Source organism: Quercus robur, chromosome 10, assembly GCF_932294415.1.
Source record: "Quercus robur chromosome 10, dhQueRobu3.1, whole genome shotgun sequence".
In the NCBI taxonomy this organism is placed as follows: domain Eukaryota; kingdom Viridiplantae; phylum Streptophyta; class Magnoliopsida; order Fagales; family Fagaceae; genus Quercus; species Quercus robur.
In genome coordinates, this window is record NC_065543.1 from 33,970,767 (window position 1) to 34,042,855 (window position 72,089).

A 72,089-nucleotide genomic window follows, 5' to 3' on the forward strand; every position below is an offset into this window, starting at 1 on the left:
TTGCTAGCTTGTTAACATGGCACTTTTTCAAACAACTCTATTTTAGAAAAGCTGAAAGATATGATATTGCACATTCGAACTGCTTTTCTACTTGGAAAATTCTTACCTTGGAGTATGATTATGCTCTTGCTAAGGTATGCTCATGCCAAGATTATACTAAAATTAATTAAGAGTTATGTTAATAGATGCTCTTAGGGTAATTGTTAACAAATCATAATAAGAAAGTTTTAACATCACTTTTATGGAAAATATAAAAAAATTGTCAATAACATTTATTATTTTATCATTTTCTTAATAAAATGTTTCTAAAAATAGCTCTTAAACTAATACCCTTAGGGTATTAGTTAACATTTCCCATAAATTAATTAGCGTTATTTGTATATACCCTACCCTAGCCATGACCCCTTATTATGCAATATTATTATGCCATAAACAAGGCATATCAATTATTCTTGATTCAAGTGTAATCAATGGCTCCTATAAGTCAATCATTGCGTGGATATAGAGCATATATTGAGTTCTTGTAATACTCATTTCAGAATAGTAAAAATGTAGTCTCTAAGAACTTTCATAGTAGACATAGGCCGTCAAGCCGAATTATATTAATTATTTTCTTGCTTCCACCTTCTCTACTTAAATCTTTTATTTTAACGTAGTATCAGAGCCATTTTATGACCTTCAATAGGGTCTAGAGCTTTATGAGCATACTTCCAATTTGTCAATTACTATTGATTGCAATGTGATTGGGCCCACTCAACATATATTACAACCTATACTTGTATATTTTTATATATTTAACAATGAGTCAAGCGCATTCATCTTTCTTATTGCTTGTTAATGTAAATAAACCAAATAGAAATCTCATGTCCCTTTTTTGTATTCCACTTTATGTTCCATCAATTATGACTTGTCATATATTCAATTTTTTCTTTTCATTTTAAACTTTGGTTATTTTATAAGGAACGAAAAAAAATTGTGGCAAGCAATGTTTAGCAGAGTAAAAAGAGAGATACAAAAAGTAAAACAGAGAGTTTTTATTCCAAATAAACCTCTCAAAGAGAAGAAATTAAATTGAGAAGGCTGCCAAAATTTTCCTTTATTTAATACCATAACGTGGTGGAACCACTGCGTGGAATTGACTAATTAATAGGTCATATTGTTGATGTTGATGTTGAACACTTAGGTATATTATTGAGGAGTGATTAGGGATGGCAACGTGAAATTGACTAATTAATATATAGGTCATATTATTGAGGAGTGATATATTAGGGACGGCAACAAGACGATGGTTTTCTTCCACTCCATCCACGTGGGTACCCACCCTCATCCTGCCACACTCAATTCGTTTTTATATAATTTGTTAAAAGTTTATTTAAAATATATCATGCATTAATAAAACGTATAAATAAAAACAGGCTCTAACATTACATCATCTTCTCAAAGCGTATAAAAATTCAAGTATTAAAAACATAAAAACAATTCAAAATTTCAAATATAACAATACAAAAATTTTAAAAATTTAAAAATTTAAATCTTAAAACATAAAAATATAGTACAACAAATTCGTTATAAATTTAAAGTTTGAAAGCTAAGCGTGCGCGCACACACATATGTATGCCTTATAAAAAATCTATAAAAAATATATATTTTAATTGTTTGAATATAAACAACAGGTGTTTGGAGGAAAGATTTTAACTCTTGTCCCCACCCCATTTGGCTATGCAAGGTGGGTAAAACCTGCCCCATTAGGATGGATGAAGCAGGTACCCATGAGGGCAGGTTTAAATTGTCATTCTTAGGGGTGATGTTAAGAATATTATAAATTTTATTACATAATTTTTATAAACTAATGTGTCACCAATCATAAAAATAAAATAAAAATTTGACATTCATTTGTTATGTTTTGAAATCTTTCAATTACATTCATTATCATATCAATTTGTGGATGTTATAAAGTAAAATTTGTAGTATCTTTAATATTTTTCTTTATTATGAATGTTGTAGCACATGAGAAAATGACTATTCATCCTCGTGATCAAGATATTGCTCATTGCCTTGTTAGCTAAGCCTAATACCTCCCTAATTTTTAAAGGAAAGCATATATAACTTAATTAACAGTATTGCTTATGAACAGATATCAATCAATATGGTATCCAGTGTCACAGTTGCGCATGTGCAAACCCTTGTTTTTCTACATTTCCTCCTTTCTGTATTGTCTCATTGTTCAAAAATTTTAGATCTTATTTTTTAGTGGTAAGTTATACAAGCATTCAGTGAATTTTGAACCCTAGGACTTCATCCTCATTTTTTCCTTTACAAGAAGAGGAAGTTTCATTTAAGCTTAAGCAATTTTAGGTATCATGAAGTGAAATTTGCTTATACATTTGGGAATGACATTTGTTCCTTTAGATAGGAAGTACTTCAAGATGCCATTTAATTATCACAAGAAATAATAAAGGGCAAGGGCCAGTAGCAATAAATTGCAACATGAATCTTTGCCAAGCAAGCCACCATTATTAGATATGTTTGAATATTGTGTACTTGTAGGACCAAAGGAAGCAATACCAACAGTTCGAGTAGAACCTGGAAAGGGTGATGGAGATGGAGTTACTGTTATAAATGGGATTAATGGATTAGGTGATGACGGAGATCCCAAGGGTGAGGCTGCACTATAATTTTGCTTTCCTGTATGAAAAGTGTTATTACTACAACAGGTAATAGCAGTGGCTCTGATACCTAGAGTTGGGCGTATGTTTCCCGTGGACAATCTTCATCTTCCACCTGTTACTCCTGTTTCTGTTGCTGCTGCAGCTGCTGCAGTTTCTTCCTTACCATCTCTTGCACTTTGGCATTCTCGTCTTGGTCATGCATCATCTTCTCGGGTACAACAGTTAGCTTCTAGGGGTCTGTTGGGTTCTGTGTCCAAAGACAATTTTGATTGTACTTCATGTCAGTTAGGAAAACAACCAGCTTTGCCTTTTAATAACAGTGAATCCATTTCTAATAGTATTTTTGAGTTAATTCATTCTGATGTTTGGGGACCTTCTTCTGTTGCTAGTATTGGTGGATCTCGATATTTTGTTGTCTTTATTGATGATTATTCTCGTTATAGTTGGATATTTCCTATGAAATCTCGTTCTGAAATTTTACCAATATACAGCAACTTTGCCAAAATGGTTGAAACCCAATTCTCCAAACGTATCAAAACTTTTCGTTCTGATAATGCTCTTGAATATACTCAATATGCTTTTCAAGCTTTGTTACATTCCTATGGCACTGTGCATCATCTAACTTGTCCAGGTACCTCTCAGCAAAATGGTCGAGCCGAAAGAAAACTTCGTCACATTCTTGACACTGTTCGTGCTCTTCTTCTTTCTGCCAAAGTTCCTGCCCCATTTTGGGGTGAAGCTGCTCTTAATGCTGTTCATGCGATTAATCGCATTCCAAGTGCTGTCATTCATAATCAGACTCCGTATGAGCGTCTCTTTGGGTCACCTCCTGATTATCATCACCTTCGATCCTTTGGATCTGCTTGTTTCGTTCTTCTTCAGCCTCATGAGCACAACAAACTTGAGCCTCAATCTAAACTTTGTTGTTTCCTTGGTTATGGCGAAACTCAAAAGGGGTATAGGTGTTATGATCCTGTCTCTCATCGTCTTCGTGTTTCTCGTAATGTTGTCTTTTGGGAACACCGATTGTTTGTTGAGCTCTCTCACTTTCGTTCTTCCTTGACTAACTCCTCTGTTTTAGAAATCTTTCCAGACGAGTCTCTTGTTCCTTTTACAAATACTTTTGATCCTTCTTTGGACTTCTCTCCAGATATTTTTGATGCTTCTCCTAGACAGGTTGAAGATGAACAGGTTGATGACGAGCTACCCCACCTTGAGCCTGGGTCCCCTGCTCCTGCTTCGCCTGAAGATCCTCCACAAGACATTCCACATCGCCACTCAACCCGGGTAAGATCCATTACTACACATTTACTTGACTATCATTGTTACACTGCCCTTGCTACACTTCACGAGCCTCAAACCTATCGTGAGGCCTCCACTGACCCTTTATGGCAGATTGCAATGAAAGAGGAACTTGATGCATTAACCAAAAACCATACCTGGGATCTGGTCACTCTCCCTCCTGGACAGTCTGTGGTTGGTTGTAAGTGGATCTATAAGATCAAGACTCGCTCTGATGGGTCCATTGAGCGCTACAAGGCTCGTCTTGTTGCAAAAGGTTTTACACAGGAGTATGGGATTGATTATGAAGAGACTTTTGCTCCAGTTGCTCGTATCTCATCTGTTCGTGCCCTCTTAGCTGTTGCTGCTGCTAGTAAATGGGATCTTTTTCAGATGGATGTTAAAAATGCTTTCCTTAATGGGGATTTGAGTGAAGCAGTCTATATGCAACCTCCTCCTGGTCTCTCTGTTGACTCAAACAAGGTTTGTCATCTTCGACGTGCACTTTATGGTTTTAAACAAGCTCCACGAGCTTGGTTTGCCAAGTTCAGCTCCACTATCTTTCGCTTGGGTTACACTGCCAGTCCGTATGATTCTGCCTTATATCTTCGTCGTACTGATAAAGGCACCATTTTGCTTCTTCTATATGTGGATGATATGATCATAACTAGTGATGACCTCAGTGGCATTCAAGAACTCAAGGATTTTCTCAGTCAGCAATTTGAGATGAAAGATCTTGGACATCTCAGTTATTTCTTGGGTCTTGAAATTACTCATTCCACAGATGGTCTTTATATTACTCAAGCCAAGTATGCTTCTGACCTTTTATCTCGAGCTGGACTCACTGACAGCAAGACTGTTGACACTCCGGTTGAACTTAATGCGCATTTGACACCCTCGGGGGGGAAACCATTGTCTAATCCTTCTCTTTACAGACGATTGGTTGGCAGCCTAGGTTATCTCACAGTTACTCGTCCAGACATCTCCTATGCTGTTCATCAGGTGAGCCAGTATCTGTCTGCTCCACGATCTACTCACTATGCTGCTGTTCTGCGCATTCTTCGATATCTGAAGGGCACTCTCTTCCATGGCCTTTTCTACTCAGCTCAATCTCCTCTTGTACTTCGTGCATTTTCTGATGCTGATTGGGCAGGGGATCGCAGGTCCACTACAGGTTATTGCTTTCTCCTTGGTTCTTCTTTGATTTCTTGGCGAAGTAAGAAACAAACTTTTGTGGCCCGCTCTAGTACTGAAGCAGAATATCGTGCCCTTGCTGATACCACATCTGAGCTCCTTTGGCTATGATGGCTTCTTAAGGATTTGGGTGTGTCCACCTCCTCTGCTACTCCCCTTTATTGTGACAACCAGAGTGCCATTCATATTGCTCACAATGATGTCTTTCATGAACGGACTAAACACATCGAGATTGATTGTCATTTTATCCGTTATCATCTTGTCCATGGTGCTCTTAAGCTCTTCTCCGTCTCCTCCAAAGATCAACTTGCAGATATCTTCACCAAGTCACTTCCTAAGAGACGCACTCGTGATTTAGTTGACAACCTCAAGTTGGTCTCACATCCACCTTGAGTTTGAGGGGGGCTGTTAATGTATATTATATTATATTATGGGCTTTAGGCCCAATTACCTTTCTTGTATAGCACACTTGTACTTGTACTACACTTTACTTGTACCGCACACTTACGCCTCCTATAAAAGGCTCTGATGTATATTCTCTCATTAAGAAATACAATACAATCTTCCAGTATTTCTATCATTCGAAAATGCTAAAAGTTTGGTAACTATTGATGCTAGTTGTTACCTGGGCACTGGACATAAGAAGAGCTTGATAAACTGCAAAAAGAAATAAAACATGCATTACCATTTCAATGTTCAAAAAATTAAGAAAATTTGAAATAGAAAGAAAAGGATAAATTTATTTGGTGTAATGTTTCATATGTTTGATTCATTGAGTTTAACCTTAAGGAATGAAAGTTGCATTTGCAAAGATTTAGGGCCAATGCAAAACTTGGTTGGACTAAACCTTAAGGGTCCGTTTGGATTGAGGGGGGAAATAGGGAAAGTGGAGGAGAATAGAGGAAAGTTGGCTAAAAATAGGCTATTTTTGGGCAAAATCTACTCTATTTTATCATGCTCTACCTCCCTCCCCCTCAATCCAAATGGACCATAAGTTGGCCTGTGTTTATGTGAGTTATTAATTCTTTCATTTTCCTGTACATGCATTAGGATATATTAGATCTATCTTTTGTGTCTCACAGTAGCATTAATTCTCACAACTTTTTTATTGTACATTATTCAAACATAAAACCCATTAATTTCACGTTTTAAATGTGGACACATCAATAAAAATGTGAATGTTGTCTGTGAAATTATAGACATTGCGTATATGCAGTATACACTAATGAATGTGATAGAACAATTACTGTTGCCTTTTTACCTTCTGAAAATTTTGCCACCGCAATGGCCACGGTACATACACGTGCTGACATTGCAACCAGCTGCTGTTTGATTCACATACGCATCACCAACAAAGAGATTAGATCCTTTGCACTGTAAATGAGAGCATGGGACAGCGATACCAGATGGAAAACATTGCAAGCTGATGAGAAAGAATACAAAAACAGAAGTGAAGATACATGCAGAACATGAAAAATAATAAATAGGAAATTTTTTTTTTCTAATGTAATTAGTGTGTAAATGTATGTTGCTTACTTGAAATCGGATGCTCCACAATTGCATTTGATGCAGTTGTTGGCAGTTAAAGCATACGAACCATTTGGCACAATTAGACTCTCATTGTACCAGTTAAGATTTTTCGAAGAACATGCTGCATTGATGATAAGTCTATGGAAGATTATTTTAATGAAGTTGGTATATCTATCAATGTGTGCAAAAGTGCAATTTAAGGTATTCTTGGCCATGAAAGAGCATAGGTTCATCTTAAAAACGATTACTTTATTTGCATGCAACTGCAGAGGCCAAACTCTTCTACTCAGATAATTGATTGCATAAACAAATCAGCTAGCACCTAAGGAACCAAATCAACCAATAAAAACAAGAACTTTTGCATTTCCTGCCAGGATATGAACACAGCCTAAATGTAATTCTTAAGGCTCTGCAAACCTTCAAACAGGCTTAATTGGTTCATGTACCATCACTCTCTATTCTGGGTTACTGAAGGTTGAGCAGCAGCTAAGCTTTGGGCAAATTAGCCTCTGCAAAGGGTAGGGAAGGGAACCAAAAACAGGTAATTATAAGGAGGAATCCATTTGTTTATATTATATATTAATACAGTGACAAGCCAAACCCTTTCTTTTTTTTCTTTTTCATTTTTTTTTTTTTTTTTTTTTTTTTTTTGAGGAACAGCCAAACCAAATTATTATAGAATGTTTTGGACCACCCATATTTTCTAGTTGAGGGCATGCTACTAGCCAGTATGTAAAGGTTGTGTGATTTGCTGAAATTTAGTGAGTACAGCCTTCTTGCAACTAAATGTAACTGTAGGTGTATTTTATGCTTCAAGGAAACTTATGTATTCCTTGGCAATTTTTGCTTGTCCCACATTGGAAAGATATCTTACCTCTTTCTACCTTATAAGGGATGAACCAATGGAGTAAGAGTCATTTAGTGAGTACAGCCTTCTTGCAACTAAATGTAACTGTAGGTGCATTTTTTGCTTCAAGGAAACTCATGTACTCCTTGGCAATTTTTGCTTATCCCACATTGGAAAGATATCTTTCCTCTTTCTACCTTATAAGGGATGAACCAATGGAGTAAGAGTACCATTAGTTTGGTTCACTTCCTTTTTCTTTGTGAGTTTCGGGAATATCCCCATTCATAGGTCCGAGATCCACATCTATGAATTGAAAGGTCCGAATGATCAACTCTGCAATCAATTGTTAGAATCAATAGGTCTTCAAATCGTTCATTTGAAAAAATTGAAACCCTTCTTATTGGATGATCATGATACTTCCCAGAAATCGAAATTCTTGATCAACGGAGGAACAATATCACCATTTTTGTTCAATAAGATACCAAAGTGGTGGATGATTGACTCATTTCATACTAGAAATAATCGCAGGAAATCTTTTGAGAACACGGATTCCTATTTCTCAATGATATCCCACGATCAAGACAATTGGCCGAATCCCACGAGACCATTTCATAGAAGTTCATTGATATCTTCTTTTTATAAAGCAAATCGACTTCGATTCTTGAATAATCCACATCACTTCTGCTTCAATTGTAACAAAAGATTCCCTTTTTATGTGGAAAAGGCCCGTGTCAATAATTATGATTTTACGTATAGACAATTCCTCAATATCTTGTTCATTTGTAACAAAATATCTTTCCAATGTGGGACAAGCAAAAATTGCCAAAAAGTATATGAGTTTCCTTGAAGCAAAAAATGCACCTACAGTAACCATAAAAGTGTGTGCGCTCAAGTATGTACCTAACAATTTTGACTTTTGTCTTCCATATTTTTTGTTATTATTGTTATATGTATGTAGTATTATTTATCCTTTTGTTTGGAGGTGTCAATTGAAGATTTTAGCGTGTAGTTTCGCAACAATAATACCCTTTAACCCAGAAATATATGAATATGCAAAATGTCTACCACATTCACTTAACCAAAAAAAGAAAGTGTGCCACATTCCAAATTCTTGACCAGACAAAAAGAAAAAGTGATCATAATAGGAAAATCTTGTTACACACTCGATATTGCACACACTATATATGCTCCCTTTAAAATCATGTTTTAAGACACCATTTCAGTTAAAATTACAAAATTGTATAAAACCACGATTTCATAATTTTAATTGAAATCGTGTTTTGAAAACATAATTTCAATCTACGTGGTAGTGTGTATATGGTGAATGTGTATGAAATAAGAAGTGTAATTTTTTTTTTTGAAAATGAAATAAGAAGTGTAATTAGATAATCATTACTCTCACAATTTTACACATGTATAGAGGATAATTTATTGGCTTCCGTACTGACCAGACCAATTTTTCTTGATCAGTAAGTACAATTTCTTATTTTTTGGTAAGTAGCTAGATCAGTAAGCACATGTCATAGCAAGCACCTAACATCAACATAAAATACTCAAATCTGAGTGTCATAAACTAAGTTCTACTAACCTGAAATTGGAATGGCTAATATGTCTCCCTGATCAATTACCGGTTGTCCAAGCCCATTGATAGCCTTCAAGTCCATAACAGTTGTGCCGAATTCAAGTCCTATGCTGCTCAAGTTCTCTCCACTTTGCACCACATATGACATGTACACTGTGGTGACCCCATTGTTACTATTGTTGAAGCATGTACATGGCAATGGTATCACTAGGCTCTGCCTGTTTAACAATGGGTTACTGGCATTAATACCATTCACAATTGTAATTTGCTCAGCACTAACAATCCCACCATATCCATGTGATACAGACTCTGCAGTGTCAGCTTCCTGGACTCTATAAGTGGTTGACATAGACCGTCGGATACCATCCACGCATGGACATGAAATGGGTACTTTCACATGAGAGTTAGCTCGAAGAATCTGATTCCCTAGTGATGGTATTTCAGGGTTGATGGAGTTAGCAGCTAGGATATCAGAAATATTTACTTGGAAACGAGATGCAATCTCAGAGATCTTAGAGTCCCATGGCAAAATATAAGAGAGAAGAGAGGTGCATGAGTCTGAAGAGCTACATGGTTCGATTACAGATTTTGCATGTATTAGAGAAGGAGTAAGAATGAAGAATGAAAGAATTGGAAGGACTAGAGGAGGAAGAAGTTGAACTAGATTTCTCATTTAACTTTTTTGTAAGTTGCTAGAATTGTGTTGGAATAAGATAGTGCAGTGTTAAAGATGTTATCCTTATCATTCATTCAATAATTTTGGAATGATGTTGTTAGGTGTATGTATCATAACTACGAGGCACAAGGTGACATCCTGGATAGTTGAAGAGACTTTGAAAGGAGGATATAAATCATATGATGATATGGTACTTATCTAACTCACTCACAGTCACAGCTAAGCCGAGACCAACCAGTCATATTGGTACAATGAATGTTATTGTTCCCAAAAACAACTGCGCAATAGATCATGCCATTTCTTTCTCCAGGTAAAAGGGGAAAAGTACAAGATCCTTAAAATGATGGGTACCAAATTAGAATTTTTGTTACATCATAGCAATAATAGTAAAAATGAAAGAACAAAATTTATTTTAAGTTATATGACAATGTAGCGACTTAATTAAGATGTGTTTGTTAGATTCTATTCTTGATGTGAATTTCATGTAAACAAACAGAAGCACATGTTCATATTTTTAATTTAATTAATCTTAAAAATTTATATCTACTGTATTTTTATAACATGTACGTAATATATTTGAAACTAATTACTCAAAAAAAAAAAAAAATTTAAGGAAAATAATTACTCAAATATAACAGCACCATATAAGAAGTATCATATTTCACTATTTCAAGATACATTAACCCATAATGCTTCCATTCATGGGACATCGTATATAAAGGGGGACTTTAAATGCGTACAAAATCGATGGACTTGAACAATGACTGTGTGATTAATTATTAGGTATTCATGTAACATTAATGTTAATATGATATTCCACCCACCAATAAATACAAGCTATTCAATAAAAGAATTAACTTTTTCATGTTATTTTAGAGTCTATATAATACCATTATATTAAAATGACTTAGATTAGGTCCTTTCGAGGACACCCAAATGATATGCTCAATTAGGGTTGTCAATGTTCGACTCAACCCGCGAACACGACACGAATCCGACACAAGTTTTTGCGGGTTATAGTTGGGCCTTAATAGATTTTGGTCAAAAACAGGTTGACCTGAAATTGACACGATAAGAAACATGTCATAAGCGGGTCAACCCATGTAACCCAGAATAGACACATTTGACACGCCAATTTATTTGTGTCAACCCGAAATGACCTACTTAACACAACCCGTTTAACTCGTATTACAAATAAATATTCATTTTATTTTAGATTTTTCAAATACCAATCCAACATATATTTTTTAAAAAGAAAAGTGAGTAATTACAAAAACTTATAAAGGATATAATTAGAAATTGAAACATTACAAATCCTAGATCTCTATACCCTACAAACCCTAAATCTCTAAACTTTCTTAAAAATATCTTTTTTTATTTTATTTTATTTATTTCAGCTATCCTACTCACTCTACTATATATATCTTATAAACTCACGCCCAATTCTCAAACTTAAAGTCTCAAACCGGTTATTGTTCTCTCTCTTTCTCTAATGTGTTTAGTGAGTTTTAGAATTAAAGAAAACTGTTTTCTTGATATTTCAAAATTCTGTAGTAATTTTTTTTTGCATAATATTTTTATTCTATAAACTTTGAACCCATATGCCGTTATAAATATATGAGATATATTAATTTTTAATTAAGGCCATGGTTGTAGCTTTTGTCTTATGCCGTGTGTATTTTTCTTTTACAATTGGACATCGTCTGCATATCTTGCAAGTGGGTTTATTAAGATAGTTTATAAACTAGATCTGATGGATATTGCTTTTAAAACTATTAAGGCATGATCATATTTTGTAACTACTAATACTTATATATATATATATATATATATATTTGACATAGAACTTGCACAAATGAAATTGGATGAGCTTGTGGAAGATGTTATGAATTTGGACATCAACAAAGAATTTATGGATGATAGTCAGGATTAGTCTACTATTTGCTCCAATTCTTTCAATATTGATATTTAGCACTTGGCGAGTTCCAATGATATTATATTTTTGTTAAACTATGTTATTTTGAATTTGGGTTGAAGTGTATGCACTTCTTTTAGAGTGTAAAGAACTTATTTCTATATGAATGTTATATTTTTGTTGAACTATATTATTTTGAATGTGGGTTGAAGACTTGAAGTGTATGCACTGCTTTTGGGATGTAAAAAAAAAATTATTTCTAGATGAATGCTATATTTAATATTATGTAGGTTCAAATGGGTTGTGTTACATTCGTGTCAACCCAACACGACTCGTTTATTAAGTGTGGCAAATGGGTTGGGTGAAGTCAACCTGCCTTATTAACAGGTCGGATTAGGGTTGAGCCATTTAGTTATTTTTTATTTTCATAATTATTATGTGCATATGGAAAGTTTATTTATTTGGAAATATATTAATTTTAAAAATTAATACACCTACTAAGGAATAACTATTACAACCTTTTTAGAGATGAACAGTTATTCCTCATTTTAAAGAATAGCTATTTATAAGGAATGACTATTCCTTATAATAGAAACATAATCAAACTACTGAATAACTAAACTATATAAATAACTATTACATTACAATATTTATTACAGTCTACGAAACATACCCTAAGGTACACTTTGGTACACTAAATGATAATTATGTTAAGAATGGTAATCAAAGAATAAAATGTGATTATTTATAAGGAATGGCTATTCCTTATAATAGAAACATAATCAAACTACTGAATAACTAAACTATATAAATAACTATTACATTACAGTATTTATTACAGTGTACGAAACATACCCTAAGGTACACTTTGGTACACTAGATGATAATTATGTTAAGAATGGTAATCAAAGAATAAAATGTGATATAATGGAATAGTTGTTCCTAGGGATGTTCGTAGTGTAGTAAGGTGCAGTTTTAAGCCATTTTTAACACTGCACCGTTCTTTATTTTTGTAGTCACATGTGCGGTGCAGTGTGGTGCAGTGCGGTTTAGAATTTAGCCAAAACCATAACTGCACGACACCTTATTTTTGCGGTCACATGTACAGTATGGTGTATAAGATGCGGTTTGAACGGCTTGAAGTTGGTATATTTTTCAAATTTTGGGCTTTTTCTATCCAATTCAAAACTAATTTTCCCTTTATTTTGGGCCAAGTTTTAAACTATTGAGCTAATTTTTCCTTATTTTGGGTTGGCTTTCCTAGTCAACACTTATTAGAGTTATCAAACTTTTTTTCTTTTTTTTGAAAACTAGGGTTATTGAACTATTAATAATATATTTAATATTAAAAATAAATAAATATATTAATATATAGAGAGGGTGCGGAGTGGTGCGATTTGTGCGGTTTTCTTATTATAAAGCCGCAAACGCATTGTACCATGCGGTGTGATGCATTGTTACTTGTGGTGCGGTTGTGCCATTTTGCGGGCAGTTTTGGTGTGGTTTTTGCAATTTGTGCGGTTTGGTGAACACCCCTAGTTGTTCCTAATAATATGTTTGGTTGGAAAATAGGACTAAAATCATACATCTATATTTTTAAAACATAAGAATTTCATAATTATTATGCACATATTGATAGCTTGTATTTTTTTTTTTTTTTTTTTTTAATTTTAAAGTTATTAGATGTATTAAGGAACATAGTTGTCAAAACGTGAATCGTACCGTGAATCGAATTTTGATTTTTCCGTATCGTGTATTGTAAGATACATAAACACTTAATAAAGTTTATAAAAAATTTATAAATATATATATATAAAGGGTATATTCATTATAAGTTTTGAATATATTCAACTAATGACTAATTTATTCATCACTTATATAGTAATATTTAACAAGCTAACTAAATAAATCAAACTAGCATGTATTTATAATGTACACATTCAAATTGCTTAAATTCAAATGTGATAATATATTACAAATGACCCAAAAACAATAATTTACTTTCATCATCATATTGTCTAACCAACCCCATCTAAGTCAATGCTATTATCACGTTTATCATTTGCAAATTTATTTCTTCATTAAAATTTTATTCATTGTCATTAACATTTACTTTATCTTCTTGTTTTTTTTATTTCAATAATTAAAAAAAAAATCTTCTTGGCGTTCTAGTTTCTTGGACTTAAAAAAATAATGAAAATAAAAAATAAAAAATAATTATATTGTCAATTAATATCTTATTTATAGTATAGAAAATAAATTTGTAAATATTAAAGTGAAGTGTAACTATGTATTGTGTAGTCCAAATTTTGTAGGAGAAAGAGAGGGAAAAAACCTTATGAATATGTTATTTTATTAGGCTAAATTAAGTAACATAATAATTTTGTGCTAAAAAAAAAGTCTAACAACTTGTTAGATTCAAATAAAAGTACAAATTTTAACATAAATTATCATTTTAAGGCATTTGTCTATGTATCGTACGATATGTACAATTTTACGATACGATATGATTTATACGATATGCATAATGTATCGTACGATTCATGAGTACTTACGATATGCCGATATGATACGGAACTTTTTACACATGATACCATACATATCGAACGAGACTGACAACTATGTCAAGGAATGACTATTACATATATATTTACATTTCTTTTAGAGAGGAATGACTATTCCTCAATTAAAGAAATTAGTGTGTAACCCCATGCATGTGCACGGGTACAATTAAAAACAATCTCAATTACGTAGTTCAAATTATTCATTTTTTTAGAAGAGATTCAAATTATACATGATATTAGTTTACACATTTTTTAACCATACATTTCTAAAATATGTAATGATTTCTCTTTATATATATATACATACATATATAAATATATATATATATATATATAATTTAGAATTTAATTGAATTTAGATTCTTCGATTTTTGTACCTAATAATTCATTTGCCACAAAAATTAAAAAGTTAGATGGATATATGGCTCAAAATTGGACTCTAATTGAAATTCAATTTAAAATCTAATTGAATTTGGATTTTTCGATTTTTACACTCAATAATTTACTTTGCACAAAAATTAAAAATTAGATGGGACACAAAATTGAGAATCCAATTGAAATCTAATTGGATTTTCTTTGAACTTTGACTTTTAATATATATATATATATATATATATATAGATAACTATTCTATGTAAAAAAAATCCAACCAAACGATTGAATAGTTATTCCATTTGTTTGTTGGTGTGGATTACTAGCAGGCAAGTAGGGATATAAGTGATCAAATTGTTCATAAATAAATCATTCTTGGCTTAATAAAAAAACTCGTTCACATTCGTTTTTTATTTTTTATTTTTAAAGCCAAACTTAGTTTTTAGTTTTATGCTTGTTTAATAAACGAGGCAAGTTAAAGTAAAAACAAAAAAAAAAAAAGTTCACGAGTAGGCTTGTGATTAATAGGGCTCAGTTTTTTTTTTTTTTTTTTTTTTAATTTTTTTTTAAAGCTTAAGCGTATGCTCATTTATGGACTTGGGTGATAATCTTTGTATGAACTTTAATTGGGAATTTGAGATCACTCATTCAAACCAATGGGCATAATAATATGCTTAAAATTGGGTTGATAATATACTTATATTGGATCTCGAGTTCAAGAGATTGATATTGAGCTTGAGCTTAGTCAAGCCAAGCTTAGGCTTTTGGATTTTTTACAAGCTCAAACTCGAACATTGTATGTAAGCTTGGTTCAATTTTGAGCTAAGTTTAAATGGAGATTTTGCCATTTAATATGATTTTAGCAATTATTTTGTTAGTTGGCATGTTTTTGAAACATTTTAGTAAACTAGCATCTTGAGCTTTAAAGACTCGTGTTCTGTAAAGAAACTCAAGTTCCACGCTGACGTGGGTAAATAATCCATGTAGAACTTGAGTCTCTATTATCAGACTTAAGTTCCATAGAGTGTACAAAAAGAAGCAGATTGAGGAGAAGAGGAAGATTTGAAGAAGAAGAAGAACCCACAACCTCAGCACGCATAAACCTATATCCAACGGCAGTAACTCTAAGACTCAAGTTCCATGTGAATTTTTTCTTCCACATCAAATTGCCAACACTTGGAACTCGAGGCTTAGAGACTCGAATTCCTTCACTGAACTTGAGTTTCAAAGCCTCAAGATCAAGGTCATCAGGATTAAGATCCTACACGGGATCAGTGAGAGGGTTCAGAGTTCAGATCGTAGGATCGGCACGAGAATCGTAAGATCATACTTTTTGATTTAAAAAATTTATATACTAAAAATACCTATTATTATAGTTTAAAATATGCATTAAAAAATCATTACAAGAAATTAGTTTTTTACACAAATTAGCAAAATCACTAATAAAAGGCAAAGTACCAAATTACAAATACATAAACAAAGTTCAAAGTTCAAAGTTCAAAAGGTACAAATCACAAATACAAAGTTCTAAGTTAAACATCTCAGAGCATACATAGTGTCTCATATAAACAACTCAAAACAAATAACAATGTAAATATCAAATGTTTCACATAAAATTAAAAAAAAAAAAAAAAAAGTTTCAAACAACACAACAAACACACTCAATCATTAAGACCAAATTTTTGGTTATCTTGGATGGGTTGCTCAAAGTATGGTTGATCATTATAAACAACATTCTCATCATTGTTAGTAGAATTACGAAAAAAAAGAAAAGAAAAAAGAATCACCTTCGTCGTCGATGGTCTCTCTCACAATGGCGTCACCATCGGATTTTTCAGCTTCTCACACTCTTCTTCTACTCTCTAGTGGTCTAGTCTCTTCTCTTCTCTTCTATCTTTTGTGATTTTGTTTATTAGATTAAGATGACGATTGACGTGAGCCTTAGGGTTTTATTTATTTATTTATTTTTACATATATATATATATATATATTTTTAATCAATTTGAGCTATGGTCATTGGGTTGATCTATTGATTACATTTGTTTTTCTTAGTTTGGGGTCTTTGGGCTCCATTTAGAGGCTTGAAATAAGCAACCAAAAAAAAAAAAAAACAAAAAAAAAAAAAATTCCATTATAGTACATGATCTTTAGTATCGCTATGAAATCAAGATCCTATAAGATCCTAAAATCTAGATCAGGAGGATTTCACTTAAGTAGAGATCCTAGTAAGATCTAGGACAATTTAGGGATGTAAAATCTTAGGATCTTAAGATTCTAAGATCCAGATCGGTATACTGATAACCATGCTTGAGATGCTGATTTACAAAATAATTTTGCAAACATGACAACTGACTAAATTGTTCCAAAACTTATGTTAAATGCCAAAAAAATCTAGCTTCAATACTTTATTTTTGTAATTGAGCCAGGTTTAAACATTCAATACTTGAAAGATACTTAACTTGTTTACAACCCTAAGCAGATTTGGTGGCAAAATTTGCCAAATAACATGTTTTTAGAAATATTTTAGGAGAATAGCACTCAAATGAAGTTATTTAGTTATATAGCACATTTTTGGAACTCCAATTTATCAAAATCGAGTTTAGGCTGGAACTTGAGTTTGACACACTCAAATTCCAATCAGTATGGGTTTATACTACTTGAAACTTAAGTTTCCTTATTGCTTGGAACTCGAGTTTGTCAAATTCGAGTTTGAGGCTTCGTTTAGGAAGAGGGAATGGAAAGGAATGAAAAGAATAATTTTAAAATATTCTCTATTCCCTTACTTGGGAGTTTTAATGGAGGGAATGGAAAGTCCATTCCCTTGTTTGGAAGTTTAAGTGGAAGGGAATGGAATGGATAGGATGGAACACTCATTCCTCTCTATTCTCTTAAAATCTCAAATTTTCATTCCCCCCGAAATTGGGAGGAATGGGAGGGAATGAAATTAGATTTAATGATTTTTTTACTAAAATTCCCAAAATACCCCTATATATTCAACTCTTTATTTTAAAATAGGGGTCTAATAGTAATATTGTCATAAAATAATTCCATTTCATTCCTTCTGTGTTACTCCCAAATAAAATTACTTACATTCCATTCATTTTCATTCATTTCTATTACTTTATTTTAAAACATCCAATTAAGGTTATTTACTTCTATTCCATTTCATTCTTTTCCATTTCTTTCCCTTACTTAAATACATTCCATTCCTTTCCATTTTCTTATGATCATTCCATTCCATTCCCTTTTGAACTCCCAAACAAAGCCTAAGTTAAAACTCAAATTCGAGTTCTAAAAATGTGTTACAACTAAATAAGTTCGTTTGGGTGCTATTCTCCTAAAATTGTGCCTAGATTTGGCACATGTAGCTCATCCCAAGCTTGGACAAAAGTAAACTACTTTCTACAAGGGCTGTCTGGGATATTTTTGTAAAATAACACCATTTTGCTAACAATTTTGTTAGTTAGCAATGTTTCCAAACTATTTAGGAAACTAGCATCTTGAGTCTGTTAAACTCGAGTTCCCGTAGCAACTCAAGTTTAAGAGACTCGATTTCTGTGTGTTGGCAAAGCTGAGGTGGATTGAAAATCCATGTGTAGACCATCTTCTTCCTTCCCTATAGACCATCCAAACCTGTTTCTCAAAATCCCAAACCCAAAAATCACAATCTCGAATCGGAGCAAAAACCCAAAAATCATGATCTTGGCACTGGAGCGACTTGGGTTTGTTGATCTTGGCACCAAAGGTCCATTTTCTGTGTTTTCTGCTTTGGTTTGTCTCTTGATTCATTTTCTGCATTTTCTAGGTTGGTCTGTCTTTGATGGAATATTTTCTCTTGTGGGTTTGTATTTTCTGGGTTGGTCAGTTAGTGTTTTCTAGATTGATGTTCTGGGTTTTTTCTTTTCTGGTTGGTCTATTTGTGTTTTTTGGGTTGCTGTTCTATGTTGTTTTGTGTTTTTGCGTTGGTCTGTGTTGAGTTTTTTGGGTTGCTGCATTATATGATTTTTGGGTTAGTGCACTTTACGTTTTCTAGAGGGAACTCGAGTCTTAGAAACTTGAGTTCCACGTGGATTTTTTTTAATTTAGCTCAGCTACGCACCTCATGAAAATCGAGTCTCCAAGACTTAATTTGCTATAGTGAACTCGAGTTTCAAAGACTCGAGATGTTAGTTTTTTTAAATAGTTTATAAACGGTATTAATTAATAAAATTGTTTGAAATTGGGTGTTATTTATAAAAAAAATATGGGCTGTTTGACACTGTTGTTTAAACAACAATTTTCAGTGTTCAACAATAATAACACTTCTGATTTCAGTGTTTAACAATAATAACACTTTCTAATACTGATTTCTATAACACTGAAAATTTAATAACAATATTTAAACACGATTACAAAACTGCTAAAATGTATAAAAACCACGTGTTCGTACTCAAAACTGTCACTGATACTCTGATACCCTACCCTACAAAACCCTCAGAGAGCAACGGCCACTCCCACCACCCACCACAGCGTCCAACACCATGACGGGAAGCCACTCACGGTCACGCGCCGCCAGTCGGAGCAAGCGCAAAAACCGTTATCCCGACGAACAACAATCGGAATCTCAATCCCACAGCACTAACAGCCACCGCACAAAGCGGTGCAGAGTAGCCTCCTCCTCGTTTGAACCAGAAACCCCAACCCTAATACCCGACCCGCCTCGCACTTTACCTGTCCATAACCGGTTCCAACACTTGCATTCTTCATCAGGATCACGTCGGAAACAAAGAGATCAAAAATCGAACGCTACAGAGGTTACTACAAATCGCAATTGGGTTTTCTCTTCCCACGATTTGCCCAACTACAAAGGTTTAAACTTTGCAGATAATGAATTTTTTTTTTGTTTGTTTTTTGTTTGTTTCACTTTTGTGAATTTAATGTACCTGAAAAGACATACTTTGGCTTAAATGATCATAAATTTGAAGTTATAGTTGCATATTGATATCTCAATCAATGGTAGTAGCATCATTGAATTTAAATTCTCAGTGGTTTATCTGCTACCAAATTATGAGAATTTAAAGTAAACATCGTTTTTTACTTGAAAGGAAATTGTTGGTAAATTTTGGGAACTAAGACTTATTTTGGTGGTAGGTTTATGTTCTATCCCGTCAATTTCGTTAAATATGAATGTAATGAGTAAAGTGAAATGACTAGTGCACACAAGCAATTGTACACAATATTGCGTGTAATAGTTTTTTAAACTGAAATTGTGACTTCAAGTTATGATTTCAGTTTAAAATTTTTTTTAAAACACGCAGTGTGTAATAGACATTGCCCGTAAAGGGAAATAAAAGTAATAATTTGGAGGTGCACCGAACATGGGGTAAGGATTTTCTCCGGGAAAGGTATCTAAGGTTAATAATCAATTTGAATTACTCGATAATTTCGAATGTAGTATCTGAACAATTATGATCTTGTGACAATACAAAGAAAAATGAGGAAGATGTTTCATCTAGTCAGAGTTATCCTTAATAGTATTACTATTGTATTAAATGCTTAATAAATGTCTATGTTATGTATCAGACATTGCCAATCATTCGTCCAATGTGCTGTCTTTATAAGCACTCATTGACGATTATGATCTCTTTCTGCATTTTTATCTTTTTGGGATTTTGTTGGAAAATACTATATTTAACCCCTTTTACACTGTCGCTCACTGGTCTTGTGTGCAAGTGTATGCAGTTTGCATCTTATTGGTCTAGATACCAGTATCTATCGTTTTTTTCTATGCCTAAAACTTTTTATTTTCCACTGCAGATACAGTTGTAGTTGTTTCATATAATATACTAGGTGTTGAAAATGCATCAAACCATCCGTATTTATATTATAAAGTCCCTCCCAAGTTCTTAGACTGGGACCGGAGGAAAATCCTCATACATGAGGAGATCAATCGTTACAATGCAAGCATTTTGTGTTTTCAGGTAAATTTACAAGTTTTTATTGGTGTTGCACAAATGTATGCTTGAAGATGCAGTTTTCTTCGTGGTGATTGAAGGCTCACAATCATTTTATACGTATTCAATGAGAATTTTAATCACATTTACCCCCTTTTATCCCTGCCATTCATTGTCTGAACTATTAAAAACAATGGTTTATACTTTTATACATTTATAGGCAGGTTTCCTTAGTATGTAGAGGAAAAATATGCAAATATCTTTTTGTGTCTGGGTCTAGTCATGAGTGCAGTCTCATACAGCTTCATGAGTTTTATTTTTAATCCTATTCCATAATAAATCTAAATTTAGTTTTTGATTCCCCTCTCCCCCATTGTAATAACTATCAAATTATTAATAATAAAAAAAGTGTTATACCATGCACATACATAACTTTTCATCAAAACTTTTTGTTAGGCTTTAGTTTATTGCATTACTTTACGATTTCATTTTTATCATGGTCAACTATCTGAACCATATTCTTTCTTGTTACTTATGTAGTTTAAATGTCTTTAGGAAGTTTATTCTGTTTTCTTTCAATCATCTAAACCTCATATCATATACAAGAGGTTTTATTCTCAAGGACAATTGAGATTAAGGCATGTTGCACTGGCTTTTGATTTTAATTTTCTCATTTTCTTTCAATCATCTAAAGCTCATATCATATACGAGAGGTTTTATTCTCAAGGGCACTTGAGATTAAGGCATGTTGCTCTGGCTTTTGATTTTAATTTTCTCATATCCACTTTTATGGTTGCAGGAGGTTGATCGTTTTGATGATTTAGAAGATCTTTTAAAAAAAGATGGCTTTGTAGGTATTCACAAGGTATACTAAAATATTACTTATAGCTAGGCCTAGTGACTCTAGTCCAACTGCTGTGCTTTCAATTATGTATAGAAGATCTCATATCCACCTTTTTTTTTGTTTCTAAGTTACACACACACACCCTTGGTGGGTTTTGAATCCACGACCTCACCCGTCATCCAGTCTTGTGGGACGAAGAAGTGCCTTTTAAGCCAAACCTTGTTGCCAAGTTAGTGATTAGTTATTCCCAATTATTTACAGGCTCGAACCGGTGAAGCATGTGATGGGTGTGCTATATTCTGGAAAGAAAAACTGTAAGGTTTCTAAACCCTAAACTGTAAGGCTTTCAAGGTTTCTTTTGTTCTTACTGCACTGTGGCTTAGGGCGATTCAATTAGTTAGTATTTTCATGCAACTCATATCTATTATTCTTGGAAGCAACTTTATTGTTTACCTCTTTCTCAATTAGACAGGCTTTGCCTTGGTTCTTTTTATATTAATATGAGTTGTATAATTTTTTCTTCAAACTTCAAATATCTAAAAAGAAATATGATGGATATAGTAAATGGTTGGTTTAGGTATTTTGATTTTTGGGTATTATGTGCATGCCCATCACTATCTTGTGATGTTGGTTTTGTAGCTATTGAGCAAATATTGTTGCAGTAAGCTTAAGTATTCTTTTTTTGTTATCATTTTCTTAATTTTGAATATCCCAATTTTAGTAAAATTATATTCTAAACAGATTTACCGTTTTGCATCAAGAAAATATAGAGTTCAGACGTGTTGGCCTCCGTGACAATGTTGCTCAACTTTGTGTTTTAGAGGTATGCAGGGTTTGATTTATTACACATATCTCTCTCTCTCCCCCCCCCCCCCCTCTCTCTCTCTCTCTCTCTCTCTCTCTCTCTCTCGCTCTCAGAGGTCTTAATTTGAAACTAACTAGATACCCATTTTCTAAAATGTAAATAAGTCAACCGTTGTTGACCTGATGGTTTGGCTTAACTGTTAAGGCCTCTCCTGTAGAATATGGTGTCAATGTTTGGAAATTCCATATGGTAGTTTCTTCTCTTGTTTATTTTATTTCTTTGAGTCCCATTAGTAGAGGTTATGCTAAGATTGTAAGGCTACAGGATTCACTAGGGCAACCTCTTATCATGTTTCATATAAGGCATTGAAAATTTGCAATAAAGTGGAACAAGGTAGAGGAGGCATAAATATTAATGCTCTATTGTATTTCAGGAAAACATCAAATTTCAGAATAATGTTTTCTCATGTACATTTTTGGTGTATAGAATGGGAAGTGTTATGAGATTCTTATTTGTATTCCTTTGGATGAGCTTATTTTCATTTTTTTAACAGAATATTTAGCTTTTTAAAGCATTTCCTTTTTCAGGGTACAACAATACTTTGGCACGATAAACAAATTAAGGTGATGAAAATAAACTCATCCAAACATATACTTGAACAGGGAAAAAAAAAAAAAAAGAAGAAGAAGGAAACTAAAGGAAATAGTTACTGCATAATGTTGTAGTTACATAAGTAGGTTATAATGTCCATTCAGTGTTTTTTTTTTTGGCCAGCATAATGTTTGGTTTTGAATGGCATTTCGCCTCAATATTCAAACATCATATTTGTGGGCTGTTTCTTTTGTGATTCTTAATTATGTCTGCCTTTGTTTTCTTCTTTGTTGGGTAACTTGGGTTGGAAATGTATGTTGGTATGTTGAGCATTATCTCATTTCTTTTTCTTTTTTTGTTTTCTGTTTTTATTCCCCAGTATATGCCTTTTTGTGCACCCCTCCCCCCGCTTGTATTATTTTTATACCCAACATCGTTGTATATATTTTACTAGACTTGCTTTGTTGTTGTGGAGAATCCACTTATGTTTCAGATTAGTCATGGTCCCCCCCTCTTATTTATTTTAATGTTCTCTTTTATGCTATACAGATGATCCAAAACCAATCAGAGTCCAAATCATCTACCCAAACATCCATGTAAGTTTTATTTTGTTATGTTTTTCTGTGTGTGTATATGGATGTTAGAAACATCTCACTTAGCTGAAATAGATGAGCATTGTGAAATTTGATGTCTTATTTTATTAGGATCAAACTGATTATAGATGGCCTTATGCATATGTCTTTTTGCACTAATCTGTTATTCTTCCCTTTTTTGTAAGAAGTCTTCTACGTGCTCAATTATCATATCCAGAAAATACATTACTCTACATATTCTTTAGAAAAACATGTGGCCAGTTTAGTCACTGACTTATTTGCACCACTATAGGTCTTCATCTACCCAAAGTCGAAGATTACTGGTTGGGAATATACATGTACTCTTCAACCCAAATCGTGGAGACATCAAGCTAGGCCAGGTATTCAGCGTTTTATTCTCTGCAAAAGTGGTAAATTTGTTCAGAATTGTGTCAGTTGATATCTTTTGGGATTCTCAAAATTAAATTAAAAGTCCCCAACTCCCCTCTCCCTTCTATATATGTGTTGTGCATTGAATTAGATGTGCTTCTGTTACCCACTTACCACCCCCTCCCCCACCCCCCCTTTTTTTTCTCTTTTTCCCTCTTGTTGTTGGGAAGGGTAATAACTTCAGATTAATATATGAACTCATGGATTTGGTGCCATACTATTCTGCTGCATCAACCTATGGGAAAAGAGTGTTTTTTCCCCCAATCAAATGTCTGTGCTTTTGTTTTCTTATTATTTTGACTGAGGTAATTTCTTAAGCATGTAACCTACAATGGTGTAGGTCCGACTGCTTCTTGAAAAAGCTTACGCACTATCACAAGAATGGGGTAAAATCCCAGTTATAATTGGTGGGGATCTAAATAGCAAACCTCAGGTTTGATGTTGCAATGAAATCAGTTATCAAATAGTTTCAGATTAGGCATACTATGCAATATTAAAATTTCATTGTCACATATCTAAGTTTTGTTTTCATCCTGGTCAGAGTGCAATGTATCAGTTTCTGGCTTCATCGAAGGTGAGCAGTCCTTGTAGTATGTCAAGCCTGTACTATTTTGTTTATGTTTTTTTTAGCATATTATTGGGACTCCAATAGCCCTATGTACCTCTGAGTTCTGTCCTTTTAATAATAATAATAACAATTAATATGCAATATATAAGTGGTTGCTGACATTTTTGCAGTTAGACATCCAACAACTTGACCGTAGAGAAATTTCTGGGCAGCTTGAATGTCCATCTCAATGCAGAGGCTACAGGCCTTATTATGAGAATGCAACTAGGTATTTTGAAATTCCTTGCAAATTCTTGTTCATGCATTCTTCATCACAACTCTGATATGACATGCATGTAAAATAATTCAATTTTAAGTTCTCTTGCAACTTAACAGCATATATTGTGAACTAAATTTAGCATATTGGGCACTAAATTAGTAAAAAAGTTCCTTTCTTGAAATTTTAAATGAGGTGCTTTTACTTGATCATGAAGAAAGTAATTTATGAAACAATGGCATGACACAAGATTATCATGTGGTTCCATTTCCTGTTAATTGATTGCATTATGGTGGTAAATATTGATCAATATGTTGTCGATAGTGTTGTTTATCATTACTATCACTATTGCTGTTAATTGATTGGTTTATATGTCAGATCAAATGTTTGGATGTCTATCCCAAGGCCATTATTGTATACATGGAGTGATGAAGAATTGAGGCTTGCAACGGGAAGTGGAGGAGTTACCCATGTTCAGCACCAATTAAAACTTCTTAGCGCATATCTTGGGGTTCCTGTAAGATGCTTAAACCTTTTAATACTATTGTATTTTCTTCTATACCTCAGATTTCCAACTTCTATAGGAATGTTGCAATTAACTTGTTCAAATGAAGTAAATTACTATGCACTTGGTGAATTTTGAGGTTGATATTTAACACAGGAAATCTTCCAAATATTTGATGTGGGATTTTTAATTTTTAATTTTTTACATGCTTCCTTTCCAGCTAATTTTCTGGATTTCTTTCAATTTTCTGCAGGGAAGCAGTAGAACAAGAGACATTCATGGGGAACCCTTGGCAACATCATACCACTCTAAGTTTATGGGAACAGTTGATTATATTTGGTAGTTAAATTTTGTTGTAAAAATTACAATAGTCTGTTTGCCTTCAAAATATTTTAGTTACTGATATGTTTGATTGACACAGGCATACAGAAGAACTTGTTCCTGTGAGAGTTCTTGAGACCTTACCCATTGATACTTTAAGAAGAAGTGGAGGACTCCCAAGTGAGGTACCTTTCATCTTTGTATCTATCAGATCGTATGCATATTATTTAGTTGTATTGTATAAGGTGCTTCTTGCCATAACATGTGAATTGTTTGAAATTATCTGTACTTCATGATACATGATCAACAGTGCTGCATGTCTTAAAATATGTTATTTCTATGCATACATCCCACTTAGTTTCTATCTTGAATATAAGATGGGGCAAAGGTTCTAATTATAAGCTAAGTTTAATGGACATTTTTTAAGTAGGGTCATGTTTGCATCTGTTACAATTCTCTCCAGGACATATGGAAGTTTCTATCGCAGACTTGGAGTACTCTGTATAGCTTTTTAATAGATAATTTATGCTGGTTAAAATGCAATCTTTGCATGGGGAACAGTGGATAGAGGGTTTTATTATTTTCATATTCCTAGGCCTTCTTGTCCCCTTTAAATGAAGATGTAACCAAAAGAAGTTTTCCATTGGAAGGGTGAAAGATGGATATCATAAATGATTCCAGTAGCTGTGTCTGTGTTCTGGACTAAAGACGTTGCAATTTTGGTGTCTGTGTTCTGGACTAAAGATGTTAAAAATCCATGTCTCAGTTCATTACTAAAAATAAAATAAAATGTGTTTCATGTTTGACTCCATGCAACAGAGTTGTAAAAGAGACTTTAAAAAAGAGTGACTGACAACAGTCACTAGAATCTGTGGTTAATTTTGGGCATTTTTCCTTCTGATTCTTGAATTAGTTTCAGTGAGAAGGTCAAGGTTGTCTTATTTGGAGATGTGATGAGAGAAATTTATGTATGCAAGATTTTGCAAGCCCTAGCTCAAATGGCACTTCCCTTGTAAATATGGTGTGGAGAGTGAGATCATGGATTTAAGATTCATCCATTGGATGTGTAACGTATTAATCAGGGGAAAAAAGGGAAAATGACTTTCTTTTATGAGTGGGAGGAAAAATAGTTCAAGGCACAATGGTGTAGAGTGTAAAATTGGCTGCCAGTAGAGCTGAATGGCCTGAGACACTCATCTCGCTAGCTTCATGTAATTGGAGACTAGGCCTTTGGTTGAGTTTTAGCCTTTGCTTTTGTATATTTTTTCATTTTTTCCATTGTATGAAACTTCTTTTCCAAAAATATAAAATGGAAATATTTTACCAGAATTGCTGAATAATACATAAATTGCATGTTATAGCCTTCACAGAGGGGTATATAATGCTTTGTAGTCTTTGTGTTGCTCTTTGTCGTAGCTCAAAATTAACTGTGGCAACTTCTTGTTTTTATCCACTTTTTCACCCCCACCACCACCCCTACTGGTCCCCTCCTCTTTATGAAAAAAAGATTGTGCTAATAGTCGGATGGTGTGGTGAATAATTCAGTAACCGTCAATTAAGACCTTTAAATTTCTCTGAGAAATCAACTCATGGCAATGGCAAGGTTAATGGACTTGCACATAGGGATGACATTCTGGCCCATCGTGTTGAAGATGGGGGACAGGTTTTAGTCTCGCCACCCTGGGATAATTTGTATAATTAAAAACAAATCAGAGGTTAGCCTTTTTAAATTTTAAATAAAAAAAAAAAAAAATCCATATATAGTTGTCAATGTTCTAAGCACACTATATGTTGACCCGTGCTCTCCATGTTTGATTGTCTCTGGATTCATGAGGTTTTGATGTTACTTTGGCAGAAATGGGGCAGCGATCATCTTGCTCTTGTATGTGAACTGGCTTTTGCAGATGATGTAAAAGGGACGTGAATACTTCTGCTTCTAAATCAATCTATACGGGGATTGTACATACTGGAGAGCTTTGTTCTTTGGTAGGTGGTATGCAATTTTTATATATTAGGCATTGTTTATTTGGTCTTGCAAAGGTAGTCTTAGCTTGTTTTACTTGAGAGCATTCTCATCAAATATTGTAAAATTTTTAGTATTTAGCATATAGAAAACTAACTTTATAACATTTAACATATTACTTTACAATATAATCTACATCAAAACCTCTATTTTTTTTACCACTTCATTTAAATATTTTTTCTTTATTATTTTTTATTCTCTCTCACAACCTAACTATTCTCAGCACCGCCGGCCACCACACTACCAACAGTCATCACAAAACCCACCACCCAACCACCCACCAAAAACCCACCACCCATACCACAACCACCACAAACCTACCACCCATGCCACACAAAAAAAAAAACCCTCCACAATAGCCGCCACCAGCCAAATCCACCTACAACCACAAACCACAGCAGAAAAAAGAAAAAAAGAAACCTCCATCGTCGCTGCCACCAACTAGATCCACAACCATTGAACCGTCTGACCCACGATCCATTAAAAACACCACACTGTGACCCACGACCCATGACCATTGGACCGTCAGACCCATGACCCATGCCCATCGGAAAACAATCGTCAACCATCGGACCATCGTCGCCACCAACCACGACCATTGGACCATCAGACCACGACTCACAACCAAAATCAAAACCCACAGTCATCGGACCACAACCCACGATGGCCCATATTTGCCGGACCACAACCATCGGTGGCCCATAATCGGCAGACCACAATTGCCAAACCACGAGAGAGAGAAGAGAGGAGGGAAGAGTGAAGCGAGAGAGGAAAGAGAGACAGAAATGAGAAAAAGAGACGTTGGCTGAATAAAAAACGAAATTTTCTTCTTACAATCTAGCTACAGTGAGCTGTTATTAATAACAGCTCATTGTAGCTCAATGCTAAAATTTTTAGGATTTAGCATATTTGATGTAGGTGTGTTTTTATCATTTGAGGTGCTAAAAATGCTAAAAAATAGCATTTAACATTTTTAGCACCTTTGATAAGAATGCTCAGAGATACTTGGCATTTACGAGTATCGCAATTGTTCTGAATGGTATGCATTTTAAAATCAATGTTAATAAAATCTTACATTCTTTCATTGTAGAATATCCCAATATAGTCTTCACACCTTCTGTAGAATTATTTATCACACCTTCTGTAGAATTATTTATAAGCATGCCTTATAGATTACACTCAACAAACCCAAATCATATATGTTTATGTGTTCGAATTTGTTGGATCAAGTTTGTCTATAGTTGAGAACCCTTTTCATATGAATGGTACTAGAACCTTAGAGGATTTATATGACCAGTTTAATCTCGACGTGATTCAATGGTGCTAAAATGAGATGTTCTGTTTGGCTTTGAGCTTGCCTTGTGATACCGATTTTGGTTTTGCCAACTTTGTTGAAACATTCATTTGTCTGAGGGAGCAGCTGATAATCTTGCACCTAACAACTTCAATTAATGGGCAGTGGTCAATAAAATTGTTTCAGTCCCAACCACTTTGATGAAGAAAAACTGGCGGAGATAGACTTTTCACGTCACACTTCGAGAAAAGTTGGAATAGGGAACAATAAATTAACATGTCATTTAATTGGGAACAACGGGGTTAGGAGGATAAAGACTTGCAGAAAACATTAATTAATCAACGAGGGAAGATTAAAAGCTTATGAAAAAGTCATGTCTCCCTATTCAAGTTGAAGAGTAAAGTGCAGAGATTATATTAAGGAAATTCTAAGGACACAACAAAATGTCACAATTTTTTTACAATATCCTTATTTTTAGTTGTGTTGGATTTCAGTCTAATATTTATTATTTTATTTTATTTTAGCTATAATAGACTGAAATTTTAGCTGTTGTGAAAATGCCTGTAGAATATTATTATTAATGAGAATAAATTTTATTTACAAACTTATACAAGTTAGATTTATTAATCTTGTATTGTAAAAATCATATATAATTGACTATTTATATTATTAATAAATTTCAAATAATATCATATTATTTATGAACTTTTTGACAAAATTAGATAATCCAAATTCAAAGTTTATGTAGTATATTTTATATATGTATTACATAATGGGTCATGTTAACGAGTGCCCTTAAGACACTGGTTGAGAATCCAATTAAAGAAAGTTTTTATGGGAAAAGAAAAAAAAAAAGCCATTAATGTTTTGACAGTTTTTTTCATTTCCCATAAAAGTGATGTCAAAACTTTCTTTAATTGGATTCTTAACCAGTGCCCTAAGGGCATTCGTTAGTATTTCCCTTAGCACATACAAACATATGATATTATTTATTCAAATCGAACTCGATACTTACAAGCTTGTTCATGAATACTACGATTGCTTAATTCATGATCCGTGATTTAACTAGGTAGCTCTAAGTACTCTATAATTATGGCTTTCATTTTCGGTAGGGACTTGAGAGAGAGAGAGAGGGCCATTATTTGTTATGGCGGCTTTAAAGGCAGTCACTCACGGGTTTGTTTTATCTTTCATGATTAGTTGAGACTTTGTCACTGACATGCTTAGCCATAACATTCATTTGAAAATAATCAAATTACTTTAATTTGTGGTAGTGGTAGATACATAACTAAACTTGACTCCTCGATTGCGGTGATAAAAAGTGGTTTTGCTTAAGATATGATTATATGAAAAGTAATTTTAACTAACCACTCAATGTTCAAAGTGTCCATTTGCTTACAAAGCAAGTGAACCTAAAATTCTTGGTCAACACATCATCATTTTGCCTTTTCCTCATAAATTAGAAAACAACTTTTCTAAATGATAGATTAGGACTTCTCTTCTATTTTTAGTGTATTCCGTGGTGAAATGGTAACCGGAAAACATTATTGAATTTAAAAATTCATTTCTATGCTTTAGCTGAAACTGGTCATCCTAGATCAAATCAGGACGGAGGATTTGAGAGAGTATGAGAAAAAAATTCACAATTCAATATTGAAAATTATACAAAAATTGAAGAAGACAAAAAATAAAAAATAAATAAATACTTATCTCTTTTACATATTAACAAAATATATAAAAACAATAATATTCCCTAATACTTTCAATTTAATCATCTATTAAGGTGCATTAAATTTTGTAACAACATCCCTTACTCTAAAGTCTAAAGTCAGATGTTACTTCTAACTTATTCTAAGAAAAATAAATAAAAAAGAAAGATGCTACTCTAAATTTTCTTTTATAAATAAATTATGTTGTTTATATCCTATTTGGCATTTAATTCCAAAATCACAATATATAAATATATATATATATATATATAAAGGAAAAAAAAAATAGCTTTGAGAATAAAAAGACAAAAATTTAAAATTGAGAAGACACATAAATCAACTAATATGATTCAAAAATAGTGCATTCAATTTGATGTTATCAGAAATACTGAGCATTATGTCATACTCACCAAACTACATACAAGAAGATTTTCAAAACAAAAAGAAATACTGAGCATTATGTCATTTTGTTTTGTCAAATTTTTTTTTTTTTCGTGCTATTGTATTCTTATTTTGTTATGTGCTTATTAACGAAAGCTTCAACAAATTTATTTTGATTTTATATGTAGATTGATTTTTAATTGATATGTATTAATATTTTAAAGAAGTGAGTTAATTTTTTTTATATTTAATATCTATATAAAAGACCATTTTGATTGAGAGGGAGGGAGAGGGAGTGAAGGGGAATAGAATAAAGTTAGCTAAATAAAGGCTAATTTTGAACCAATTCCTCTCTACTCTACTTTACTCCCCTCTGTCCCCCTCAATCTAAACGGACCATAAGAGTATAGGAAAATTTGTGGTTTTTGTACAAGCCAAAATATTGAAAATGTTTTTCAAAGCATTTTTTTAGGAATATAACCAAGTACATAAAAAGAAGATAGAAAGTATGTTTAAAAGTCTCAAAAAAAAAAAAAAAAAAAAAAATTTGCTCGTTAAAAACAAGTTCGCTTTTACTTATCAAAAATAATAAAAGGTGTACTCTTACAAACAACTAATATATGGGAGTGAGAGCAGTGGTTGAGACTACTTGAGAGCTTAAAAACTTTTGGACAGCTATAAAAGCACAGAGAGAAACCCAAGAACTCTCTCTTCCTCCCTAACAAAGATGACAAAAACCTCCAAAACTCTGCAAAAATGTTTTGAAGATATTTACTAAATATGAAGAATAATTACTACTACTTCCTACCTGCAAAATGTTTTGGAAGAAAGGTAGGAAAGAACAGCAGAAATTATGGGCTTGCAAGATTTAGGACCTTATCAATCCAAGAAAAGTCCCTTGTAGCAAATTCAAAATCGAAAGGAGGAAGAGCATATTCCTCACCACATTCATCGCCAAGAGTAGGATAAGCATCAATGTCATCCATAAAATCCAAAAACGATTGTTCTTCTTCTAGATTTGTGTCCACACTGCCTTCTTCTTTGATTGAATTTCCAATTCCATTACCAACCAGAGCTGCAGTAGAGCCATATTGAATTGGTTCCTCATTGTTTTCTTCTTTGATTGAATATCCAATTCCATTACCAACTAGAGCTGCAGTAGAGCCAAATTGAATTGGTTCCTCACTGTTTTCTTCTTTGATTGAATATCCAATTCCATTACCAAGTATAGCTGGCGTAGAGACCTCAAGCACAGATGATGGGGAGAACGGATGAGAAAACAAATCTTTACACTCTTCGGATATGGCATTCACATCAGTCGATAGCGAATTCTTATTCTTCTCTAACCATTGCAATCTTTCAAACTCAAGACTCCTTTTCTTATAAGCCAAAGCAGCCTCAATCTCAGTATTAAAAGTGCCTAGCCACACTCGACAACCTTCAATTGGGTCAGTAATCTCCGAGCCATACTTCCCCGATGACCTTAACCGAACACCCTTGTAGATAGAAGATGATCTTCCAACTTTATTTTTATAAATAAACTCATTACTAGCACTAGTCTCACCAACTTCCATATCTTTGCAGAGCTGATTACTAATACTAATTTTTTGTTTGCATTTATCTGAATTGTGTTGTGGACAAGTATCTGTATATGAATCATGTTGGGGTCCCGGAAGAAAAATCTCCTTGACATTGCGCTTACCACCCATTGACTCATGTTTAAACTCATATTTTTCTTCTTCATCATCACTTGAAGATTCAGTGGCATAAGGATCAGAGTATATGATACGAATTTTCCTCATAGAGTTTTTCTTCGATGTGTAACAATTGTTGTCTTGGTTTAATCGTACATTCTTTTTGCGGTCAGCCATTTAGAACCCCTATAAATCCCCAAAAGGAAATACAATTAAAATATGGAAAACAGGTATCCAGAATCCAAATTGAAAGGGAAAAAAAAAAAAAAAAACATGATTTCGGATATTATTTATTCTTTACACTCTTAACACATGTATACTCTTTGCACTCTTTAACACATATGCCAAATTTTGTACAAATAGGATATTATTTACTAAATGATCCATACACTTAATTTTTATATATAATTTTAGAATACAAAAACTCACAATTTAAACAATTGATTGATAATCTTTGATGTTCTAGAAATTTTGCAAGGATGGAGGACATAAGAAGAAAATATAATCTAATAGTCTTAAGTTACAACCAATTTTGTAGTCAAATTTTGTCCTTTAAGTAATCTTAAAACCAATTGAAACAGTTGCAGTGCCTATCATATAATATCATGGACAAAGTTTAGTTACAAAATTGATTATAACCTAAAACTACAACATCCTTTAAAAAAATTAACATCACTACATATTTTGAAAATCTAACCGTTGGATTGCATGTTCTTTACGCTCTTAATACACATGTCAAATTTTGTAACAATCGGATATTATTTACTATATGATTTATAAACTTATATTTTATATATAATTTTAGACTACAAAAACTCACAATTTAAATAATTGATTGATGACATAGTTATTGATCATTGATCTTTTAGAAAATTTGTAAGGATGGAGGATTTAAGAAGAAAATATAACCTAATAGTGAATTTGTCAAACTTCACATCCAATAAAAAGATATTGAGTGAAGTTGTAGTTTTAAACTAAAATCAATTTTGTAACCAAACTTTGTCATTTAAGTAATTCTAAAACCAATTGAAACTGTTGCATTACCTATTATATAATATCATAGACAAAGTTTAGTTACAAAATTGATTGTAACCTAAGGTTACAACTTCTTTTAAAAAAATTATCATCACTATATATTTTGAAAATCTAACCGTTAGATTGCATGTTCTTTACGCTCTTAATACACATGTTAAATTTTGTAACAATCAGATATTATTTACTATATGATCTGTAAGCTTATATTTTATACATAATTTTAAACTACAAAAACTTACAATTTAAACAATTTATTAATGACATAGCTATTGATTTTTAATTTTTTAGAAATTTTGCAAGTATAGAGGATATAAGAAGAAAATATAATCCAATTGTGGATTTATCAAAATTCACCACCAATAAAAAGATATTAAGTAAGGTTATAAATTTAGGTTACAATTAATTTTGTAACTAAATTTTGTCTAAATACCATGTTATCATGTAAGTGTTTATTTGACAAACTTGCTTATTTAAAGAAAAGAAAAGTGCTACTTTATTAGGTATGATTATATTTTCTTCTAAAAGAAAGTTATAATTATATTTTGACTAACTTTTAGCAAATGAATAATATTTTGGTAAAAAGTTTTGATCTTTTTTATTGATTGCTTTTGCGAAAGTTAACTATAATTGAAAAAAATAAACTAATCTTTAAAAACGTAGACATAAAAAATAATTTTTTTTTTTTTGAGAAAGACATAAAAAATAAACGAAAAAGCTAAAAAACACAAAGCTAATATTTGTTCTCACGTACATTGAATAAGCATAAATAAATAATCCTAAAATCCATTAAAACTCTTGCCACTAATCATAAGTGATAAGTTAAAGATAAAAATAATATTTGTTCCTTCATTGAATAAGCAAAAAATAAAACAAAATAGAATAAAAATCTTAAAACCCATTGAAACCCCAGCCCTGGATCATAAATTAGACACAGAAATAATATTTGTTCCTACATTGAAAAAGCATCAATAAATAAATAGACAAAAGCCCACATACCGTTTTGATCTTAATAGCACGGAAAAAGTTGGGGAAGTCTGTTTCAGGGTCTGAGCATGACACCAAGATTGAATGCAAAAGGTGATCAAGAACCAGAGGAATGTGATAAAGGCAGAGGCTGATTCAGAGCTCCATATAGCACATCAAACTCAATCGACATAATTATGTCCTCTGCTTCACACTGCTCTTTGTCTCTATTGGGAGCCTTCACTGTCTTGTCGTGAAGAGAGAGAGAGAGAGAACAAATAGAGAATCTTATATATAAGCACACGGAAAATATTGCAGCCTTTTCCTTTTCCTTTTCGGAAAAGGTAACAAAGAAAAATCAAGTTCCTAGTTTTAGTGCTTACCCAAGTCGGTGAGTGATTTCTCTTCTCAGTAGAGTTTCTTTTCTCTCTCTTTCCTCTTCTTGATTTCTCTCTCTCTCTCTCTCTCTCTCTCTCTCCTCTTCTTGAACTCTGTCTCTCTATTCTCTTCAGCTTTCCTTAGGAGGAAAGGTACAAAGGGAACTATGAAGGAAGGGGGCCTTTAAGCGAAGTCACAAAGCGCTTTGGAAGACCATTGTCCTAAGCCTATGGCCCTATTTGGCCTTGGTTTGGTTCTAGTTCTACTGGTTTTAAATTTGATTGTTGTGTGTATGACAACTTTTATTTTTAAAGGTGTATGCGTATCACTCTAAAAAAGGTGAGTTGTGTAAAACAGTAAAAAAAGATAAGGTTTGGGTTTAGCGGTCCTGCACTGGATTCATTAGGATGATGATGTATGTTTACCTAACAGGATGATGACACATGTCTAAAGTGAATATATGTCATCTTCATGATAGGTATAATTAAAGAATGTTAAATTATAAATTACAACTTTTAACTTTGACCAAAATTCAATTCAATGCTCTAACTTCATTTTTGTTCAATCGAGTCTTCTAAATTTCAAGTTTATTCAATTAAGGTGTGTAGTCATAGTTTGTTAAGTGGGTTGCCGTTAAATGCCAAAAACGGCATAATTTTATTTTTTATTTCTCAATTTTCAAATAAAAAAATCAGAGAAACTAAAACAAAAATTATTTTTAAAAGGATACCAACGATTGGACTTGTTTTGCTTCAAGGCAGAGCAACAAGTCCTGGTTGCAGTAATAGTTGTCTTCCATAGAGCTATTTTCGAAGAAGCCACTCTACAAGCTCGTTTTTGTGCACAGGAATGATGGGGGTGGCTCCAAGGTTGGTTTTGGGCCCCTTATTATAGCTAGATGGCTATTATTTGAAAGGGATTTAGATTTTTCAAGAGAGATCGAAGAAAGGGGGAGATTTTTTTTATTATTAATTTGATGGAATTTTTAATTTAAAAAATTAAAAGAAAAGCAATATGACACCATTTTGGCACACTTAATGCCAATCCTCTAAACGAAGATGACTAGATGACCTAATTGAATAAATTTGAAAGTTAGAGGACTAAATCAAATGAAATTGAAGTTAAAGTATTGAATTGAATTTCAAGCAAAGATAGAGAGTGGAATTTGTAATTTAGCCAAAATAAATAAAACACGGATGCAAACTGAAGGAGTAAAAATATGGCATGACGGACCTTCATTGAATTGGGCCTGATGGATCCTAGCCCATGGGCCGATAGTGGGTAAGCCCAAGGCACAGCGGAAATCCTAGACTGGAAATACTTGCTACACACGCCTGAATCATCATAGAATCCCAAAGAAAATAGGAGTCTTAGCACAAAGAGAATTTCGAAAGATATGCACATTAATGAAGATCTTCTCTACAAGGAAAAGTCTTGTCCATCACGTTTGGGACTATTCAAGGGATTCCTATAAGGAAAAGACTTTTACACCAAGGAAGAGAGGCCAACCTTTTACTACTATAAAAACCCCAATACCCTCACAAATCAAGGTACACATAATTTACCCTTCTCTAGCACTCTAGAGTTGAGAGAATAGTTCTGACTTGACTTTCGGAAGGTGTTTGGCTGGCACCACACCGATGCTCTCTGTTAGGTCTTCTCTCTTTTCTTCGTAGGTGTCGTTACAAGTGTGCGAGGATCGTGTAGCTCACTGGTGATATTTACGGCATCATCAGTTGGTGCCGTCTATGGGAAATAATAGCATCATAACTGTAGCTTGTAGGCCATACAAACGCTACCTGGATAAAGGGCTGCATGGTATTTACACACTCGATGGCAACCACCAACAACGTTCGGGAAGACAAGCCACAACCTACTGCCCTGGAGAGACAGGTCCTAACCCTTACAGCGGCAATGGAGCACCTCACCAAACAAAACCAGACCCTAGAAGAACAGTTATGACAAAAGAACGTGGCGACGGGAAACCAAGAAGAAGATCAAGAAGGTGCCAGTGTTGATCACAGGAACCAGGAGAGACCGGAGGGTAGTAACACCTTAAGCAGACCAGAGCGACAAAATATATGCCTCCCAACCCTCATGGATGTGGCTCCGCCTATTGTCGCGGAGATGCAGACAATGAAGGAGCAGATGGAAGTTATGATGAACACCTTCAAGGGATGAGTATCCAGCGACCTTGACGACTTAGTCAACCGAACTGACTCACCATTCACTGCCTCCGTCAATTGTTTCCCTCTGCCGCATAAATTCCACATGCCATATATAGGCAGTTACGACGGAGTCAAGGATCCTCTAGATCACCTAGAGACCTTCAAGACATTGATGCACCTTCAAGGAATTGTAGACAAGATAATGTGTAGAGCCTTCCCTACAACGCTGAAGGGTGCTGTGAGAATTTGGTTTAGTCGGTTAACGCCTGACTCTATCAGTACTTTCAAGGAGCTGAGCGCTCAATTCATTTCGCACTTCATTGGAGGACACAAGTACAAGAAGTCAATTGTATGCCTGATGAACATTAAGCAGTGGGAGGATGAGATGCTGAGGTCCTACATAACTCGTTTCAACAAGAAGGCCCTCTCAATTGACTAGGCGGACGACAAGATACTCGTGGCAACATTCACTAATGGGCTACGAAAGGGTAAGTTCCTGTTTTCTCTGTACAAAAATGATCCAAAAACCATGTCGAAAGTGCTCTACAGGGCTACCAAGCATATGAATGCGGAAGACGCACTACTGACCCACGAGGATAAGCCTAGAAAAAGGGAAAGGCAGGAGGACACAAGACAGGATAGAGGGCACAAAGTGGCTAGGACTGGAGAACAACGAGATGATAAACGCTCCAAACCCCCCACTGGGAGATTCACGAGCCTCACCCCGTTAACTACCTCAATAGATCAAGTCTTGATGCAGATCAAAGACGAAGGAACCCTGAAATTCTCAGGCAAGTTGAAGGGAGATCCCAGCAAGAGACCAAGGGATAAGTACTGCCGCTTCCATCGAGACCACGGGCACGACACAACTGACTACTACGATCTAAAATAGCAGATAGAGGCCCTTATAAGACAGGGGAAACTACAGAGGTTCGTGAGCAAGGAGAAAACGGATCCACCCCAAGAGCAGACCCCACGACGAAAGAATGAGCGCCCAAGGCCGCCTATTGGAGACATAAGAATGATCGTAGGGGGCACGACAACTTCTGGGTCATCCAAAAAGGCCAGGAAAACCTATCTAAGAATGGTCCAGAACGTCCAACTCACGGGCACTGTACCCAAGATGGCACGGATCGACAACCCCGTCATCGGATTTTCAGAAGAAGATGCCCGAAGACTGCACCACCCGCATGACGACGCGCTTGTTGTCAGCCTAAGGGTAGGAGACTACAACATGCACCGGGTTCTAGTCGACAACAGCAATTCGGCAAACATCTTGTATTACCCGGCTTTTCAGTAGATGAGAATTGATAGAGAATAGTTGGTCCTGGTTAATGTCCCTCTAGTTGGTTTCGGAGGGATGAGAGTGTTCCCCATTGGTGCCGTCACATTGACGGAAACAGTGGGAGATTACCCCCAGCAGATCACTAAGGAAGTAACTTTCCTGATGGTTGACTGTTCGTCTTCTTACAATGTCATTCTCGGACAACCCACCCTCAATTCATGAAAGATTGTAACTTTGACCTACCATTTAATGATCAAGTTTCCAACGGATTATGGAGTAGAAGAATTGTGTGGAAATCAAGTGGCAGTGCGAGAATGCTATATTGCTATGCTAAAGATGGACAATCAACAGCAAACAATGTGCATAGAAGAACGACGGACAGTAGCCGAGCCAGTTGAAGAGTTAGAAGAAATAATCATTGATGACTCAAGGCCAGAACGGATGACTAGAGTGGGGACATTGGCAAGCTGGCCGATGCGCCAAGAGCTCACGACATTCTTAAGAGACAATCAAGACGTGTTCGCCTGGAGTCACGAGGATATGCCAGGGATTGACCCCACAATCATGGTTCAAACTAAATGTATCACCCATATTCTCCCCAATCCAGCAGAAGAAACGAGTATTCGCTCAAGAGCGGGAAAAATCCATTGCCGAGGAAGTACGAAAGTTACTTGAGACAGATTTCATCCGAGAAGTGTATTACTGGTTAGCAAACGTCGTCATGGTTAAGAAGGTCAATGGAAAGTGGAGGATGTGCGTAGACTTCACGGACCTCAATAAGGCCTACCCTAAAGACAGCTATCCACTCCCTCAGATAAATACTCTGGTTGACTTAACCGCAAGACACCAACTTTTGAGCTTCATGGATGCTTTCTCGGGCTATAACCAAATCAAGATGGAAGAAGTCGGTCAAGAGAAGACCTCTTTCGTCACCAACCAGGGACTGTTATGCTACAAGGTGATGCCATTCGGACTTAAAAATGCTGGAACGACATACCAAAGATTAATGAACAAGATGTTCACCCACCAGATCAAGAGAAACGTGCAGGTTTATATTGATAACATGCTGGTAAAAAGCCTACACGAAGAAGATCATCTAAGCGACCTCCATGAGACCTTTGACACCCTCTGATTATATAACATGAAGTTGAACCCAGGCAAGTGTGCATTCGGAGTGACGGTTGGGAAATTCTTGGGCTTCATGATATCCTAAAGAGGTATAGAGATTAACCTAGAGAAGGTACGGGCCATAATAGAATTAGAACCGCCGAGGACGGTCAAGGAAGTGCAAAGTTTGAACGGCAAAATCGTAGCCCTGAACAGGTTTGTCTCAAAGCGATGGACAAATGTCTACCTTTCTTCCGCACCTTGAGGAAATCGTTTGAATGGACGGACGAATGCCAGATAGCGTTTGACAACTTAAAGACATATCTCTCATCTCCACCATTACTCAGTCCATCCAAGCCGGGAGAAGAGCTTTACCTATATTTAGTTGTTTCACAAGCCGCTGTTAGCGCAGCTTTGGTGAGAAAGGAAGATGGATCTAAGAGACCAGTCTACTTCACAAGTCGAGCGCTCCGGGGAGCAGAAGAGCGGTACCCTCAAATGGAGAAATTGGCCTTCGCGTTGATAACTGTTGTGCGAAAACTCAAACCGTACTTTCAAGCACACACTATCGTTGTTCTGATGGATAAGCCCTTGAAAAAAGCCATGAGTAGCCCCGAGGCAGCAGGAAGAATGGCTTTGTGGGCAGTAGAGCTCAGCGAGTTTGACATACAGTACCATCCTCGAACGGCTGTAAAAGGGCAAGTGGTGGCTTATTTCATTGCCGAATTCACTCTTGGAGATGGCCAGGGGGCAAAGGATACGCAACAATGGAACATTTATACGAACGGATCTTCAAATAGACGAGCAGGAGGGGCTAGCGCAGTAATCCAAACCCCGGAGGGGGATAGGATCGAGTGCATGATTTGACTAGATTTCCCTACAATCAACAACAAGGCAGAATATGAAGCTTTGGTGGCAGGGCTAGACCTCGCAAAGGCTGCAGGTGCTGAAAACGTGGTCGTACATTGTGACTCACAGGTAGTAACAAGTCAGATTAATGGCGGCTACGAGTGTAAGAATGAAAGGATGAAGAGGTATCTAGAAGAGGTAAAGAATCAAATCAGCAGCCTCGAAGTCAGATTCGTTCAAATCCCGAGAGGGGAAAACGAATGCGCCGACCGACTAGCAAAAGCAACCTCAGCAGAATTTATGCTTGTCCCCGAATAGGTATTGTCATTTGTCCAAGTCTCCAACTTATTGATGACGGAACAAATGTGCAGGAAGTAAATTCTGAAAGCAACTGGACTACGCCTTTGATATCATACCCGAAGACTGGCATTTTACCAGACGGGAGTGACACCGCTAGAAAGGTAAAGGTCCAAGCATCACGATTTGTGCTAATAAAAGATTTTTTATACAAAAGAGGATTCTCCCGGCCGTACTTGAGGTGTCTATGCCACGAGGAAGCAAATTACGTAATGAGAGAAGTCCACAAGGGTATCTGCGGAAATCACTCGGGGGCATGGTCATTGGTGCACAAGTTGATCCGAGCAGGATACTATTGGCCTACGATAATGAAGGACGCACAAGCCTATGTCAAGGCCTGCGACAAATGTCAGAGGTTCAGTAATCTCATCAAGCAACCATCCGAGGAACTAACCCCTATGACGGCCCCTTGGCCCTTCGCTTAATGGGGACTAGACATCATGAGCCCCTTCCCAGCAGCAGTTAGGCAGTTAAAATTCCTGATAGTTGGTATCAACTACTTCACTAAGTGGGTGGAAGCAGAAGCCCTAGCCACTATTATGGAGAGGAATATTCGAAACTTTGTTTGGAGGAATATCATTTGTAGGTACGGGATACCTAGAGTGCTTGTCTCCGACAACGGAAAGCAATTCGACAACAGTGCATTTAGGGACTTCTGCTCAGACCTAGGTATCAAGAATCACTACTTGTCACCAACACACCCACAGGCCAACAGGCAAGTTGAAGTCATGAACTGGTCCTTGCTCAAGATCATCAAGACCCGGCTCGAGGGGGCAAAGGGTATCTGGCCGGACGAGCTGCCAAGTGTTCTGTAGGCCTACAAAACTACAGCAAAAACACCCACTGGAGAAACGCCGTTTCGATTGGCATACGGAAGTGAAGCTGTCATCCCAGCAGAAGTAGGGCTCACAAGCTTTTGGGTGGAGAGCTACGACGAGAATAAGAATGAAGAGGCCACACGACTTCAGCTCGATCTGGTGGACGAGGTACGAATGACAGCAAAGCAAAGGATGGCGCGGTATCAGAATCTCATGGCGAAACACTACAACTCCAACGTCAGGCGTAGAGACTTTCAGGTCGGAGATCTTGTACTGCGAAAAGTAATGGGCGCTACTAGAGATCCTTTGCAAGGAAAACTTGGCCCCAACTTGGAAGGATCCTACAAGATCGCATCATGGCAAAGGAAGGGTACCTACCACCTCGAGACACTGAACGGACAAAAGCTTCAGCACCCATGGAACACGGACCACCTACGAAAATATTATCAGTAGGGACAGCATGAAGAGCAACGACGCTATTTTCAGTTTTTCTTCCTAGTTTTTACTACAACTATTAGTTTTACTTTAACTTTTTGCTACAATACTTCAAGTATCTTATTAAGCCCAAGGGGGCAGGTACTTTTTTACTTGCTACAATACTTCGAGTATCTTTTTAAGCCCAAGGGGGCAGGTACTTTTCTACAAATACACGATTGAATATTCAAACAAAACTGTCTTTTCAACCTGAATTCTTATAAAGTTCACAAACTGGACGGATTATCCCAAGAAGGATGAAGTTTCTAAAGCCCATAAATGTGGAAGGACACAAACAAAGTCCACAACCTGGACGGATCATCCTAGATGGGTGAAATTCAAAGTCCATAAAAGTGGACGGATAATAAATAAAGTCCACAAGCTGGACGGATCATCCAAGACGGGTGAGAACTTCTTAAGTCCATAAAAATGGACGGTTAGTATACAAAGTCCACAAGCTGGACGGGTAATCCCGGACGGGTGAAACTTCTTAAGTCCAAAAAAATGGACGATTAATATACAAAGTCCACAAACTGGACGGATTGTCCTAGACGGGTGAAATTCAAAGTCCATAAAAATGGACGGATAATAAATAAAGTCCACAAGCTGGACGGATCATCCAAGATGGGTGAGAACTTCTTAAGTCCATAAAAATGGACAGTTAATATACAAAGTTCACAAGCTGGATGGGTAATCCCGGACGAGTGAAACTTCTTAAGTCCATAAAAATGGACGGTGAAGATACAAAGTCCACAAGTTGGACAGATCATCCCAGACGAATGAAGCTTCTTAAGTCCATACAATGGACCGATAACAACAAATTCCTTAAGTTCATATAAGTGGACGGATACAAGTCCACGAACCGAACGGATTGTCCTATAAGGATGAAAAATTCCAATGACCAAAAACATGGGCGGACATAAGCCAAAAACCACAGAAAGCACGGATCATCCCATTAGGTAAAAATTCTAAGTCCACAAGAAAGGACGGGATAAACTACCTAGTATTTGAGGTGGACGGTTTGTCCATACAAGATCTAAAATTATGTACGAATCCATAAAGATGGACGGTTCTCCATAAAGTGGACGGGTTATCCGTTAAGGATGAAAATCTTAGCCCAGGAAGTAGACAACTGAAGAGGATGTAGATTTATACATCTCGTTCAAATAATAAAGATAGTAACCGGTCACACAAAAGACAAATAAGACGGGCATAAAATTGCAGAATAAAGCAAATAACATTGACGGATAAAACCCTCGAGGGGCAATTGTTCAATACACAAATTTAATGACGGATTGTTCTCAAACTTAGCAAAAAAAAAAAAAAAACTCTATTCTTTAGGGTCTGCATCTTGAACATTTTGTACTTGAGCTGACTCTCCGTCGCCTTGGGCTGCTTCCTCAGCAAAAAGGTCATTTGTGTTCTCTGAGGCGACGGGCATAGCGAACGTCTAGGCTTGGTCGTCAACTTTAATCATGGACACATCCAGGGCAGGGTAGGCTTGCTTAACTTGATGGAGCGCGTCATCAAAACCTTGCAGGAATGAGTCTCCTAGCTCGGACAGCAAGGCATCGGAGTCACAATACTCTCGTATCACCATCTCCTTAGCCTGACGGAGCTTTTCCTTCAGGTCTTGGACCTCCTTGTCTTTGACCTCCATGGCCTTCCTCGCCTCGTCCGTCTTTTGCTTAAGCTCCTTCCTCACCTGCTCTGAAAGCTCAAACTTTTTCTCCATAGTAGACTTCCATTTGTTAAGTTGACGCAGCTCATCCTTCATATGCTCTGCCTTTGCTTGCACACATTCCAAAGCCGTCTCACGGTTAATGCACCGATCCATTAGCCCCTTCATCATAATCATGGACTAAAACAAAAAAGTTAAAAGAAGTGTTAGATAAAAAGCTAAGTGGAGTGGACGGACGTAAGCCGACGGAAAAAGATTACTTGTGCAATCGCGAAGAGCCCTGTCTCCCCCATTGCCTCCGTGGAATGATTGCCTAAATCCTCATAGTCCTCCGACGTGATGATAGACGAAAGTTGCTCAAGGGCATATTTGGAGTCGTCATAGAGGAGGGAAGGTGGCTTCTCCTGGTTAGTAGATGGTGCCTTCATAAAGCCCTTGCCAGACCCATGCTTTGCTGGGGTGACTGTCTTCACACACTCAGCCATCAACCCTACGACGGGCTCCAATGGGACCTTTTGTTGCTTAAGTGGATGGTCCCCTTTGGACGATTGTTTCCTTTTTATCGACAGAGCCGTCCCCTTAGGAGCCACATCGCCGGATTCCTTTCTCTTGGCAGCTTGTGTTTTAATCAACGCCCTCCTTTTAGCGTCGTCCATCTCTGTAAAGAAGGACGGATGAAGTTATTAACTAACAAAGCTAAAAGCCATTTAAGAAAAATAAGGTTGACGGACTTACGTCTGAGAATTTTGGCGTTATATCTGACGGCTTCTGGCATTGGTTCAAGACTGTCACAATACCAATGGATTGTATCAGGATTCACTAACTTTGCCCAAGCCCTTTCCTCCGATTGGGTCTTTGAAAAAATCTTCTCAAGAAAACTAAACTCCTCAATACTAACTTGTGGACGCCGTCTAACTGCAAGAGAAAAGGACGATTAAAAGTGATGGAGAAATTATAACTGAACGAATGTAAATAGAATCTACAAACTAGGACAGGTGCATATTGGACGGATTTAATACTCCCCAAGTAGTGTCGACGGGCATATGTTCCGTCTCCCCTGGACGACCCATCCACTTGTCACCCTCTAGGAAAAAATAACGACTCTTCCAGTCTTTATTTGAGTCAAGGGTTTCAAATTTAACCTTCAACAACGGACTCCTACTAGCAAAACTGTACATCCCCCTTGATCTGTCTATTTCATCTGGACGGTAGCAGTGGAGGAATTCCCGCACCGTCAGCCTCCTAGCACCGTCTGTCATAGCACCATATAGAATCTCCATTGCTATGAAGACCCTCCAGGCATTCGAAGATATTTGGGTGACGGACAGACCCAGATACTTGAGAAGTTCTCGATGAAGGGTACTTAGTGGAAACCTAAGTCCCACCTTCAGCATCTGTTCGTACATCCCAACACCTTCTACCCCTTTGTAATAACATTTCTCAGATACATAGGGTAGACGGATTGGAATATTATCTGGAATTTGAAAATTAACCCTAAAAGTGTTGAAGTGTTTCTCCTTGATGGTGGATGTGAAGTTATGCACCGTCCACTTTGGTAGCATGATGAACTCTCTAAGTCCATCAGTACCTACAACGGATCTTATTGGTTGTTCCTCGTCGTCATCAGAAACATCCTCTGGTTCAGCCATCTCCATATCCTCATTTGTTGAGGACGAGGAAGAGGCGAACGGACTCCTCTCTTCGCCTGAACTTTTTTGGTCTTTGTGACCGGTCACGTATACTTCCTCGTAATCCGCCCCCTCACGAATGACTGACTGATTACTTGATGCACTAGACATTGCCTACATGTGACAACAAAACCTAAGACTGACGGATCTAGAAGTACTGATGGGTGCATATAAAAGTCTAGGAAAATAAAAAGTACATTTGCAGGACTTATGAAAAGAGAATACTTACCAAATCTGTGAATAAGTGAAGGACGACGGTTGTGTTGATGACAGGTACAGCTATTGAACAGATCGCTCTCTGACAAGGTTGATGGTAGCACTCTGACAATATGTTTCAGTTGAAAATGGAGAAATAAGAAAGGAGGAGTGTGATATATATATATATAGGAAGTGCACGGAAGACGAAGCGACGCTTCAATCAGGGGAAAAAACCAATCAAAGAGCAACACGTGTCGCGCATCATAATTGCTTGACAACTTGTCAGGGATGGGCACAGTTTGCGTCGTCCTCTTTGAGATCCGTCAACCCCCAGAATATTGAACCGTCACCCCATTGGTCCGTCCACTCAGGCGTGACGGACCCATAGGCTGAAGGGGGCAACTGAAGGAGTAAAAATATGGCATGACGGACCTTCGTTAAATTGGGCCTGATGGATCCTAGCCCATGGGCTGATAGTGGGTAAGCCCAAGGCACAGCGGAAACCCTAGACTGGAAATACTTGCTACACACGCCTGAATCATCATAGAATCTCAAAGAAAATAGGAATCCTAGCACAAAGAGAATTCCGGAAGATACGCACATTAATGAAGATCTTCTCTTTAAGAAAAAGTCTTGTCCATCACGTTTGGGACTATTCAAGGGGATTCCCATAAGGAAAAGACTTCTACACCAAGAAAGAGAGGCCAGCATTTTACTACTATAAAAGCCCCAATACCCTCACAAATCAAGGTACACATAATTTACCATTCTCTAACACTCTAGAGTTAAGAGAATAATTCTGACTTGACCTTCGGAGGGTGTTTGGCTGGCACCACATCGGTGCTCTCTGTTAGGTCTTCTCTGTTTTCTTTGTAGGTGTTGTTACAAGTGTGCGAGGATCGTGTAGCTCACTGGTGATATTTATGGCATCATCACAAACAAACATGTATAATCGGACCCCTCATCAAGTTTGCATCTTTTGTTGCCATAAAAGATTTCACAATTTTCAAGGTAGATAATAAAATGATGTTAATGATAGGTTAAGATAAGAACCAATATTCCACTCAAAAAAATAGATGAGAACTAATAAAAATCTCTCAATTTAACTATTATGAAAAATATTGTGGCAATTATTGTGTCTATAACATTACTTGTTAGTTAAGGTAGTGCATCATTCCTTGCTTCTTCGATTGAGTATATTTTTTGAAAAATGTTTTCTTTCACTTTCAAGTGTTTAGAATAACAAAAACTTGCTCAAATCAACATCATTTTTCCGTTAACATGAAAACACAGAGTTGAAAATGTTTTTTTTATCCCTAAAGTAATGCAAAACATTTTAGCATCAAGATGAGTTCAAATATTCTGTCTCATAATTCCTGCTCCATTTTATACTTCACCAATAAAAATTAGACACACGCCCAACTCTTTGATTAAATCCTCATTTTCAACATTTTTCTAAAATAAATAATTCAAACCATCCCCACCACCGCTGGTCACTACCAACAATCTTTGCTAGCGCCACTAAAAAGATCTCATTGACGTTATCAGATGCCATACAACTCCGCCTACAGTAATTACAAAAAAAAAAAAAAAAAAAAAAAAAAAAAAAAACCCACTAGCCACCACCTTGTGTGTACCCATAACTTATTAATTCTTCAAAATCAATGGCAACGGTGTGGTGTTGATGAGTTCATGATCTCTTCCTAATGGCACCAGAGATAGTTGTTAGTGATGGACCGGTAATGGTGATTGGTGGGGATGTGTTGGGTTTCTTTTGCTGCTAGTAGTGATGGATGGCTGGCCGATGATGGTGGATGATAGCTGGACCAGTCGCTGATGAAGAATAGTGGTGGTAGTGGTTGATGGGGATGGTTTTTGTTATTTATTTTAGGAAAGCTAAAATATGAAAAGGCTAAGAATTAAGATTTTATTAAAAGAGGTGGGTATGTGTCAAATTTTTATTAGTGGAACAGAGAGTGTGGTGCAAAAGATTTGGACTCCATCAAGAGAACAAAAACCTCTAATATATATATGCTCCAAAAATCTTTTAAAAAAATTACTAAAGTACCTTCAAAACCTCCACAATGCAACTAAACCCTTCAAAATGATCATAATACCCTTAACACTTTTAAAACCTTTAAAATTACCAAAATATCTCTAAAAAATTATAAAATGATAAAAATACTGTCAAATATTTAAAGTGTCCAAAATAACCTTAAAACCTCTAATATAATTCAAATATATACTCTAAAATCTCCAAAATGACCTAAATACCTTTAAAATCTCTAATATGATTAAAATATCTTGAAAATTATCCCCCAAAAAAGAAATCTCTAAAACCACCAAAATAATTGAAATTAAAATTCCTAAACCATTGACGTTACGAAAATACCTTCTAATTCTACATGATCATAGTATGCTTCAACTATTCAAGAATCACTGCCAAACTTTTAGAAGTCCCACGAAAGCTACATTTGAATGTTATTTTGGAGGTTTCAAATGTTGTGATTATGCATGTGAATGTAAGTTTAGCTGATAATTTTTGTCGAGTTCATTATTAGTATTTTTTTTTTTTTTTATGGATTTTGTTGCACATTTATTTTGGTTTTTCCTATTAATGAATTTTTCAATAAATTTATTTTGATTTTGCTAATCTTTAAGGTTGATTTTAATGGTTATGTGTTAATATTTTAAAGTAGTAAGTTAAAATTTTCATTTAATTTCTATGCAATAATATAGGAAGTTTTGTAATTTTCATACAAATAAAAAAATCTAAAAATGTTTTCAAGAGCACGTTTTAGGAATATAACCAAATAATTAAAAACATGAAAAGAAAAAAATAAAATAAAATAAAAACAATTTCAGAGTCGGAAAAAAAAAAAATTATTGCTCATTAAAAGAAAAAAGATGTACTCTTACAAACAACTCGTATGTGGGAGAGAGGTTAAAAAACTTGGGATGGCTATAAAAAGCACAGAGAAAAACCCAAGAACTCTCTTGCTCCCTAACAAAGATGGCAAAAAACCTCCAAAACTCTGCAAAATGTTTTGGGAACTCTCTTGGAACAACTACTACTAGTCTACTACTACTACTACTTCCTAACTACAAAATGTTTGGAAAAAAAAAAAAAAAAGTAGGAAAGAACTGCAAAACTTATTCGTTCTCAAAATTTAGGACCCCATCAATCCAAGCAATATCCTCAGCAGTAAGTTCAGACTCATCAGGAGGTTCACATTCATCTTGAGGCATAGGATAAGCAACAATGTCATCTATACCACAGAAATCTGACATCCCAAACTGCGAAATAAACTCTTGGGTAGATGGTGACATTATTGGGACTTCCCATAAATCCAAAACCGATTGTTCTTCTTCAAGAATTGGAAACTCACTGCCTTCTTCTATGATTGTATTACCAATTCCATTACTAACTATAGCCGAAGTAGATTCGCATAGATATGGTTCCACATTGTCTACTTCTTTGATTGAATTTCCAATTCCATTACCAAGCAGAGTAGAGACCTCGAGCACAGACGAGGGGGATGGATGAGAAAACAAACCTTCGGTCTCTTCCTTGACATTCCCACCAGTCGATAATGAATTATTATTCTTCTGCAAGCATAGCAATCTGTCAATCTCATTGGCATTGCGCTTACCAAACATTGACTCATCTTTAAACTCATATTCTTCTTCATCATATTTTGAAGAATCAGTGGAGTAAGGATCAGGGTATGTAATATGAATTTTCTTCATAGAGTTATTCTTGGATGTGTCACAATTGTTGTTTTGGTTTAATCGTTGCCTTTTGGGGTTAGCCATGTAGAGTCAAACCCCTGAAAATCCGCAGAATGAAATAAAATTAAACTCTGGAAAACCCAAATTGAAAAGCAATGATCTTTTTTGTGATTTAATTTGTCCGAAAGAACTCAACTGCAAAGCATGTCCATCACCAAAACAATAATAAAAAAAAATAAAAAAAGAATAAATAGTTCTAAAAAACCAATTGAAATCGTTGCCTATCATAAATTAAACGCAGAATAATATTTGTTCTTTCATTGAATAAGCAAAGATAAATAACTAAAACAGAATAGAATAAAAATCCTAAAACCCTTGCCATGAATCATAAATTAAACTCAGAAATCATACTTGTTCCTGCATTGAATAAGCAATAATAAATAAATAGACAAAAAAACCCACAGACCGTTTTGATCTTAATAGCACGGAAAAAGTTGAAGAAGTCTGTTTCAGGGTCAGACCTTAACACCAAGAATGCTTGCAAAAGGTGATCAAGAACAAGAAGAACGTGATCAAGCTGCAGCTTCAGAGTTCCACAAGTCCTCTGCTTCACACTCCTCTCTGTCTCTCTTGGCAAGCCTCACTGTCTTGTAGGAGAGAGAGAGAGAAAGAGAGAGAGAGAGAGAGAGAGAGATACAATTATAAGGTAGTGAGAAAGAACAAAAAGAGAATGTTAAATATATATAGTATATACACCAGAATTTGAATGCCTTTTTCAATTCCGAAAAGGAAAAAGGTAACACAAACAAAACCAAGAAAGCAATGTAACATTTAAATTTTGGTGCTTACCCAAGTCGGTGTGTGAAATTCTCTTTTCAATAGCCTTTCTTTCCTCTTTTTGATCTCTCTCTTAAACACACCGTCTCTTTGTTCTCTTCACCTTTACTTCGGACGAAAAGTCCAAAGGGAATTATGAAAGACCACTGTACTAATCCTATTCGGCCTTGGTTTGGTTCTGCTTCCACTAGGACCACTAGACTACTGGTTTTGATATATATATATATATATATATATATACATATATATATATATATATACACACACACATACATACATACACAGGGGCAGAGGCACATGTAATATGTGTTTTGGAGGAGGAGGGGGGGGGGGGGGGGTTATATACACGGGTGGAGGCACATGTAATGTGTGTTTGGAGGGAGGGAGGGAGGGAGGGAGAGGGGGGGGGGGGGTGTGGGGGAGGAGGAGGTCCCGCCAAAACTTTGAAATCCCTTTATAATAGTATATTAAAATAGGCTGGGTTCTTAAAATTGTAATGATTGGCTCCTACAAAAATTTCATAAATCACAATCTACGTGAGTTTGCCTATTCTTTCCTTTAAAATCAAATGATGGCCCCTTTAGTTAGTTTGCCCCACTGTTAGTTTATCAAGTAGACCCTACCCAATTAAGGACTTAGGTAGTTTGGGAGTAAAGTAAAATAGTGCTCCCTTCTCTCACATTCATGGTGGACCCCACCATGAATTTAATGAGCGGATCCCACCATGAATGTGAGAGAAGGGAGCACTATTCTCTGTGCTCTGGAAATACTTAAAAATTACTCTCCAATTAAAGCATAAACTTTTACCAAAGCCTAACAAATACACCATGTGTCCTTTCTTTTTTATAAGCACACAAAAGTGCAATTTACTGTGTTCCTTTGTATATTTTGTGCATTGGCAACATTACTTGAACTTATGAGTTTTTTTCTTCACAAATTTGATCTTTTCATCATCATTTCATATTTTCCCTAGCTAATTTTATCTTTCAATTTTAGTTTTAGATGCATTGATTTGAATTTAGAAATAATATTATTATATTTTAAATTTGATCATTTTGTATACCATATATTTATAAATTTAACATAAGAATATATAGTTCGGCCCCCCCAAGAAAAATATCCTAGCTACACCCCTATATATATATATATATATATGAGAGTTTGTATTTTTATATTTGTTTTAAAAATATTTACACTAGAAAGTTGGATAAAAATATAAAAATACCGTTGTAACTGAAAATTAAATTTTTTAAAACATTGTACACAAGTTAGAATAAACTTACCATAAAATTTACATAAATAAAAACCCTCATGAAGAGGAGAGGTGTCATCTAGGGTTCCTTGTCAAGTCTACCAAGTTCTGAAGGTAGATAATAAAGTGGTGTTTATGAAAGGAAATAATATGAGAGTAGATAATAAAGTGATGTTTACAATAGGCCATGATATGAATCAATTAAAATTTGTTAATCGTGTATATGAAAGGAAATAATATGAAAGTAGATAATAAAGTGATGTTTACAATATGTCATGATATGAATCAATTAAAATTTGATAATTCAACTATTGTGAAAATTATTGTATTTATAGAATTACTTTTAAAATTAAGGGTAAATTGCAAATTACACCCCTAAAGTTTGGGGTGTTTGGATTTTACATCCTGAACTTTCAAAATTTAGATTTTAACTCTTGAAATTTGGGGGTGTTTGGATTTTACACTCTGATAATTCAAAATTTAAGTCATACCCCCTAAAGTTTGGGGGTGTTGGGATTTTATACTCCCAAATTCTGAAACTTCAAACTATAAAATCCAAATACTCCCAAAATTTATGGAGTAAAATTCAAGGTGTAAATTCTGAAACATCAGGGTGTAAAATCCAAACATTCCCAAATTTCATAGGGCAAAATTCAAATTTTGAAACTTCACTATATAAAATCCAAACACTCACAAACTTTAAGGTGTAATTTGTAATTTTCCCTAAAATTAACAAGTCATGAAATTTGTGTATAATATTATTTTTTTAGTAATATAATATTTTGAATTTCAAGTAAAAGGACAAAAATACTATTTATCTGTATAAATGTGCTTGCATATGCTTAAATTTTTTTTTTAAAAGTTAAATATATTCAAAGATAAATTATAAGTATTAGAAGGCATCTTGAAATATTGCAAGACGTAATGTGATTTGTGAATTTGGATACAATTATTCAACTGGTGTGTAACCTCATGCTTATGCACATGACAATTTAAAACAATCACAATTACACAATTCAAATTATATATGATTTAGAATTTAATTGAATTTAGACTCTTCGATTTTTGTACCCAATAATTCACTTGGTACAAAAATTAAAAAATTTGATGGACACGTGGTGCAAAATTGGACTCCAATTGAAATCCAATTTGGAATCTAATTGGATTTAAGCTTTTCGATTTTTATACAAAATAATTCATCTAGCACAAAAATTTAAAATTAAATGGGACATGTGGCACAAAATTGAGAACCCAATTGAATTTTCTCTAAGTTTTGGCTATTAATTAAAATATACTAGTATGTAACCTATGCTTACACACAGGAATGATGAACTGTAGTGATGCTAATGATGTTAGTTTGGGTTATTAAATATAACCAGGACATTCGGAGGTACTAAAATGATTCTTCCTTGCAATTTTAATGATATTGGTTACACCATGTTTCTCATTACACTGCTGTTATATAAATAATTTTGAAAAATCATTATTGGACATTACATATACAATGTCAATTCATTGTCACTGTCTGTGAAATTCTACTAAATATAATATAAAATAAAATAATAAATTGGTTCAATAGTGTCTTCTAAATTGAATGGGGATAGGTGTATGGAATTGTTTAGCTCAATTACAGTTTCTTACATTCAAGATCTTCACATACAAAATATCTAAATAGAAATAGTATAAAAAATATATTCATTAGTTCAAAAAAATAAAAAATAACAACAAAAATATAAACAATTTAATTTGTATGAAAATGTAACAAAGGCAAAATCTAATTTTGATTCTAATCAAATTTTCTCTAAACTTTGGTTATATATATATATATATATATATAATCAATTCTAATGCCCATATATAAATCCAATCAAATTGGGAGTTTATTGAGATGTTGTTAGGTATAGTAGGATGTATTGAATTTTAAGTAAAATATTGATGTGACAATATCTTATTAAATGATGTAAAACATGGGTTTTACTAGGGGTGGCAAAATCTGACACGACCCGCGAACCCGACACGACTAACCCGTTTATAAACAGGTCATGGGTCGAGGCTAAATGGGTTCGGGTCATATTCGGGTCAACACGGCTGACTCGTTTAATAAATGGGTCGTGTTCGGGTTCACACATGTGAACCCGTTTGACCTGTTTGACTCGTTTAAATAATAAAGGCATTAAATTTTGTTATTATTGCTTAATTTTTTTGTTGTAATTATATGTTTATTACTATATTTATGGCTGTAATTGTATTTTAATTTTAGATATATAAAAATTAATAATAGATTATTTAGGTCATATATGACCTATTAATCAAACAAGTTATTAAACAGGTTATTTATATTAACTTTTATATGACTTATTAATTAAACAGGTTAAACGTGTCGGGTTGGGTCAACCTGTTTAATAAACAGGTCGAGTTAAGGTTGAGAATTCTTGACACGTTTACTAAACAGGTCGGGTTCGGGTCAACCCATATAGCAGAGTACTTATGGCTCGACACGACACGAACCCGACCTGCGAACACGAATTGACACCCCTAGGTTTTACAACCCATCCTTACCAAATTCGTACTCTTATTTATATTGGACTACTTGTTTTCTACACTAAATTAACTCATTTGTCACAAAAATTTTAAAAATTTTAAAAAGATGGGACATGTGATGCAAAATTAAACTCTAATTGAAATCCAATTTTTACACTAAATTAACTCACTTGGCACAAAAATTTAAAAGCTTAAATTAGATGAGACACATGGTGCAAAATTAGATTTTAATTGAATTCTAATTTGAAATCTAATTGGATTTTCTCTCAGTGTTGTCTATTAATATATATATATATATATATATATATATAATTTAAAAGCTTAGAATAGATGAGACACATGGTGCAAAATTAGACCCTAATTGAACCCTAATTTGAAATCTAATTAGATTTTCTCTCAGCTTAAACTTTGTCTATTAATATATATATATATATATATATATACATGAAAGGCAGAAAACTAGGCCAAAACAAAATACCAATATGGTTGGTATCATAAAATTTTCATCTTATTAGAAACACAATATTCATCAAACAACTTTAACAATAGGTAGGATTTGTGCTCCTCTAGAGCCTAAACGAAAAAATTCTCCCTTAGTAGAAGCCCCTTTCTCTCGCCTTAGCACAAGTCCTCCTTCCCTTCATTGATACAGGTTCTTGCTGGGTCTTCAGTAGCCTATAGGGCTTGACTAACCCTTCATTGATATGGACCAAATAGTTATAGATGGTATACAACACCTTCATCTCACTAAAGAAGAAGAAGAAGACATCTTCATCTCAACCACTAGCAGATCAAACCTTTGAGAGGAATTTGCTTTGAGTCTTTTTGGCCAACTTCTAGTAGATCGGCATCAGAATATGCGAGCTTTAAAGAGCACTCTAAGATCAGCCTGGAAGATGGGCTCAAATTTGAGGATTGTAGATGTTGGAAAAAATATTCTCCAGTTCAAGTTCAACTCAAAATACCAGATGGAGTGGGTTGAGAGAAACGGCACATGGAATTTCAACAATAATCTCTTACTCCTATGCAGATGGAGAAAGGGATTATCAGTTGCAAATATTTCCTTCACTCATTCTCTGTTCTGGATTCAAGTTTGAGGTCTCCCCTTTGAAAGCATGTCAGAAGAGGTAAGAAGGGATCTAGGCAACAGATTAGGGAAATACATAGAATTCGATAAGCAATCTTGGTTGTTAGAACAAGCTAAGTTTATGAGAATACAAGTGGACCTACCCATCGATAAGCCTTTGCGAAGGGGTGAAAATGTCGTCAATCTGGAAGGAGATAAGTATTGGGTTACATTTAAATATGAAAGACTTCCCAATTTCTATTTTCCTTATGGAATCCTTGGTAATGATGAGAAGCATTGTTCTGGGTATCCAAGTAATCTCGAAGCCCACAGGCAATATAGGGATTGGTTAAGAGCAAACGACAGTCCCAAAAGCGAAATTGAAAAACCTAGAGCTTCTAGCAGTGGTTGCTTTAAGGAATGGAAAGATGAGGGTTATGATGATCAGCAAATTTCGACAACCTCCAACTTAATGGACATGGAGGCGGAGCAGGTGGGGTTCCCAACAACTCTGTCAAGCCACACAAGCCCCAAGAACACGAAACCAAGACAAGAAGGCACGTCAGTCATGCAACCAGCGAAAAATCAGGCAAAAGGTGACAACGTAAGCCTCTTAAGCCCTGTGCCCCATTCTAACATGCACTCATGTGAGCCCCAAAAAACCCTTGAAGCGGGAAATGAGGTAGGGGATGATCCTCTATAGTGGGCCTCCTAAAGCATCGTCCCTTCGAGGCCCAAGAAGTCACCAGCCCATTGAACCCATTAAAGAGACCCCCTCTAGTAATGAGATCACCAATACCCTACTAGGCCTAGGAAAAGGGAATTTGAAGAAAATTTCAAGAGCCTAAGGAAAGCAAGCCCAAAACGTTAACCCACAAATACAAAATCTTGTTGGGCTTTCAAGCTCTAAAAGAACAGGCAAACTTGACTTTTCGAATGAAGATGAAGGCAAGCCTCAAAAGAAATTATGTGACTCATACCACACAAACACACATGACACCTTTAAGATGGTCTTAAGTGCATTGAACTCAAATATGCCCGTGACCGAAATAAACAAAACCAATATCTCTCTCATCCCAAAAACCAATCACCCTACAAAAATGACAGAATTCTGTCCTATCAGCCTTTGCAATGCTACCTACAAACTCATTTCCAAAGTCCTAGCCAATAGGCTCAAAGCCATATTAGCAAGTATCATCTCTAAGAATCAGAGTGCATTCACCCCCGATCGCCTAATCACGGATAATGTCCTCGTGGCCTTTGAATTCATGCATTATTTGAGTTTAAAAGTGAAGGGAAAGAAAATTACATGTCAATTAAATTAGATATGAGCAAGGCTTTTGATAGGGTCGAATGGAATTTCATTAATGGAGTGATGGAAAAATTAAGCTTTGTTAAAAAATGGGTTGATCTTATTATGCACTATGTCTCTTTTGTGTCTTATTCAGTGATCATAAATAGTGAGGCTTGTGGAAATATCATCTCTTTAAGGGGCATTAGGCAGCGTGACCCCTTTTCCAATGACAGCCTCCTTTTTTGCAAAGCAAATGACCAAGAATGTCAACAACTTGTCAATATCCTTAATAGCTAAGAAGCGGCTTCGGGGTATAAAATTAATACCGACGAGTCATTAGTCTTCTTTAGCCTAAACATCCCTCAAGAAATAAGGGAGAGTGTTCTGAATACCCTTGGCCGAATGCAAGATTCCAAGCACAACAAACACCTGGGGCTTCCCTTTATTATTGGGAAATCTAAATCTTAGGTGTTTGCAGAAATAAAGGATCAGGTAGCTAAAAAACTTGTTGGCTAGAAAGGAAAGCTCCTTTCAATAGGAGGGAGGGAGATCCTTATCAAAGCGGTGGCCCAAGCAGTGCCTACATACACAATGAGTTGCTTCCAACTCCCTAGACTCTATGTAATGACCTGGAAAATATGATGCGAAACTTTTGGTGGGGGTAGACGGATAAAGAAAACAAAATTACGTGGATCAGCTGGAAGAAGATGTGTAGATCAAAGTTCCATGAAGGGATGGGTTTTCGAAACCTGCAAGCTTTCAACCTAGCCATGTTGGCCAAGTAAGGATGGAGAATCCTCACCAATCCCAATTCACTAATGGCTCGGGTTTATAAAGCCAAGTACTTCCCTCATGATGATTTACTCAACTCCAAGAAAGGTAGCAACCCTTCCTATGCTTGGCATAGCATCCACAATAGTCTTGAGGTAATTAGGAAAGGAACAAGATGGAGGGTAGGCAATGGTCAACGAATCCATATTTGGGAACGCCAACAACTCACAAAGTGATCTCTCCCTAAACAGATTTCAAAGACTTCCCTATGGTGTCTTCCCTTATTGACAATGATACTAGATGATGGAAAGTCGATGTGGTCGGAACCATTTTCCTACCTTCTGAAGCCAGTACAATTATAAAAATCCCTCTAAGTTACAATCTTCCCGAGAGGATAGCATCATTTGGATAGGTAATAAAAGAGGAACATTTATAGTCAAAAGTGCTTATCACATTGCCTTAGGTATAGTGGACTCAAATGAGGAAGGGGAGAGCTCATCAAATAATTCAAGATCCTTACTGTGGAAGAGGATTTGGCACCAAAAAGTCCCGTTGAAATTCAAAATCTTCGATTGGAGGACATGTGTAAATGGCCTTCCCACTATGCAAAGCTTAAATCACAGAGGTATCCACTGCTCGAGCTTCTGCCCTTTGTGTGACAAGGCCATTGAAACCACTGCTCAAGCTTCTGCCCTCTGTGTGACAAGGCCATTGAAACCACTGCCCATGTACTTCTCCATTGTGATCATGCCAAACTGACTTGGGCATCTTGGCACAACTGTCTAGTTGATCTAACCTCTCTAACTTAAGAACTAGTGAATATTGCCTTGGACCTTATTGAGAAAGGTTCCTTTCATGACCTAGAGCTCTTCTTTGCAGTAGCATGGTCCATCTAGTGGAATCGCAACCAAGCAACTCTTGAGGACTCCAATTCCCCTCCAAGTTAAACCTGGGAAATGGCTAATAGAATTCTTGTTGATTATAAGGGAGCATGCTCCCACCTTGCCCTGCCCCTAGCCCTTCCCTCAACCAAATGGAGAGTTCCCCCCTCGGGTTTCTTCAAAATTAATGTTGATGGTGCAGCCTCAAATGATGGTAGGCCCTTTAGCATTGGAGTGATAACTCGAGACTACTAGGGCTCTTCCATCGCAGCTTCCAACAGGGTCCTCCCAGTGCTCTTCTCAGCTGAGATCACATAAGCAATAGCTTTGCAAGAAGGTGTGGTGCTTGCATTAGAAACGGGGATTTCTTATGTTATTTTTGAATTTGGTGCCCTCTCCATTATACAAGCAATTAATGAAGGTGACCTAGGTGGAGAGCTTGGGCTCATCATTCAGAGCATTAAGGACATTTCTTCCTCCTTCAACTGGTGTTCTTTCCAGCATTTGAAAAGGGATGGCAATAAAGTTGCCCATGAACTCGCAAAAGCAACAAGGAATACAGGTGTTTCTCAGGTTTAGAAAGGAGTTATCCCAAGCTTTGCGGAGCATCTTATTTTTAAGGATCTCCGCCTAAAACTGCTCTTACAACTTCTCTCTTTGTTGTATTTCAATTTCATTTGAATGAAATTTTCATATTTTTGTCATAAAAAAAAAAAAAAAAAAAAAATCTATGCTTCTCTAGGCTGGAGCATTAGAGATAGAAGCTAAAGCAATGAAGACCACAGTGGTGTAGACAATATTATTGTTAGTACACTTTTAAGTCATCATTCAAAATTTGTTGATGGTGTTGTTTGTCTTTATTATCACTATTGCTATTAATTTATTGGTTTATATAACTAACATTTTTTGGGTTCAAATCCATGGGCTACAATTATGACAAATGAGGAAAAAGAGTGCTGAAGCCATTCGTAGTACTTTAGGACAGGTGGAGTGTGTTGAGGACTCAGGAACAAGGGATTGTAGAGGAAGGTGTATATGGGTTAAAGTGAACTTGGATATTAGTCAACCATTGTGCTGAGGTCGTATGGTAAACAGAGGTGGCTCAACCCTAATTGGATCTTCTTCCAGTATGAGCACATGCCAATATTTTGTTATTGGTGTGGAAAATTGAATCATGATGAAAGGGATTGCAAATTATGACTTAATAGCAAGGGCACGTTGCGAAAAGAAGACCAACAATACGGTGCTTGGCTGCGGGCAACTACAACCCAGTTTTACAGATCCTCTCCAACTCCACAACAAGAAGGAAATCACACTAACGATACTCAAATTGGGCAATCCGATAGGCTGAGGTTAATGATCACACTAGTGGATGAAGGTACTGAACATGTGGGAGATGGGCAGCAATCTACTACTAATATTGTGAATCAATCAATTATGGAGGCTAGGACTGAGCAAACTGGGCATACAGTAAAGGATATACCCTCAAACTCAACTCTATTCCAATCTCATCTGCAAGAAATTGACCAGGGTTTGAATTAGTATTCTAGTAGAGCACAAGTGACTAACAAGGTGGGAGATAATGTTAGGGAGAGTAACATAGACAATGGAAAAGCGTCTATGCTTGAGGACAACATGAATATAGACGGTCTAACAGGGACTAGGCTAGATATGCATGGCACCAACAATGCGAGATCAACGTTAAGGATGTCATGTGAAGATTTGGTGATTGGCCAAGACATCTCTGTGGGAGGGCCAAGTAATACCGTGGATAAAGTACACACTCAAAAAGATGCACTGGTCAAAATTCATTAGGGACGAAACAGGGATCATGGACACGGAAACAACCTCCTTAGGGATTGATGGACACAATTGATGCAAATCTGAAACATGTGGGTACAAAAAGAAAGGGTCAGGGGATATGGAAAAGGCCCGAGTTAATGAGAAAAAACAGAAACTGGAGGAAGACACGGTAATGCTTGGTAGGATGAAGGAAAATAATTTTGGATCGGTGGTGGCTACTAAGCAGCACCGCTAGAATCAAGGAGTGCCTTAAGTTGGAATTGCCAAGAACTTGGGAACCAGCCAACAGTTCATGCTCTTAAAAAGATTTTGAGGGTCGAAGATCCCAAGTTTGTCTTCTTGATGAAGACCAAACTTCATAGTGACATAATGAATAGGATGAAATATGGATTGGGTTACACACAAGGAGTAGCTATGTCTGGTGATGGATATAATGGGGGACTCACTTTGCTATGGAAACCAAGTATAAAGGTTGAGGTTCGTAAATTTGCTCGGTGGTACATAGATGCTTTATGGATTGTGGAAATAATAGGGATGTTTGGAGGCTTACGGGGTTCCATGGTCACCCTGAAACAAGTAAAATGGAGGAAACATGGACTCTTTTGGAGTCACTTAGTTGAGTTAGTGATGTGTCATGGCAGTGCATAGGCGATTTTAATGAAATTACTAAAGCACCTGAGAAGGAAGGGGATAATATGCAACCTATGAGACAGATGAACAGGTTTCGGAGTGTCATCAACCTTTGTGGCTTCCATGACCTTGGGTTTCATGGTGCAGCATTTACATGGTTTAAGAACAATTCTGATGAGAGCCAGCTTAAGATTCGCTCAGATTGAGCTTTGGGCACAAATGCTTGGAGGCAAAAATTTAAGGACGCAACACTGCATCACATTCCAACCTCGGCATCAGATCACTCCATGTTGTCACTTCAATTGGTAGGGACAAATCCACAAACAGTTAAGAACAAGTTTTGGTTTGAAGCAATGTTGTGATGAAGTTGTGGCAGAATCATGGCAAGAAAGGTTGAATAGGTGTGGTGGGTCTCAATTTACAAACTGCATTGATAGGTGTACGGAGAGACTAAGAATTTGGAATAAGGTGGAGTTTATGCATGTGGGAAAAAAGATAGCCAATCTTTAAAAGAAGTTACAAGTATTAGAGGCCTACAAGACCAACAGAGATACAAAGAAGAAAATCAAAGAGGTTCGGCACAGTTTGAATGTATGGCTAGATGCAAAGAGTACCATGTGGAATGAAAGGTCTTGAAATACTTGGCAAGTGAATGGGGATCGCAACACAAGATATTTTCATGCCAAAGCATCCAACCGGTTCCAAAAGAATAGCATCAAGGGGCTGTGTGATGAGACCGTTACATGGCAAGATGAGGAAAAGACCATGGAAAGAATAGTAGTAGATTATTTTGAGTCTATATTTCGCTAATGGGTCTAGGGATGCAAGTGATGTAGTCTAGGGAATTCTCAGCCATGGAGATGAAATAAGCTCTAAAGCAGGTGCATAAAAAAAAATAAATAAAAAAAAAAACACCATGTCCTAATGGCACGCCTCCTCCTTTTTATCAACATTACTGGTCCATAGTTAGTAATTGTGTTATTAAAAATGTGTTAGATTTTCTTAATCTGGGTATCATTCCTCCATAATTCAATGAAACACACATTGTCCTTATACCTAAGGTTAAAAATCCAACCAAAATAACATAGTATAGACCCATTATTCTGAGTAATGCGGTCTCAAGACTCGCCTCAAAAGTACTAGCTAATAGGCTAAAAACCCTTTTTCCACATATTATTAGTGAAAGCCAAAGTGCCTTTATGTCCACTCGACTGATCATTGATAACGTCATAGTGGCTTTTGAAACCATGTATCGCATAAGCCAAAAGAAGAGTGGAAGAGTTGGGGAGATGGTTTTAAAATTAGATATGAGTAAGACCTATGACTAGGTGGAATAGGGACGCCTAGAACAGATTATGCATAAAATGGGGTTTCACTTGCAGTGGATTGCTATTATGATGAGACGTGTTCGCTCTGTTACATATTCTATTAAAATTAATAGGCAACCCTGAGGGAGCATCACCCCTACTAGGGACTTGCGCCAAGGGACCCTCTTTCCCCTTATTTGTTTATGATTTGCGCAGAGGGTCTGTCTACACTTCTTAGACAATCAGTGGAACAAGGCAAATTAAAGGGAGTGGCAGCTTGTGCAAGGTGACCAGTGATTCCTCATATTTTCATTGCTAATTATAGTCTAATTTTTTTGTCTTGCAACAAACGAAGAATGTTCCAATTTAATTACTTTCTTGAAGAAATATGAAAATGCCTCAAGTCAACAATTAAATCGTGATAAAACTTCTCTCTACTTCAATCGCAATATACTCCCCAGAATATTCAAGATGATATTAAGACCAGGTTCAGAGCTAAGATAATAAAGCAACATAAGAAGTATTTGGGCCTACTATCTTTAGTAGGGAAGAACAAGTGTAATACATTCCATAAGCTGAATGAAAGGCAAAACAACAAATTCTCAGGATGGAAGGAAAAATTACTATCCAATGCTAGAAAGGAGATTCTCATAAAGACTGTGGCATAAGTTGTTTCAACCTACACTATGAGTGTCTTTAAACTTCCCTCCACTCTTTGTGATGAGATGACAAGTATGATGCATAAATTTTGGTGGGGTTAAGCTAATGAGAAGAATAAGATGGCATGGTTATGCTGGGACAAGATGTGCTTGCCAAAGGAAGAAGGCAGTTTGGGCTTTCTTGATCTTAAATCATTTAATCTTGCATTATTGGTAAAATAAGGCTGGCATCTACAAACTAAAACCAATTCGTTGGTTCACTGAGTTTTCAAGGCGTGTTATTTCCCCAATGGAGATTTCCTATCGGTTGAATTAGATAATCATCCTTCTTATGCTTGACAAAGTATTATGGCTACACAATCCATAGTTCAACATTGGTCTCGTTGGTAGGTGGGCGACAGATACAAACTCAATATATAAACAAACAAATGGCTACCACAACCATCAACGTTTCAAGTTACCTCTAGACCGACTGAAGCTCCCACTGATTCTAAAGTCTCTTTACTTATTGACCCATATACTAAAGCTTGGAGGTCTGATATGATACATCACTTCTTCTTTCCGGAGGATGCTTTTGCTATTCTAGGTATTCCTCTAAGTTCTAGATTGCCTAGGGACTGATTAGTGTGGGCTTACAATCTGAGGGTGTCTTCACGATGAGAAGTGCGTATAAAGTAGCTCTAACATTGAGGGAGAGCACCAGTTCTGGGGAAGCTTCCATCAATCAAAATAATAAGATTTTCTAGAGAAAAATTTAGCGGTTTAACATCCCAAACAAAGTTAAATCCTTCGTGTGGCGAGCTAGCAAGAATATTCTACCAACAAAGCATAACTTATGTCATCGGGAAAGTCCTTACTGATCCAGTGTGTGAAGCATGTGGAATGGGAGCTAAAAGTAGTGGTTATCTTTTCTGGGGTTGTGACCGAGCATGTGTGGTTTGGAACCTCACCAGCATTTCTTATGATGCACACAAGTTAGCTTTCCCAAAATTTGTGGATTTTCTTTGGCACCTAATATTTGGGATTCGATTGGGTCAAGAGCTATTGGAGTTAGTGGTCATGGTGGCATGGTGCACGTGGTTCAACAGGAATGAGGCTCAGCTTGGAAAGACAACGTAGTAGGGGTCGACACTTTTGCAACGAGCTCAATTTTTTCTAGATGAATTTCAAACAACTAACATCAAGCTCAATCCAGGTGGGTCTAGAGAAGATGCCCCATGGTCTTTCCCAAATGCTCCGTTGTATAAGCTTAATGTTGATGGCACAACTTTCAAATCCTCTCATTCTTCGGGAATTGGAGTAGTAATCTGTGATTTTGCTGAAAGAGTCGAGGTAGCATTGAGTAAAAATATACCATACCCACTGGGGCCATTGGAGATTGAAGCAAGAGCTTTGGAGGAAGGGGTTCTTTTTGCATGGGATGTGGGGTTTCAAGAGTGTTGGTGCAAACACAATAATAATGGAAACAACACAAAGAGAAACTGAATAATACTTCTGAATATTATTAATTTAAAGAGAAAAATTACACAACACTATTTGGACTAAGGCGCGGTACTTGCTCTCTTTAAGGAGATTAAAGCCCTTGGTTGGCTAAACTTTGTAACCGGTGCAGACTTCTTTGACTTGTCTCCCCTAGGATACAACAGTCCAACAAGTGTTATATGGCTAGAACAACCTTTGCACAAAGTGTTCAAGCCCAAAGTTCGACCAAAAAGAACACCCTTCCTTGCTAAGAACCTCTCTATTTTTTTTTAAGTGTATATTGCACTCATATGGATTGGGTCTAAATGAGTCTATTTGTAGGCTCAATGGGCCTCATGAAATTATTACCCAAATTAGTCTAATTAATTAGGTCCATTATTTTGATGTAGTGGGTATTTTCATAATAAAAATAAGTATTAATTCGGGCCATTTACTCACCAACGGATATGATAATTACTCTGAATGGGCTGTCAAGTAGGAGGATCCAAGATGATGATTCTTTTCCATTTTTGATACCTCCACCCTTCACCTCCCCCTTGCGCACATATCTAGCCCAATATCTAAGTCAATTCATATTAGCCCATTAATAATCACAATTAAAAAGAATAAAATATCCTTTCTCCTTTTCAATGTGAGATTAAACATTTTCACTGACTTCTCATCTTCCATATTCACTTCCACGTCTTTACATTTATGTTGTAATATTTATTCATTTTAATTAATTAATATTAAAATGCTCCAACAATCCCCCACTCATTTTAATATTAAAATTTTTAGTTAAAGAGAGATTATCAGGCAAAGACGGGTCACTATGCATCATGAAGGTATGTTCTACATTGAACCTTCACTTAGTAAAACAACGATCTCAACTCTAGAGTCATAGTGGTCTCCGACTTGAACTAGGACTGCTTTAGGGAAATTAAGCGTCACTGTTTACACACAACAACCCAGGTGTTGACATGAGCTTTTATAGCTAGCACTTTACGGCCGTGTATTGATCCCAGTTTCATGAGTGTATTTAAGATTAAGTCCAAATCTCATAGGGAGTGGCTCCACCCCCACACTCACATAGGTGAAATTTTGTCAAGGGTGCTCCTGTAATTCTGACACCCCACTCATATGAGCTACAAATTTTATTAAGAGTTTCTTACTCAACCTCTCCACATTACAGGATAAATGCACTTACATCATAGGGAAGAACAATTAAAATTATTTACAAAATAAATAATTAAAAAAAATAGTACATTTCTTACGACCATCGTATGATTCTTTTTTCCCATTGAACCCAATTCTCAAGATCTTTGTCCTTTGATTGGGTATCCTCATACACAGCTCACAATTCTATGGACTTTAGTCCCATCCCCCTCGATGTATTCCAGATCCTATCTCTTGCCAAGGCCTTGGTAAATGGATCTGCAAGATTATCATTAACTTAATATAATCCACATTTATATGCCACTACTCAAATAAGATCGCACGATGCTGTGCTTTCTTCGTATAGGTATGGATTTATCGTTGTAGTATTCCAATCGGCATCACTAAAAGCTTCAATCACAGCAAGGTACCTTTTATAAAATAAGCCATAGCTTTTGGTACCAATTAAATATCTCATGACTAGCTCAATAGCTAGCCAATGATCTTTACTAGGCTTGCTAGTAAATCTGCTAAGCACTCTTACTGCATATACAATGTCAAGTCTAGTACAATTAGTAGCATAATGCAAACTACCAATGATGCTAGCATAATCCTTTTGGTTAAAAATCTCAACATCATTATTCATAGGAAATAAATGAACACTAGAATCAAAAGGAGTAGCTACACTTTAGTGATCATGAAAATTATATTTTCTCAACATAATGTGATTGAACAAGAAATATCACATCACATGTTTTGGTAATTTTCATGCCCAAAATAAAATTAGCCTCACCAAGATCTTTCATATCAAAATGGCCTTTAAGTATATTTTTCGTCTCATTTATAACATGCATATTTAAGCCAAAAATCAACATATCATCTACATAAAGGCTGATAATAACATGTAAATTATTCCATGATTTAGAATAAATTATAACCATTCTCAATCATGCAGCAATCAAACTTTTCATGCCACTGTTTTGGTGCTTGTTTTAAGCCATATAGGGATTTAGTTAGCTTACATACTTTGCTTTCTTGTCTAGGCTCTACAAAGCCTTCGAGTTGATCCATATAAGTCTCTTCCTCTAGGTCCCCATTTAGAAAAGCAATTTTTACATCCATTTGATGAATTTTCAAATCAGAAATTGCAGCAATAGCAATTAACAATCTAATAGATGTAATTCTTGTTACTGGAGAAAATGTATCAAAGAAATCAAGATCAGCTTTTTGTTTAAAGCCTTTTGCAACAAGTCTAGTTTTAAACTTATCTATTGATCCATCCGATTTCAACTTTTTTCTAAGGAACCATTTACAACCTATGGTCTTACAACCCGGTGGAAGATCTACTAATTTCCAAGTTCTATTAGAAATTAGAGATTCCATCTCATTATTTACAACCTCTTTCCAAAATATAGCAACAGGTGATGTTAAAGCCTCTTTTAAATTTTGGGGATTTTCCTCAATGTTAAAAACATAATAATTAGGACCAAAATCCTTTTCAACTCTAGCTCTTTTAATCCTTCTAGGTTCCATTTCAAAATTTTCTTGATTTTGTAAATGAAAAGTAGAAGAACTAGGTTGTGACAAAATATTTTCTTCATCCCCACTATTTTTCAATTTAAAAGGAATTTTTTCTTCATGAAAAATTGCATCACCAGATTCAAAAATTATTTTGTTTTCAAGATCAAAAAATCTATAGGCTGCACTATTAATCGCATAACCAAGAAAAGCACAAGTAGTAACTCTTATACCTAATTTAGGTATTGTGAGGGTCCTTTTTGGACGGTGCCCAAGCCCAAGTAGGAACGAGGACCTCAGGCCTTTTAGTTGTTGTTTTTATGGGACTGGGCTTGGTTCACTGCAGCTAAATGAGCTGATTATGAACCAGATGGTGTATAAAAAAGGAATCCTACAACACATACATACTAGCAAACAAGAAATATATGCATTGAACAACAAGAATCAATAAATGAGCAATGTGATAAAGGGTGAGTTTGGTTCAGCTTTTAGAAAAAGTGCATAATGAAAAAGTGGAGTTTTGTAAAAGTGCATAATGTAAAAAGTGGAGTTTCAAAAAGCTGAGTGTTTGGTAAAAGCTGTTAAAAAGTGCATAATGAAAAAGCTGAGTGTTTGGTAAAAGCTGATAAAAGTGGCTTTTTGAGGGTAAATGACCAAAAAGGACAATGTATATATAAGGGAATTTTTTTCAAAAATTTTTTTTATGTGAGTTTGTTTCATACTTAAATCAATTATTTCATCATACTTAAATCAATTTTTCTCTTTCTAAAAAAATTATTTTTTTCTTACCAATATTAGCTAATAATAATCTACCACTTAAGATTTATTGTGAAAGTATTGTAAAAATATTGTGATAAAAATTGATAGTAATTTTAATTTTAACATACTATTAAAATTATTTTTTTCTCTTTCTAAAAAAATTATTTTTTTCTCACCAATATTAGCTAATAATAGCCTACCTTAAAATTTATTGTAAAAATATTGTGAAAATATTATAATATAATTTCTTTTTTCTCCCTTTTTTTTCTCTCCACACACGTGGCTCTACTTCCTTTTTTTTTTCTTTTTTCTTTTTTCTCCTCTTTTTTTCTCATCCACCCACGTAACCAACCACACTCTCTTTTCTTTTCCTTTTTCCTTCTTTCCTCTACCATCTTCTTAGTCCAGAACATTCCCAGCTCTCTTTCTTTTTTTTCTTTTTTTTTTGCCTCTTAGCACTTCGGTCCAGAACACCATCTGCTTCTTCTTCTTCTTTTTTTTTTTTTTTTCCTCTTAGCACTTCGGTCCAGAACACCATCTGCTTCTTCTTCTTTTTTTTTTTTTTTTTTTCCTCTTAGCACTTCGGTCCAGAACACCATCTGCTTCTTCTTCTTTTTTTTTTTTTTTTTTTTTCCTCTTAGCACTTCGGTCCAGAACACAGCTCTGCTTCTTCTTTTTTTTTTTTTTTTTTTTTTTTTTTCCTCTTAGCACTTCAAATCGGAACACATCGGAACCATCGTCACCAACGCCAGAACTCATCCTTTATTCTTTTTTTTTTCACACTCCAGAGAAGAAGATGATGAAGATGAAGATGAAGATGAAGATGATTGAAGCTGAAGATAAGGATTTTGGGATTTTGGGTTTTTTTTTTCTATGGATTTTGGGTTGATTTTGAGTTGGGTTTGGGATCGGTTTTCCGGATTTGAGTTGATTTTAAGTTGTTTTTGTGTTGATTTTGAGTTATTTTTGGTTTGGTTTTGTTGATTCTGTGTTCGGAATATCAAAGGTTGAAATGGGTTTTGTTGATTGTGGGGGTAGACCGGTGAAGAAGCAGAGGAAGACGAAGAGGAAGAAGACGAAGAAAAAAGACACAGATGAGAGATGAGGGCGTGAGAGACTGATGGGTATTTCGGTAATTTTCAGATTTGCAACGGTAATATACAAAACGCGCATAGCGCATTTTCATTTATGGACCGCTGAGGGTCCATAATCCTTCCGCGTTTCTCCTCAGTTTTTTCTCAATGCTCAAAACGCAACTTTTATAAAAAAGTTGCGTTTTGAGTTTACCAAACGCAAAAATTGGTTGAGCATTTTTCAAAACGCGCTTTTTGGGCTCAAAAAGCCGAAACAAACGGGCACAAAGAGATACAAAGTAAACGTTAGGGGTCCTTAAGATACTATGTAATATTTCATTAATTTCTCAATTGTGTAATACATCATGCTTACTAGGACATATCACAAGGTCCAAATAAGTTTAAAAACCACAGACTTAGATGGCTCTTTAAGCCTCTATGACTTGCAAAGTTTGAATCCCTTTGAATCCAAGTGTGTTCTCTAGTGGCTGTTTGAGGATACTGGACGGTATTTCCTTCTCTTTTCTTACTTTCTTTTAATTCTAATAGATTATTCTCAATGATTATGCTCTAATTCACTGTTGCTGAATGCCCTTTCACTGTTGACTGCTTCCCCATTTTATAGTGTCATCCTAGGGCTCCGGGGTACCATTGATTCCCCCCATTTGCCCCTCATAGGTACTAGAACCAATGTAGTGTCAGCAACCTTGGTGGCTGGTTCCTTCCTTATTTCTTATAATTTTCTCCTTTTGGTGCTTCTTCCTTAAAAATCTCCTGCTGACTTTCCATTCTGAGGTGTCCTTAAAGAGTTGACCTTTGGCCCTTCTTCCTTTAAGGCCTCTCACTCTTTTCAGAATTAGCTTTTGGCTACCTTTCCTCTTGTCATTTTTCCCAAGTGAGCCGATTCCCTTCTGCTAGGTTGAAAGTCTTCCCAGCTGCTTCCCTTCATGGTTCTTTAGTCTGGGTTCCGCAAGGTACCAGCTCCTTGCTCATGAATTGTTGTTTTCCAAACTTTCTGGTTCTTTTCTGCATCATTGGGTGGCTGATAGGGACGTATCTATTCTCGTTCCTTGTGTTTCTTGGAACTCCTTTTGAGTTGTCTTGATCTCATCCTGGCTTTGCTGCATGTCCCGAAGATCCCGAGCCCCTTGCTGTCCTTGGGTATCCTAGTCCAATTCTTACCACTGGACTACCTAGTGATTTTCTAACCTTGGCAGGTTGGGCTTTTTTCCTTCTTCCCTTTGTTTCATGAATTCTAAGGCCTATTTATTCGTGGGTCTGGGTTCTTCCTTAAATCCTTTAATGGAGTTAGGCCTACCATCTTTTTTACTTTATTGAAGGGCTTAAGTCTTTTATTTTTTCATGGAGTTCAACTCTCTATGCCATTTTGGGCCTTGGTGCAACATGGTGACTTTTTTTAGACCTCAACAGGTATTTAAGGGTCAGTAAGCCTTACATATGCAAGACAACCCCATACTCTCAAATATCTCAAATTTAGCTTATGTCCTTTCCACATCTGAAAAGGTGTGGTATGTGACCTTTTATGTGGCACCCTATTCAAAACATGGCATGCAATTAAAATAGCTTCACCCTAAAAATTTAAAGGTGCATCAGATTCAATTAACGTGGAATTTGTTAACTCAATTAAAGTTCTATTTTTTCTTTCAGCGACACCATTAGAAGCAGGTGAATATGGTGCAGTAGTTTCATGGATAATTCCCAAAGACTGAACAAATGAGTTGAATGCACTTGATTTATATTCATGGCCTCTATCACTTCTTATTATTTTTATTTTTCTACCGAATTGATTTTCAACTTCTTTTAAAAAATCTTCAAATTTTTCAAAAGCATCACTTTTATTTTTCAACAAATAAATAGTTGTATATTTTGAGAAATTATCAATAAAAGTGATAATATATCTATTTCTTCCACGAGTTAAAATTCCCTCAAATTCACATAAATCAAAGTGAATTAACTCAAGCAATTCAGTATTTCTTACAACACTTTTATGAGACATTTTTGTAATCTTAGCTTGGCTACAAGTTTCACATTTTTCAAAATCTTTTGACAGTCTTCGAATTAAACCTAAACTACTCATGATTCCCACATATCTACTATTTATATGACATAAACGAGTATGCCTAAAATTAATAGAAGAAAGCATATAAACTGAACTTGTAGATGCTTTATTATTCTCAACATTCAATTTAAACATTTCATCACAAGCATAACCCTTGCCCATAAATAATCATTTTAAGTGATTACATAATTATCAGATTCTATAGTTTGCTTGAAGCCAGTCTTGTTAAGCAAATAACTTGACCTCAAATTCTTCCTTACGGACGGGGTGTAAAGTACATCTTTCAATGTTAGCACACGTCCAAAAGTGAATTTCAAATCAACCTCACCACTCCCAAGACCTTGGTTTTGCTAGAGTTACAAAGCATAACAGTTTTTTATTCTTCAAAACGAGTGTACAACTTGAACCAATTTTTGTCATAGCAGACGTGCCTATTAGCACCAAAATCTTCCCACCACCCTTCAACATATTGCACCATATTAATGTCTGTAATCATAGCCACTAAAGGCTTTTCGGTTACGTTAGTCTGCGGGACAGATTCACGTTTCTGAAATTTGCAAAATCGAATATGACCACTCTTGCCACAGACAAAACAAGATTTATTAAATGATCCTGTGAAGGGGGTCCTTGGTTCTTATTGTAATTTTTATTTGGGTTTCCCCTTCCTTGAGGTCTATTATTATTTTTAAAGGCTTTCTTTTTAGGCTTCAATTGACCATTTTTAGGAAAATGATTTTTGGGCATATTATTATTGGCTAAAATAGGGTTTACCTTTGTGGTGGAATTACCATTGCTCTCTTGTGTCATGAGTGCATCTTGTCCTCTAGCCTCCTCCTCCACATGGATGCGTGAGATCAAAGTCTCCAAGGATGTCTTCTCTTGTTTGTGACGCAAAGTCTTTTGGAACTCCCTCCAAGATTGTGGTAGTTTATCAACTATGCCAGCTACCACCAAATTATCTCCAATCTTTATGCCTTCAGATCTCAATTCTGCCATGATCATTAGGAAGTCTTGTGCTTGATCCACCACCGATTTCCATCCACCATTTGGTACCGGAAAAATCTACTAGCAGCATACTTCTTTGCACTAGCCTCCTCGGTATCATACTTGCTTTGTAAAGCTTTCCAAATTTTCTTGGCAGAATTATAAGTTGTATCATAATAATCATAGAAATGATCGGCAAGACAATTCAAAAGATAAGAGCGACAATTATATTAATCTTTTGTATACTTATCTATTTTTTCTTGATGGAGACTATATTGTTCCTCACTCATCTCATCGATAGAAACTTTTGATGGATTCTTGTCAATGAGGATGTAAGCTACTTTGAGAAGACTCAAGTAGAAGAGGACCTTTCCTTTCCACCTCTTGAAGTGGGCTCCCTTAAAGCAAAAGGGCTTGTTGAGATCTCCAACAAGCTCATTTGGTTTCTCTTGTGTAGGCTCCGTGTGATGAATCTTCTTAAAATTGTTGGTGTAGACACAATAATAATGGAAACAACACAAATAGAAACTGAATAATACTTCTAAATATTATTAATTTAAAGAGAAAAATTACACAACACTATTTGGACTGAGGCGTGGCACTCGCTTTCTTTAAGGAGATTCAAGCCCTTGGTTGGCTGTTAGGGACATATTTATGAAATTGGCTAGTCCTTTGACAAAACGCACTTTACTTGTAATTGGATAGATCT

The 72,089-nt window shown here is 35.7% G+C and overlaps 4 protein-coding genes across 7 annotated transcripts; 1 reads left to right on the top strand and 3 right to left on the bottom strand.

Annotated features, from left to right (window-relative positions):
- Nucleotides 1-2,220: 2,220 nt before the first annotated feature.
- Nucleotides 2,221-9,858, bottom strand: LOC126703023 (lysM domain-containing GPI-anchored protein 1-like). The gene is made up of 5 exons (XM_050401920.1): nt 9,110-9,858; nt 6,681-6,795; nt 6,406-6,567; nt 5,770-5,801; nt 2,221-2,685 (listed from the first exon to the last, which is right to left on the bottom strand). The coding sequence occupies exons 1-5, from the start codon at nt 9,774-9,776 to the stop codon at nt 2,441-2,443; spliced, it is 1,221 nt and encodes a 406-aa protein (XP_050257877.1). The 5' UTR covers nt 9,777-9,858; the 3' UTR covers nt 2,221-2,440.
- A 9,185-nt stretch (nt 9,859-19,043) lies between these two features.
- On the top strand, nt 19,044-27,659 carry LOC126702149 (carbon catabolite repressor protein 4 homolog 5). Of its 4 annotated transcripts, XM_050400803.1 has the most exons (15): nt 19,045-19,478; nt 20,427-20,590; nt 21,363-21,428; nt 21,669-21,721; nt 22,149-22,230; nt 22,800-22,835; nt 23,353-23,399; nt 23,689-23,776; nt 24,166-24,258; nt 24,367-24,399; nt 24,564-24,661; nt 25,028-25,166; nt 25,408-25,493; nt 25,576-25,660; nt 27,331-27,659. In XM_050400803.1, exons 1-15 carry the CDS (start codon nt 19,151-19,153, stop codon nt 27,397-27,399), a joined length of 1,467 nt encoding a protein of 488 aa, XP_050256760.1. In that variant the 5' UTR covers nt 19,045-19,150; the 3' UTR covers nt 27,400-27,659. The 4 variants fall into 4 exon arrangements, with proteins under 4 accessions (XP_050256762.1, XP_050256763.1, XP_050256760.1 ...); XM_050400805.1 differs by lacking the exon at nt 24,166-24,258 and having other exon boundaries at nt 19,044-19,478; XM_050400804.1 differs by lacking the exon at nt 22,800-22,835 and having other exon boundaries at nt 19,047-19,478.
- Nucleotides 27,660-31,428: 3,769 nt separating this feature from the next.
- On the bottom strand, nt 31,429-35,235 carry LOC126702150 (ethylene-responsive transcription factor ERF118-like). Its single transcript, XM_050400807.1, has 3 exons — nt 34,958-35,235; nt 34,608-34,817; nt 31,429-32,762 (listed from the first exon to the last, which is right to left on the bottom strand). Exon 3 carries the CDS (start codon nt 32,751-32,753, stop codon nt 31,734-31,736), a length of 1,020 nt encoding a protein of 339 aa, XP_050256764.1. The 5' UTR covers nt 32,754-32,762; nt 34,608-34,817; nt 34,958-35,235; the 3' UTR covers nt 31,429-31,733.
- Nucleotides 35,236-48,471: 13,236 nt separating this feature from the next.
- On the bottom strand, nt 48,472-50,315 carry LOC126702194 (uncharacterized). The gene is made up of 3 exons (XM_050400852.1): nt 50,159-50,315; nt 49,831-49,952; nt 48,472-49,407 (listed from the first exon to the last, which is right to left on the bottom strand). The coding sequence occupies exon 3, from the start codon at nt 49,391-49,393 to the stop codon at nt 48,731-48,733; it is 663 nt and encodes a 220-aa protein (XP_050256809.1). The 5' UTR covers nt 49,394-49,407; nt 49,831-49,952; nt 50,159-50,315; the 3' UTR covers nt 48,472-48,730.
- Nucleotides 50,316-72,089: the final 21,774 nt, after the last annotated feature.

Excerpts from the sequence above, each read along its gene's own strand:
- LOC126703023 (XM_050401920.1), bottom strand. The coding sequence starts at position 9,776 with ATGAGAAATCTAGTTCAACTTCTTCCTCCTCTAGTCCTTCCAATTCTT. Across the intron at positions 6,796-9,109 it reads ATTAGCCATTCCAATTTCAG|CATGTTCTTCGAAAAATCTT; the intron begins GTTAGTAGAACT and ends TCATCAATGCAG. Across the intron at positions 2,686-5,769 it reads TTCTTATGTCCAGTGCCCAG|GAAAGCAAAATTATAGTGCA; the intron begins GTAACAACTAGC and ends CTTTTCATACAG.
- LOC126702149 (XM_050400803.1), top strand. The coding sequence starts at position 19,151 with ATGACGGGAAGCCACTCACGGTCACGCGCCGCCAGTCGGAGCAAGCGC. Across the intron at positions 24,259-24,366 it reads ATCTAAATAGCAAACCTCAG|AGTGCAATGTATCAGTTTCT; the intron begins GTTTGATGTTGC and ends CATCCTGGTCAG. Across the intron at positions 25,167-25,407 it reads GCGCATATCTTGGGGTTCCT|GGAAGCAGTAGAACAAGAGA; the intron begins GTAAGATGCTTA and ends AATTTTCTGCAG.
- LOC126702150 (XM_050400807.1), bottom strand. The coding sequence starts at position 32,753 with ATGGCTGACCGCAAAAAGAATGTACGATTAAACCAAGACAACAATTGT.
- LOC126702194 (XM_050400852.1), bottom strand. The coding sequence starts at position 49,393 with ATGGCTAACCCCAAAAGGCAACGATTAAACCAAAACAACAATTGTGAC.